Raw genomic sequence first — 72,089 nt, 5'->3', positions numbered from 1 at the left:
AAGTTGAAGCCCAGATTCTCATAGAGACAGAGTCCAAGTGTTGACAGGACCAGGATGGCCGAGTGGTTAAGGCGTTGGGCTTAAGATCCAATGGGTTTATACCCGCGTGGGTTCGAACCCCACTCCTGGTAATTCCTTAATTGAACAGAGATTTTTCCAATCCTGTTCAGTGAACCCCGATTTTCATCTGTTGCATTTGCATTTTTCTGTAACTCGGTAACACTCTGAGCAGATAATGAAATAAAATTGTGAAATATATCTGTGTCGCTCAGTCTCTGCCTCACTCTCTCTTTGGAGAGCTGTGTATGTGTTTGAGTCTCACTCTGTCTGTCACTATTTCTCTGTTTGTCTTTGTCTCTCAATCTGTTTCTTTCACACGGTGTCCAGTTGTGTTCCAATGGGATTCTCTCAGACTCTCTGTCTGACTAGCTCTCGCTTTCCCATCATCTCTGTCTGTCCATGCCTTTGCCTGTCTCTGTTAGTCCCTGTCTCTCACCTGATGAGTATTTTCATCATTTTATGTTTTTGTCTCTATGTATCTCTCTCTCTATTTGTCTTTCTCTCTATCTGTCTCCCTCTTTGTCTCTCTTTTGTCCCTGTCTTTCTCTCACTCTTTCCCTCTCTCTCTCTTTATAGATCACACACACACAACTCTGTATATGTATGTGTTTGAGTCTTTGTCTCACTCAGTCTGACCCTCCCTCTCAGTCTAAAACTTTCTGTCTCTCTCTGTCTCTATCTCGCTGTCTTTCTCTCCCTGTTTCCCTGTTTTTCTCTATTGCTCCATGTGTCTGTCTCTTTCTCACCGTGTCTAGTTGTATTCCAATGGGATTCTCTCAATCTCTCTGTCTGACTGTCTCACTATTTCCCATCATCTCGGTCTATCTATGTCTCTGCTTGTCTATCTCTCTTTGCCTGATGCTGGTAGTTCCTGTCTCTAACCTGCTGAGAATGTCCAACATTTTCTGTTTATATCTTTGTCTTTCTCTCTATCTGTCGCTCTCTCTCTATCTGTCTCTCTCCTTGTCACTGTCTTTATCATTGTCTTTCTCTCACTCTTTCCGTCTCTCTCTTTATAAATCACACACACAGATCTCTGTATATGTATGTGTTTGAGAATATTTTTCTCACTCAGTCTGCCTCTCCTTTTCAGTCTCACACTTGCTGTCCCTCGTTGTCTCTATCTCGCTGTCTGTTTCTCCCTGTTTGTTGGTTTGTCTCTGTCTCTCAATGTGTCTGTCGACTTCTCATGGTGTCCAGTTCTGTTCACAGCTCGAATATTGCTTTGACAGAACTGCTCTTCATCAGTTCCTCGTTAATATAGTGGTGAGTATCCCCGCCTGTCACGTGGGCGACTGGGATTCAATTCCCTGATGGAGGGCAGTTTTTTCAAAATGTAGAATTTTACTAATGTTTCTTGGAAAAGATTCATATTAAAAAGTTCCAGAGCAATATAGAACAGGAGTAATACAGGTAGAGGTGATTGCCTCTTGCAGATATTTACCAAATGGAGAATTTTTCAGGATTCTTTGACCGTCTGCTGCACAGATATGGATGACTGAGTTTTTTTTCTCAGTCACGTCTTCGGATGTACAGATGCAGCAGTCGTGGCCGAGTGGTTAAGGCGATGGACTAGAAATCCATTGGGTTTTCCTACGAAGGGGTTCGAATCCTGCCGATTATGATTTTTTAGCATTTTTCATTCCATTTCACAATTTAACCATGTCTCGACAAAAGTGATCCTGAGACAGATGGAAGAACGTCCCACACCTTTCAACACTGACATTTTTTTCCACATTTTTATTAATCTGCAATATTCACGATACATCCGGATATTCAACGCAAAAATCAGCCAAAGTGGCGACAGTGATTCAGCCTGCCTCTTCCTCTATATGTCTAAGGCATCTGTGCATGTCCGATGGTGCGTGTAAATTTTTGGTTATGTATGTGTGTGTGTCTGTGTCTGTCTATCTGTATATACGTCTCTGTGTATGTGCAGCTGTCTGTGGAAATCATCACCATAAATATGGTATGTCCTGGAACTTATAAAAAATTAATGGGGAAAATAATACGGCTGTGAACTTTGGTATCGGCTTTGGTTCAGTGGCAGCACTCTCGACTGAATCAGAAGTTTGTGTGTTCAAGTCCCACTCCTCAGACTTGAGCATATGACATTGGCTAACACTCAAGTGCAGCACTTGGGGAATTTTGCTTTGTTGAAGCTGTTGACTTTCGATGAAATGTGAAATTGAAGCTCCGTCTGCACCCTCGGGTGGATGTGAAAGGTCCCAGAGCATTACTCGAAAAAGAATAGGAGAGTTGCCCCCGTGTCAATATTGCTAAAAATGTTCGTAAATGCTCACTGAAAGCCTCTGTGTATGTGTGTGTCTGAGGGGGTGGAGATGAAGTCCAGGTTCTCAGAGAGACAGAATCCAGATCCTGACAGGACGAGGATGGCCGAGTTTTTAAGGCGTTGGCCTTAAAATTCAATGGATTTTTCCCGTGTGGATTCGTACCGCAGTCCTGGTATCAATTCAATTTAACACGCATTTCCTCCCATTATGATCAGTAATAGCGGATTTTCAACTGTTGAATCTGCAATTTTCTGTAACAATTTGACACTCTGAGCCGAGAAGGCAATGAAATTGTGAAATGTATCTGTTTCGCTCGGTCTCTGGCTCTCTCTCTCTTTAGAGAGCTGTGTATGTGTTTGTATGTTTGAGCCTTTGTCTCTCTCTGACTCACTATGTCTGTCACTCTTTCTCTGTTTGTCTCTGTCTCTCAATCTGTCTCATTCTCACGGTGTGCAGTTCTTTTCCAAAGGGATTCTCTCAGACTCTCTGTCTGACTGTCTCTCTCTTTCCCATCATCTCTTTCTTTCCATGTCTTTGCCTGTCTCTGTTATTCCCTGTCTTTAACCTGATGAGTATTTCCATCATTTTCTGTTTTTGTCTCTTTGCCTCTCTCTCGATCATTCTCCCTCTTTGTCTCTCTCTTTGTCCATGGCTTTTTCTTGTCATTCCATTACTATTTGCTTCCCTCTCTTTATGGAGCATGCAAACACATCTCTGTGTATGTATGTATTTGTGTCTTTGTCTCACTCAGTCTGACCCTCCCTATCAGTCTCAAACTTTCTGTCTCTCTTTGTCTCTATCTCGCTGTCTGTCACTTCCTGTTTCCCTGTTTGTCTCTGTCTCTCAATGTGTCTGTCTCTTTCTCACGGTGTCCAGTTCTGATCCAATGGGATTCTCTCAATCTCTCTGTCTGACTGTCTCACTCTTTCCCATCATCTCTGTCTGTCTATGTCTCTCCCTGTCGGTCTCTCTTTGCTTATCGCTGGTAGATCCTGTCTTTAACCTGCTGAGTATTCCCATCATTTTCTGTTTATATCTTTGTCTCTCTCTCTCTACCTGTCACTCTCTCTCTATCTGTCTCTTTCCTTGTTACTGTCTTTATCACTGTCTTTCTCTCACTCTTTCCCTCTCTCTCTTTACAGATCACACACACACATCTCTGTATATCTCTGTGTTTGAGTCTTTTTCTCACTCAGTCTGCCTCTCCTTCTCAGTCTCACACTTTCTGTCCCCTGTTGTCTCTATCTCGCTGTCTGTCTCTCCCTGTTTGTCGGTTTGTCTCCGTCTCTCAATTTGTCTATCTCCTTCGCAAGGTGTCCAGTTCTGTTCTCAGATCGATTCCTGCTTTGACAGATCCTATGCACGTTGGTTCCTCGTTAGTATAGGTGTGCGTATCCCTACCTGCCACGCGGGAGACCGGGGTTCAATTCCTCGAAGGTAGGTCATTTTTTCAAAATGTAGAATTTTACTTCTGTTTCTTGGTGGAGATTCAAATTAAAAATTTACAGAGAAATAGAGAACAGTAAAAATACAGGACGAGGAGATTGCCTCTTCCAAATTTTTAGCGAACGGAAACTTTTTCAGGATTCTGTGCCGTCTGCTGCTTACATGGCCTGCTCTTGCACCTATTTTCTCTGTCTCTATGTTTCTATATTTTTCCTTACTGTTGCGTTACTCTCCTATTTTAACCAGTAACGCTACTCCACCTCCTTTTCCTTCTGTCTGTCCTTCCTGAATATTGAATACCGCTGCATGTTGAGTTTCCAGCACTTGGTTACCTTGGAGCCATGTCTCCGTAATCCCAATTACATCACAGCCGTTAACAGCTATCTGCGCAGTCTATACATCCACATTATTCCGAATGCTCCTCGCATTGAGACTCAGAGCCTTCAGGCTTGTTTTTTTTTAAATACTCTGTCCTTTTAGAATTATGTTGTGATGTGCACCTTTTTGATTTTTGCACTTCATTTCTCTGCCCTACACTCTTGCTTTTCTCCTTCCTACCTTTTGCTTCTGCCCCCATTTTATTTCCTCTGCCTTGCTGCATAGATTGCCACACCCTGCGTTTTTTGTTTAACCCCTCCCAAACGCACTAGCAATTACTCCACTATGACATCGGTTCCGGTCCTGCCAAGGTGCAGGCCATCCGGTGTGTACTGGTTCCACCTCCTCGAGAACCGCTTCCAATGTCCCAGGAATTTGAATCACTCCGCCTTGCACCAAATTCCAATTCATGCTGATGATATCCCACAGATAGATAGAAACAAAGGAACATATAAAATAGGTACAGGAGTAGGCAAGTCGACCCTACGAGGTTGCACCACCATCCAATAAGATCATGGCTGATCATCATCTCAGTACCCCTTTCCTACTTTCTCTCCATACCCCTTCATCCCTTTAACCGTAAGGGCCATATCTAACTCCCTCTTGAATATATCCAACGAACTGGCATCAACGACTCTCTGCGGCAGGGAATTCCACAGGTTAACAACTCTCTGAGTGAAGAATGTTCTCCTCATCTCAGTCCTAAATGGCTTGCCCCTTATTCTTCGACTGTGTCCCCTGGTTCTGGACTTCCCAAACAGCGGGATAATTCTTCCTGCATGTAACCTGTCCAATCCCGTCAGAATTGTATGTTTGTATGAGATCCCCTCTCATCCTTCTAAACTTCAGTGAATAAATACTCAGTTGATCCAGTCTCTCCTCATATGTCATTCCTGCCATCCCAGGAATCAGTCTGGTGAACCTTCGTTGCACTCTCTCAATAGCAAGAACGTCCTTCCTCAGATTAGGAGGCCATAATTGAACACAATACTCCAGGTGAGGCCTCACCAAGGCCCTGTACAACTGCAGTAAGACTTCCCTGCTCCTATACTCAAATCCTCTAGCTATGAAAGCCAACATACCATTTACTTTCTTCACCGTCTGCTATAACTGGATTCCAACCTTCAATGACTGACGAGCCATGACACCCAGGTCTCCTTGCAGCTCCCATTTTCCTAATCTGCCTTCATTCTGATAATATTCTGCCTCAGTGTTTTTGCCACCAAAATGGATAAGCTCACATGTATCCACATTATACTGCATCCGACATGCATTTGCCCACTCACCTAACTTGTCCAAATCAACACGCAGTCTCTTAGCATCCTCCTCACAGCTCACTCCGCCACCCAGTTTAATGTCATCTGCAAAGTTGGAGATATTACACTCAATTCCTTCATCCAAATCATTAATGTATATTGTAAAGAGCTGGGGCCCCAGCATTGAGCCTGCCATTCAGAAGAGGACCCCTTTATCCCGACTTTCTGCTTTCTGTCTGCCAACCAGTTCTCTATCCACGTCAGTACTTTATCCCCAATACCATGTGCTTTAATTTTGCACACCAATCTCTTTTGTGGGACCTTTTCAAAAGCCTTTTGAAAGTCCAAATATACCACATCCCTTGACTGTCCCTTGTCCACTCTACTAGTTACATCCTCAAAAAATTCCAGAAGATTTGTCAAGCATGATTTCCCTTTCATAAATCCATGTTGACTTGGACTGATCCTGTTACTGCTTTCCAAATGCGCTGTTATTTCATCTTTAATTATTGATTCCTACATTTCCCCCCTACTGATGTCAGGCCAACCGATTTATAATTCCCCATTTTCTCGCTCCACCCTTTTTAAAAAGTGATGTTACATTAGCAATCCTCCAGTCCATTGGAACTGATCCAGAGTCGATAGACTGTTGGAAAATGATCACCAATGCATTCAGTATTTCTATCAATCCCTGGGGAGTTATCGGCCTTCAATACCATCAATGTTCCTAACACAATTTCCTGCCTAATAAGGATATCCTTCAGTTCCTCCTACTCACTAGACACTCGGTCCCCTCGTATTTCCGGAAGGTTATTTGTGTCTTCCTTCGGGAAAACAGAAGCAAAGTATTTGTTCAACTTGTCTGCCATTTATTTGTTCCCCATTATAAATTCACCTGCATCCGACTGCAAGGGAACTAAGTTTGTCTTCACTAATCTTTTTCTCTTCACATATATATATAAGCTTTTGCAGTCAGTTTTTATGTTCCCAGCGAGCTTCTTCTCGTATTCTATTTTCACCCTTGAATTAAACGCTTTGTCTTCCTCTGCTGAATTCTAAATTTATCCCAGTCCTCAGGTTTGCTACTTATTCTGGCCTATTTATGTGCCTCTTCCTTGGATTTAACACTATCCTTAATTTCCCTAGTTAGCCACGGTTGAACCACCTCTCCCGTTTTATTTTTATTCCAGACAGGAATGTAAAATTATTGAAATTCATCCATGTGATCTTTAAATGTCTGCTGTTGCCTATCCACCTTCAACCCTTTAATTATCATTCACCAGTCTATTCTAGCCAGTTCACGTCTCATATCATCGAAGTTACCTTTCCCTAAGTTCAGGAGCCTAGTCTCTGAATTAATTGTGTCACTCTCCATCTTAATAAAGAAATCTACCATTTTATGATCATTCTTCCCCAAGGGGCCTCGCACAATAAGATTGCTAATTCGTCCTGTCTCATTACACATCACCCAGTCTAGGATGACCAGCCGTCTCGTTGGTTTCCCGAAATATTGATCCAGAAATCCATCCCTAATACACTCCAGGAAATCCTCCTCCATTATCTTGGTACCAGTTTGGTTAGCGCAATCTATGTGTAGATTTAAGTCGACCATGATAACTGCTGTACATTTTTTGCATGCATCCCTAATTTCTTGTTTGATGCTGGCCCCAACCTCACTACTACGTTTGATGGTCTGTACACAACTCCCACTAACGTTTTCTGCCCTATGCTATTCCGCAGTTCGACTAATACAGATTCCACATCATCCAAGCTAATGACCTTCCTTACTATTGCATTAATTTCCTCTTTAACCAGCAACGCTACTCTACCTCCGTTTCCTTTCTGTCTATTCTTCCTGAATGTTGAATACCCCTGGTTGTTGAGTTCCCAGCATTGGTCACCCTGGTGCCATGTCTCCGTGATGCCTATTATATCATATTCATTATGCCTGTGCTGTTAATTCGTCCACCATATTACGAATACTCCTCGCATTAAGGCATAGAGCCTTCAATCTTGTCTTTTTAACACATTTTGCCCTTTTAAAATTTTGCCTTGGCTCTCTCTGCCCTCCACTTTTACTTTTCTTCTTTCTATCTTTTGCTTCTGCCCCTATTTAACTTCCCTCTGTCTCCCTGCATAGGTTACCATTCCCCTGCCATGTTAGTTTAACCGCTCCCCAACAGCACTAGCAAACACTCCCCCGAGGGCAATGCTTCCGGTCCTGGCCAGGGTCAGACCGTCCGTTTTGTGGTCCCAGCTCCCCCAGAACTGGTTCCAATGTCCCAGGAATTTGAATCCCTCCCTGCTGCACCACTCCTCAAGCCACGTATTCATCTGAGATATTCTTAGATTCCTACTCTGTCTAGCACGTGAAACTGGTAGCAATCCTGAGATTACTACCTTTGAGGTCCTACTTTTTAAATTTAACTCCTCACTCCCTAAATTCAGCTTGTAGGACCTCATCCCATTTTTTTACCTATATCGTTGGTACCTATATGCACCACGAAAACTGGCTGTTCACCCTCGCCCTTCAAAATGTCCTGCATCTGCTCCGAGACATCTTTGAACCTTGCACCAGGCAGGCAACATACAATCCTGGAGTCCTGATTGCAGTCGCAGAAACGTCTATCTATTCCCCTTACAATAGAATCCCCTACCACTATAGCTCTCCCACTGCTTTTCCTGCCCTCCTGTGCAGCACAGCCACCCGCAGTGCCATGAACGTGGCTGCTGCTGCTCTCCCCTGATGAGTCATCCCCCTCAACAGTACCCAAAGCGGTGTAACTGTTTTGCAGGGGGCGATGACTGCAGGGGACCCCTGCACTCCCTTCGGTCCACTGCTCTTCCTGTTGGTCACCCATCCCCTATCTGGCTGTGTACCCCTTCCCTGCGGTGCGGCCAACTCACTAATCGTGCAATTCACTACATCCTCAGCATCACGGATGCTCCAGAGTAAATCCACCCGCAGCTCCACTGCCACAATACGTTCTGTCAGGTGCTGGAGGCGGATACACTTCCCGCACATGTCGTCGTCAAGGACACTGCAAGTGTCCCTGACTTCCCACAAAGCACAGGAGGACCACAACATGTGTCCCAGTTCTACTGCCATGACTTAACCCTTAGATTAACTTAATGTGGCAACAATAATGATAAAGGTTACCTACTGCTAAAGGAAAGAGGCAGAGGCTGATGTACATTTCACAATTCAATTTCTTGATCATTTGAGAGTGTCACAGAGAAAAATGCAGATTCAACAGTTAACAATGAGGTATCACCGAGCAGGATGGGAGAAAATCACTGATCAATGAAAGCGTTAGCTGGAGTGGGGCTCGAATCTACGTGGCTATAAATTCAGTGGATTTTAAATCCAACGCCTTAACCATTCGGCCAACCTGGTCCTAGCATTGGTTGGATTATGTATCTGTGAGAATGTGGGCTTCGACCTCACCCCGACAGACACAGACATGCACACAGGTTTTCAGTGAGCATTTTCGAACATTTTTATTAATATTGACACGGTGGCAACTACCCTATTATTTTTCGAATACAGCTGTAGGAACTTTCACATCCACGCGAGAGTGCAGATGGAGCTGCAATTTAACATTTCATCTGAAAGTCAACAGCTTTAACAATGCAAAATTCCCCAGTGCTGCAGTTGTGTGTCAGCCAAGATAATGTGCTCAAGTCTCAGGAGTGGGACTTACACACACAACCTCCTGATTCAGTCGAGAATGGTGCCACTGAACCAAAGCCGATACCAAAGATCACAACCGTATTATTTTCCCCAAGTTTTTTAAAAACTTCCAGGACATACCAAATTCATGGTGATGATTTCCATAGACAGAGACATACATACAGATAGACATACACAGGCACACACACATACTATAACCAAAAATATACTCGCATCAACATAGAAACATAGAAATTAGGTGCAGGAGTTGGCCATTCGGCCCATCGAGTACTGCACCACCATTCAATAAGATCATGGCTGGTAATTCAACCTCAGTACCCCTTTCCTGCTTTCTCTCCATACCACTTGATCCCTTGAGCCGTAAGGGCCATATCTAACTCCCTCTTGAATATATCTAACGAACTGGCCTCAACAACTTTCTGCGGTCGATAATTCCACAGGTTAACCACTCTCTGAGTGAAGACGTTTCTCCTCATCTCGGTCCTAAATGATTTATCCCTTATTCTTAGACTGTGACCCTTGATTCTCGAACTCCCCAACAATGGGAAGATTCTTCCCGCCTCTAACCTGTCCAATTTCGTCAGAATTTTATATGTTTCTATGAGTTGCCCTCTCATTCTTCTAAACTCCTGTGGATACCAGCCCAGCTGATCCAGTCTCTCCTCAGATGTCAGTCCTGCCATCCTGGGAATCAAGCTGTTGAACCTTCGCTTTACTCCCTCAATAGCAAAAATGTCTTTCCTCAGATTTGGAGAAAAAACTGACGACAATATTCCAGGTGTGGCCTCACCAAGGCCTTGTACAAATGCAGTAAGGCATCCCTATTCCTGTACTCAAATCCCGTAGCTATGAAGGCGAACGTGCCATTTGCCTTCTTCACCGCCTGCTGCACCTGCATGCCAGCTTTCAATGACTGATGTGCCATGAGACCCAGATCAAGATATACACAGAGTGCCTTAGACATACAGAGGGATGGACGGGCAGTTTCAGTGTCGCTACTTTGGCTGGCTTTTGCGTTTTTCTATCCGTATATATCATGAATATTGCAGATTAATGAAAGTAAGAAATCAGCGGTTGTGTTGAAAGATGTGGGACGTTGTTCCATCTATCTCAGAATCAGTTTTGCAGGAACCTGGTTAAATTGTCAAACAGAATGAAATATGCTGAGAAATGTAGTTGGCAGGATTCAAATCTGCTTGGGGAAACACCAATGGGTTTTTAGTCCGTTTTCTTAACCTCTCGGCCACGACTACTGGTTCGCTGCCTCTTTAAATGTTACTCAGATAAAACTCAGTCATCCATCTCTGTGCAGCAGACGGCCACAGAATCCTGAAAAAGTCACCGTTTGCTAAAAATCTGGAAGAGGCAATCCCCTCTTGCTGTATATTTACTGTTCTATATTGCTCTGGAACTTTTTCATATCAATCTATACCAAGAAACAGAAGTAAAATTCTGAATTTTGTAAAATGTTGCTTCCCCATAGGGGAATTGAACTGCAGTCTCCGGCATAACACATGGGGATACTCAACACTATACTAACAAGGAACCGACGTGTATGGTTTTGTCATAGCAGGAATCGAGCTGTGAACAGAACTGGACACCATGAGAAGTAGACAGACACATTGAGAGACAGAGACAAGCAGACAAACAGGGAGAGGCAGACTGCGAGATAGAGACAACAAGAGACAGAAAATGTGAGACTGAGAAGAGGCAGACTCAGTGAGAAAAATACTCAAACACACACATATACAGAGATGTGTGCGTGTGATCGAAAACGAGAGAGAGGGAAAGAGTGAGAGAAATACATTGATAAAGACAGTGACTAGGAGAGAGACAGATAGCGAGAGAGCGACAGATAGAGAGAGAGACAGAGATAGAAAGAGAAAGTGATGGAAATACTCAGCAGCTTAGAGACGGGAACTAACAGAGACAGACAGGCAGAGACCTAGACAGACAGAGATGATAGGAAAGAGAGAGACAGTCAGGCAGAGAGACTGAGAGAATCTCATTGGAAGAGAACAGGACACCGTGAGAAGGACACAGACACATTGAGAGGCAGAGACAAACAGCGAAACAGGGAGAGACAGACAGCGAGATAGAGACAAAGAGAGACAGAAAGTTGAGACTGAGAGGGAGGATCAGACTGAATGAGAAAAAGACTCAAAGACATACATACACAGAGATGTGTGTGCGTGCTCCATAAAGAGAGGGAGGCAAATAGTGATGGAATGACAGAAAAAAATACAGGAAGAAAGAGAGAGACAATGAGCGAGACAGATAGAGAGAAAGACAGATAGAGAGAAAGAGATAGAGACAAAAACAGAAAATGATGGAAATATTTATCAGGTTAGAGACAGGGACTAACAGAGACAGGCAAAGACATGGACAGACAGAGATAATGGGAAAGAGAGAGCCAGTCAGATAGAGAGTTTGAGAGAATCCCATTGGAACAGAACTGGACAACGTGAGAAAGAGACAGATTGAGAGACAGAGACAAACAGAGAAACGGGGACAGACAGAGTGAGCCAGAAAGAGAAAGACTGAGAGAGACAAAGACTCAAACAAACAAACACATACACAGCTCTGTAAAGAGAGAGAGAGGCAGAGACCGAGCAACACAAATACATTTCACAATTTCATTGCATTATCAGCTCAGAGTGTCACATAGTTACAGAAAAATGCAGATTCAACAGCTGAAAATCGGGTACCACTGAGCAGGATGGGAGGACATCTGTGTTGAATTAAGGAGTTACCAGGAAGTTGGGTTCGAACCCCCGTGGGTATAAACCCATTGTACCTTAAGTCCAATGCTTTAACCACTTTGCAATCCTAGCCCTGTAAGTATGCAGATTCTGTCTCTTCGAGAAATTGGTCTTCAATCCCGCCCCCACAGATACACACATACACATAGGGTTTTAGTGACCATTTACGAACATTTTTAGTAATATTGACAAGGGGCCAACTCTCTTTTCTTTTTCGAGTAGGCATGAAAAAGAGTGGGAGAGCAATAGTGATAGGGGATTCAATTGTAAGCGGAATAGATAGGCGTTTCTGCAGCCGCAACCGAGACTCCAGGATGGTATGTGCCTCCCTGCTGCAATGGTCAAGGATGTCTCGGAGCGGGTGCAGGACATTCTGAAAAGGGAGGGTGAACAGCCAGTTGTCGTGGTGCACATTGGTACCAACGATACAGCTAAATAAAAAAACTGAACGAGGTCCTACAAGACGAATTTAAGGAGCTAGGAGCTAAATTAAAAAGTAGGATCTCAAAAGTAGTAATCTCGGGATTGCTACCAGTGCCACGTGCTAGTCAGGATAGCTCAGATGAATACGTGGCTTGAACAGTGATAAAGCAGGGAGTTATTCAAATTCCTGGGGCATTGGAACCGGTTTTGGGGGAGGTGGGACCAGTATAAACCGGACGGTCTGCACAGAGGCAGGATCCAGGAGGAGTTTTTGCTTGTGCTGTTGGCGAGGAGTTAAACTAATATGGCAGGGGAATGGGAACGAATGCAGGGAGACAGAGGGAACAAAATGGAGACAGAAGCAAAAGACAGAAAGGAGATGAGTAAAAGTGGAGGGCAGAGGAACCCAAGGCAAAAAACAAAAAGGGCCATTTTGCAGCAAAATTCTAAAGGGACAAAGTGTGTTATAAAGGCAAGCTCTGTGCCTCAATGCGAGGAGTATTCGGAATAAGATGGATGAATTAACTGTGGAGATAGCAGTTAACGGATACGATGTGGTTGGCATCATGGAGACATGGCTCCAGGGTGATTAAGGCTGGGAGCTCAAAATCCAAGGGTATTCAACATTTAGTAAGATAGACAGAAAGAAAAAGGAGGCGGAGTGGCGTCGCTGGTTAAAGAGGAAATTAATGCAATTGTAAGGAAAGACATTAGCTTGGATGATGTGGAATCGGTATGGGTGGAGCTACGGAATACCAAAGGGCAGAAAGCGCGAGTGCGAGATGTGTACAGACCTCCAAACAGTAGTAGTGATGTTGGAGAGAGCATCAAACAGGAAATTAGGGGTGCATGCAATAAAGGTGCAGCAGTTATCATGGGTGACTTTAATATGCATATAGATAGGGCTAACCAAACTGGAAACAATACGGTGGAGGAGGATGTCGTGGAGTGCATAAGGGATGGCTTTCTAGACCAATATGTCGAGGAACCAACTAGCGGGGAGGCCATCTTCGACTTGGTGTTGTGTAATGAGAGAGGATTAATTAGCAATCTCGTTGTGCGAGGCCCCTTGGGGAACAGTGACCATAATATGGTGGAATTCTACATTCGGATGGAGAATGAAGCAATTAATTCAGAGATCATGGTCCAGAACTTAAAGAAGGGTAACTTTGAAGGTATGAAGCGTGAAATGGCTAGGATAGATTGACGAATGATACTTAAGTGGTTGACTGTGGATGGGCAATGGCAGACATTTAGAGACCGCATGGATGAACTACAACAATTGTACATCACTGTCTGGCGTAAAAATAAAAAAGGGAAGGTGGCTCAACTGTGGCTATCAAGGGAAATCAGGGACAGTATTAAAGCCAAGGAAGTGGCATACAAATTGGCCAGAAATCGCAGCGAACCAGGGGACTGGGAGAAATTTAGAACTCAGCAGAGGAGGACAAACAGTTTGATTAGGACAGGGAAAATAGAGTACGAGAGGAGGCTTGCAAGGAACATTAAAATGGAATGCAAAAGCTTCCATAGATATGTAAAGAGAAAAAGGTTAGTAAAGACAAATGTAGGTCCCCTGCAGTCAGAATCAGGGGAAGTCATAACTGGGAACAAAGATATGGCAGACTAATTGAACAAGTACTTTGGTTCGGTATTCACTAAGGAGGACACAAACAAACTTCCGGATATAAAAGGAGTCAGAGGGTCTAGTAAGAAGGAGGAACTGAGGGAAATCCTTATTAGTCGGGAAATTGTGTTGAGGAAATTGATGGGATTGAAGGCCGATAAATCTCCAGGGCCTGATGGACTGCATCCCAGAATAGTTAAGGAGGTGGCCTTGGAAATAGCGGATGCATTGACAGTCATTTTCCAACATTCCATTGACTCTGGATCAGTTCCTATGGAGTGGAGGCTAACAAATGTGACACCACTTTTTAAAAAAGGAGGAAGAGAGAAAACAGGGAATTATAGACCGGTTAGCCTGACATCGGTAGTGGGTAAAATGATGGGATCAATTATTAAAGATGTTATAGCAGCGCATTTGGAAAAAGGTGACATGATAGGTCCAAGTCAGCATGGATTTGTGAAAGGGAAATCATGCTTGAAAAATCTTCTGAAATTTTTTGAGGATGTTTCCAGTAGAGTGGACAAGGGTGGACCATTTGATGTGGTGTATTGGGACTTTCAGAAGGCTTTCGATAAGGTCCCACACAAGAGATTAATGTGCAATGTTAAAGCACATGGGATTGGGGGTAGTGTGGTGACGTGGATTGAGAACTGGTTGTCAGACAGGAAGCAAAGAGTAGGAGTAAATGGGTACTTTTCAGAATGGCAGGCAGTGACTAGTGGGGTACCGCAAGGTTCTGTGCTGGGGCCCCAGCTGTTTACATTGTACATTAATGATTCAAACAAGCGGATTAAAGGTAGAATCTCCAAAATGCAGATGACACTAAGTTGGGTGGCAGTGTGAGCTTTGAGGAGGATGCTATGAGGCTGCAGAGTGACTTGGATAGGCTAGTTGAGTGGGCATATGCATGGAAGATGATGTATAATGTGGATAAATGTGAGGTTATCCACTTTGGTGGTAAAAACAGAGAGACAGACTATTTTCTGAATGGTGACAGATTTGGGAAAGGGGAGGTGCAACGAGACTTGGGTGTCATGGTACATCAGTCATTGAAGTTTGGCATGCAGGTACAGCAGGCGGTTAAGAAAGCAAATGGCATGTTGGCCTTCATGGCCAGGGGATTTGAGTACAGGGGCATGGAGGTGTTACTACAGTTGTACAGGGCCCTGGTGAGACCACACCTGGAGTATTGTGGACAGTTTTGGACTCCTAACTTGAGGAAGGACAATCTTGCTGTTGAGGGAGTGCAGCGAAGGTTCACCAGACTGATTCCCGGGATGGCGGGATTGACATATCAAGAAAGACTGGATCAACTGAGCTTGTATTCACTGGAGTTCAGAAGAATGAGAGGGGATCTCATAGAAACATTTAAAATACTGATGGGTTTAGACAGATTAGATGCAGGTAGAATGTTCCCAATGTTGGGGAAGTCCAGAACCAGGGGTCACAGTCTAAGGATAAGGGGTAAGCTATTTAGGACCGAGATGAGGAGAAACTTCTTCACCCAGAGAGTGGTGCACCTGTGGAATTCTCTACCTCAGGAAGTTGTTGAGGCCAATTCATCAAATATATTCAAAAAGTAGTTCGATGTAGTCCTTACTACTAGGGGGATCAAGGGGTATGGCGAGAAAGCAGGAATGCAGTACTGAAGTTGCAAGTTCTGCCATGAACTCATCTAATGGTGGTGAAGGCTCGAAGGGCCGAATGACCTACTCCTGCACCTATTTTCTATGTTTCTATGTCTCTGAGTAATGCTCTGGGAACTTTCACATCCACCCGATGTGCAGACGGAGCTTCAAGTTAACATTTCATCCGAAAGTCAACGGATTCAACAATGCAAAACTCCCCACGTACTGCACTTGAGTGTCAGCTAAGATGATATGCTCAAGTCTCAGGAGTGGGACTTGAACACACAACCTCCTGATTCAGTCGAGAATGCTGCCACTGAACCAAAGCCGATATCTAAGTTCACAACCATATTAATTTACCCAATTCTTTTTTTAAAGTTCCAGGACATACCAAATTCATGGTGATGATATCCACAGACAGTTGCACATACACGGTGACAGACACAGAGACACAGACGCACGCACAACCTGCAATACACACGCACCGACGGACAGCACAGAGTGCCTTAGACATATAGAGGTATAGACAGGCAGAATCACTGTCGCTAATTTGGCTGATGTTTGCATTTTTCTATTGGTATGTATCGTGAATATTGCAGATAAATGAAAATGAGAAAAAAAAATGTCAGCGTTGAAAGGTGTGGGATGTTATTCCACCAAACTCAAGATCAGTTTTGGAGGGATCTGATGAAATTGCGAAATGGAATGAAAAGTGCTGAGATTCGTAGAGGGCAGGATTCGAACCTGCGCCAGGAAACCCCAATGGATTTCTAGTCCATCGCCTTAACCACTCGGCCACGACTACTTCCTTGCTCTTGCTTTAAATGTTACTCAGATAAAACTCAGTCATCCATCTTTGTGCAGCAGACGGCCACAGAATCCTGAAACCGTCTCCGTTTGCTAAAAATCTGATCTGGAAGAGGTAATCTTGCTGTATTTTTACTGTTCTATATTACTCTGGAACTTTTTAACATGAATCTATACGAAGAATCAAAAGTAAAATTCTGAATTTTGAAACAACTGCCTCTTCATCGGATGATTGAACCCCGGGCTCCTGCGTGACAGGCGGGGATTCTACCCACTGTACTAACGAGGAACTAGCAGATCTGGCTTCTGTCAGAGCCGGAATTGAGCTGTGAACAGAACTGGACACCATGAGAAGCCGACCGACACATTGAGAGACAGAGACAAACCGACAAACAGGGAGAGACAGACAGCGAGATGGAGACAACGAGATACAGAAAATGTTAGTCTGAGAAGAAGAGGCAGACTGAGTGAGGAAAAAGACTCAAACACACACAAAGACAGAGATGTGTTTATGTGCTCTATAAAGAGAGAGAGGGAAAGAGTGAGAGAAAGACAGTGATAAATATAATGACAAGGAGAGGCAGATAGAGAGAGAGAAAGACAGATCGAGAGAGACATAGATATAAACCGAAAATGATGGAAATACTCAGCAGGATAGAGACCAGAACTAAGAGACAGGCAAAGAGAGACAGACAGTCAGAGACATAGATAGACAGAGATGATGGGAAAGAGAGAGACACTCAGACAGAGTGACTGAGAGAATCACATTGGAACAGAACTGGACACCGTGTGAAAGAGACAGACACATTGAGAGACAGAGATAAACAGCGAGACAGACAGTGAGATAGAGATAAAAAGAGACAGAAAGTTGAGACTGAGAGGGAGGGTCTAGACTGAGTGAGACAAAAACTCAAACACATACATACACAGAGATGTGTTTGCGTGCTCCATAAAGAGAGGGAGGCAAATAGTGCTGGAATGACAGAGAAATACAGAGACAAAGAGAGGGAGATTGAAAGAGAGAAAGACAGGTAGAGAGAGAGAGTTAGAGACAAAAACAGAAAATAATGGAAATACTCATCAGGTTTCAGACAGGGACTAACAGAGACAGGCAAAGACATGGACAGACAGAGGGAATGGGAAAGACAGAGACAGTCAGACAGAGAGTCTGAGAGAATCCCATTGGAACAGAAATGGACACCGTGAGAAAGAGACAGATTGAGAGACAGAGACAAACAAAGAAACAGGGACAAACAGAGTGAGTCAGAGAGATGCAGACTGAGAGAGACAAAGACTCAAACACACAAACGCATACAAATCTCTCCAAAGAGAGAGAGAGGCATAGACTGAGCGACACAGATACATTTCACAATTTTATTTCATTATCGGCTCAGAGTGTCACAGAGTTACAGAAAAATGCAGATTCAAAAGATTAAAATCGGGTATCACTGAGCAAGATGGGAAACATTTGGCATTAAATTAAGGAATTACCAGGACTGGGATACGAACCCACGTGGATATAAAACTATCGCATTTCAAGCCCGACGCATTAACCACTTGTCCATCCATAGCCGGATTCTGTCTCTATGAGAATCTGGGCTTTAACTCCACCCCACAGACACACGGGTTACAGTGAACATTTTCGAACATTTTTCGCAATATTGACACGGGGGCAACTCTACTGTTCTTTTTCGAGTAATGCTCTGGGAATTTTCACATCCACCCAAGATGCAGACGGAGCTTCAATTTAACGTTTCATCCGAAAGTCAACAGCTTCAACAATGCAAAATTCCCCAAGTGCTGCACTTGATCACTCAGGATCAGTTTTGCAGGGATCTGATTAAATTGTGAAATGGAATGAAAAATGCTGAGATCCATAGTCGGCAAGATTCGAACACACACGGGGAATCCCCAAGGGATTTCCAGTACATCGCCTTAGCCACTCGGCCACGACTACTGGCTCACGGCTTTGTTAAATGTTACTCAGATAAAACTCAGTCATCCATCTCTATACAGCAGACGGCACACAGAATCCTGAAACAGTCTCCTTTGCTAAAAATCTGATCTGGAAGAGGCAATCTGCTCTTGCTGTATTTTTACTGTTCTGTATTGCTCTGGAAATTTTTAACATGAATCTATACCAAGAAACAAGTAAAATTCTGCATTTTGAAAAAGCTGCGCTGCCTTTTTGTCAGGGAATTGAAACCCGGCCTCCCACATGATAAGCGAGGATACTCACCACTATACTAACAAGGATCTAACATGTATGGTCTCTGTCAGAGCCGGAATCGAGCTGTGAACAGAACTGGACACCATGAGAAGTCGACAGACACATTGAGAGACAGAGTCAAATCGACAAACAGGGAGAGACAGGCAGCGAGATAGAGACAACGAGAGACAGAAAGTGTGAGTCTGAAAAGGAGAGTCAGACTGTGTGAGAAAAAGACTCAAACACACACATATACAGGTGTGGGACGTTATTCCACTTATCTTAGGATCACTTTTGCAGAGACTTCTTTAAATTGTGGAATGGAAAAAGCTGAGATCTGTAGTCGGCACGATTGGAACTTGCGCGGGGCAACCCCAATGGATTTGTGGTCTATCATTATATCCACTCGGCCACAACTACTGGGTTTCTGTTGCTTTAAATGTTACTCAGATTAAAACGCAAGCATCCATAGCTCTGCAGCAGAATGCCACAGAGTCCTGAAAAAGTCTCAGTTTGCTAAACCTCTAAGAGATAATTTCCTCTTGCTGTATTTTTACTCTTTGAGATTGCTCCAGAACTTTTTAACATAAATCTATACCAAGGAACAGATGTAAACTTCTACATTCTTGAAAATGCTGCTTTCCCCGTCGGGGAATTGAACCCCAGTCCCCCGCGGGAGAAGCATAAATATGCACCACTATACTAATGAGTAACCGACGGTTACGTAGTCTATCACAGCAGCAATCGTGCTGTGCACAGCACTGGACACCGTGAGAAAGAGAGAGACATATTGAGAGACAGAGAGAATCAGACAAACAGGGAGAGACAGACAGCGAGATGGTGACAAAGAGAGAGAGAAAGTGTGAGACTGCAAGGGAGGGTCAGTCTGAGTGAGACAAAGACTCAAACACACACATATACAGAGATATGTGTGTGCTCCATAAAGAAAGAGGCAAAGAGTGATGAAAAGACAGAGATGAAGACAAAGAGAAAGAGAGATACAAAGAGAGAGACAGATAGAGAGAGAGAGACAGAGAGAAAAACAGAAAATGAGAGAAATACTCAGCAGGTTAGAGACAGGGACTAACAGATAGGCAGAGAGATCGACAGAGGCAGTAATCTAAGGATTGCTACCAATGCCACGTGCTAGTCAGAGCAGGAATCGCAGGATAGCTCAGATGAATACGTGGTTTGAGGAATGATGCAAGGGGAGGGATTCAAATTCCTGGGATATTTGAACCGGTGCTGGGGGAGATGGGAAAGTACTTAACAGACGGACTGCACCGGGGCAGGAATGGAACCGATGTCCTTGGCAGAGTGTTTGCTAGTGCTGTTGAGGAGGATTTAAACAAAAAAGGCAGGGGGGGGGGGCGGGTGGGAATCTAAGCAGGGAGGCAGAGGGAAGTAAAAAGGGGGCAGGAGCAAAAGGTAGAAAGAAAAAAAGCAAGTGTGGAGGTCAGAGAAATCAAGTGCAAAATTCAAAAAGGGCCACTTTACAACGTAATTCTAAAAGGACAAAGAGCGTTTAAAAAAACGAACCTGAAGGCTCTGAGTATCAATGCGAGGAGCTTTCGTCATAAGGCGAATGAATTAACTGCGCAGATAGCTGTTAACGGATATGATGTAATTGGGATTACGGATACATGGCTCGAGGGAGACAAAGGCTGGTAACTTAACATCCAGGGGTATTCAATATTCAGGACAGACAGAAAGGAAAAGGAGGTGGGGTAGCATTACTGGTTAAAGAGGAGAATCAAGCAATAGAAAGGATGGATATTAGCTTGGATGATGTAGAATCTATATGGGTACAGCTGCGAAACACCAAAGGGCAGAAAACGTTAGTGGGAGTTGTGTACAGACCACCAAACAGTAGTAGGGAAGTTGGGGATGGCATCAAACAGAATTAGGGATGCATGCAATAAAGGTACAGCAGTTATCATGGGTGACTTTAATCTTCATATACATTGGGCTAACCAAACTGGTAGCAATATTGTGGAGGAGGGTTTCCTGGAGTGTATGAGGGATGGTTTTCTTGACCAATATGTCGAGGAACCATCTAGATAGCAGGCCACCCTTGACTGGATGTTGTGTAAACAGAATAGACTAATTAGCAATCTTGTTGTTCGTGGCCCCTTGGGGAAGAGCGACCATAATATGGTAGAAGTATTCATTAAGATGGAGAGTGACACAATTAATTCAGAGACTAGGGTCCTGAACTTAAAGAAAGGTAACTTCAATGGTATGAGACGTGAAATGGCTAGGGTAGACTGGCGAATGATACTTAAAGGGTTGACGGTGGATAGGTAATGGCAGACATTTAAAGATCTCATTGATGAACTACAACAATTGTACATCCCTGTGTGGCGTAAGAATAAAAAAGGGAAGGTGGATCAACCATGGCTAATAAGTGAAACTAGTCAAAGTTTTAAAACCAATGCAGAGGCATATAAATCGGCCAGAAAAAGCAGCAAACCTGAAGACTGGGAGAAATTTAGAATTCGGCAGAGGAGGACTAAGGGTTTAATTAGGAGGGGGAAAATAGAGCATTAGAGTAAGCTTGCAGGGAACATAAAAACTGACTCCAAAATCTTCTACAGATATGTGAAGAGACAAAGATTAGTGAAGACTAATATAGGTCCCTTGCAATCAGAATTAGGGTAATTCATAATGGGGAACAAGGAAATGGAAGGCCAACTGAACAAATACATTGTTTCTGTCTTCACGAAGGAAGACACGAATAACCTCCCGAAAATACCAGAGAACCGAGGGTCTAGCGAGAAGGGGGAACGGAGGGAAATCCTTAGTAGTCAGGAAATGGTGTTAGGGAAATTGAAAGGACTGAAGTATGATAAATCCCCAGGGCCTGAAAGTCTGTATCCTAGAGTATTAGCGAAGTGACCCTAGAAATAGTAGATGCAGTGGTGGTCATTTTCCAACATTCCATGGACTCTGGTTCAGTTCCTATGGATTGGAGGGTAAGAAATGTAACCCCAGTTTTGAAAAAGGAGGGAGAGAGAAAACTGGGAATTATAGACCGGTTAGCCTGACAACAGTAGTGGGGAAAATGCTGGAATCAATTATTAATGATTTAATAGCAGCGCATTTGGAAAGCAGTTACAGGATCGGTCCAAATCAGCATGGATTTATGAAAGGGAAGTCATGCTCGACAAATCTTCTAGAGCCTTTTGAGGATGTAACTAATGGAGTGGATAAGGGAGAACCAGTCGATGTAGTGTATTTGGACTTTCAAAACGCTTTTGAAAATGCCCCACACAAGAGATTAGTATGCAAAATTAAGGCATATGGTATTGTTGGTGATGTATTCACGTGGATAGAGAAATATAGAAACATAGAAAATAGATGCAGGATTTGGTAATTCGGCCGTTGGAGCCTCCACCATCATTCAATATAATCATGGCTGATCAAGCATTTCAGTGCCCCATTCCTGCTTTCTCTCCATACCCCTTGATCCTTTTAGCCGTGAGGGCCATCGTAGGCAGTCCCTCGAAATCGAGGAAGACATGCTTCCACTCCCAAAGTAAGTTCACTGATGGCTGAACAGTCCACTACGATAGCCACAGAGCCTGTTACAGGTGGGACAGATATATGTCGAAGGAAGGGGTCCGTGCGGCTGGTTTGCCGCGTGCTCCTTCCGCTGCCTGCACTTGACTTCTTCACGCTCTTTGCATTGGGACTCGAAGAGCTCAGCGCTCTCCCGGATGCAATTCCTCCACTTAGGGCAGTCTTTGTCCAGGGACTCCCAGGTGTCGGTGGGGATGTAGCACTTTACCAGGGAATCTTTGAGGGTGTCATTGTAACGATTCCACTGCCCACCGTTGGCTCATTTACCATGAAGGAGCTCCACATAAAGCATTTGTTTCGAGTGTCTCGTATCTGGCATGCAAACTATGTGGCCTGCCCAGCGGAGCTGATCAAGTGTGGTCAGTGCTTCAATACTGGGGATGTTAGCCTGGTCGAGGACACTGATGTTGGTGTGGCTGTCCTCCCAGGGCATTTGCAGGATCTTGGTGATATATCTCCAGCGACTTGAGGTGTCTACTGTACATGGTCCATGTCTCCGATCCATACATGTGGGCGGGTATTACTACAGCCCTGTAGACCTTGAACTTGGTGGTACATTTGAGGGCCTCTCTTTTCCTCAGACGGCCGAAGGCTGCACTGGTGTACTGGAGGTGATGTTGAATATCTGCATCAATGTCTTCCATTGTTGATAAGGGGCGTCCGAGATATGGGCAAAGGTCCACGTTGTCGAGGGCAGCGTCATGGATCTTGATGATTGGAGGGCAATGCTGTGCGGCGGGGACAGGCTGGTGGAGGACCTTTGTCTTACAGATGTTAAGAATAAGGCCCATGCTTTCATATGCCTCAGTGAATATTTTGACTAAATCCTGGAGTTCAGCCTCAGAATCTGCATAGATGCAGGCGCCATCCGTGTACTTAATGACAGAGGTTGTGTGATCTTCGACCTGGCCTGGAGGCAACGTAGGTTAAACAGCTTGCCACTGGTTCTGTAGTTTAGGTCCACATCACCGGGGAGCTTATTCATTGTGAGCTGGAGCATGGTGGCGAGGAAGATTGTGAAAAATGCAAATGCAACAGATGAAAATCGGGTTTCACGAAGCAGAATGTGAAAAATCCCTGTTTTATTAAGGAATTACCAGGAGTGAGGTTCGAACCTACGCGGGTATAAAACCATTGAGTCTTAAGCCCAACGCCGTAACCACTCGGCCATCCTGGTCCGATCAGTGCTTGGACTCTATCTCTGGGAGAATCTGGGCTTCAACTCCACCCCCATAGACACACACATACATTTCGGGATTCAGGGAGCATTTTCGAACATTTTTCGGCATATTTACACGGGCGCAACTCTCCTACTATTTTTCGAGTAATGCTCTGGGAACTTTCACATCCACCCGAGGGTGCAGACGGAGCTTCAATTTAACATTTCATCCGAAAGTCTACAGCTTCAACATTGCAAAATTCTCCAAGTACTGCATTTGAGTGTCAGCCAAGATGATGTGCTCAAGTCTCAGGAGTGGGACTTACACACACAAACTCCCGAATCAGTCGAGAATGGAGCCACTGAAACAAAGCCGATACCAAAGATCACAACCGTATTATTTCCCCCAAGTTTTTTAAAATTTCCAGGACGCACCAAATTCATGGTGATGATTTCCACAGACAGTTGCACATACACAGAGACATACATACAGATAGACATACACAGACACAAGCACACACAATAACCAAAAATATACACGCATCAACATAGAAACATAGAAACATAGAAATTAGGTGCTGGATTAGGTCATTCGGCCCTTCGAGCCTGCACCACCATTCAATAAGATCATGGCTGATCATTCAACCTCAGTAACGCTTTCCTGCTTTCTCTCCATACCCCTTGATCCTTTTAGCCATAAGGGCCATATCTAACTCCCTTTTGAATATATCTAACGAACTGGCCTCAAAAACCTTCTGCGGTAGAGAATGCAACAGGTTAACAACTCTCTGAGTGAAGACGTTTCTCCTTATCTCGGCCCTAAATGCCTTACCCCTTATTCTTGGACTGTGACCCTTGGTTCTCGAACTCCCCAGCAATGGGAACATTCTACATGCCTCTAACCTCTCCAATCTCGTCAGAATTTTATATATTTCTATGAGAGCGCCTCTCATTCTTCTAAACTCCAGTGGATACCAGCCCAGTTGATCCAGTCTCTCCTCATATGTCAGTCCTGCCTTCCCGGAAATCAAGTTGGAGAACCTTCGCTGTACTCCCTCAATAGCAAGGACGTCCTTCCTCAGATTTGGAGACCAAAACTGAACACAATATTCCAGGTGTGACCTCACCAAGGCCCTGTACATCTGCAGTAAAACCTCCATGCTCCTATACTCAAATCCCCTAGCTATGATGGCGAACATGCCATTTGCCTTCTTCACTGCTTGCTGCACCTGCATGCCAACAATCAATGACTGATGTACCTTGACACCCAGATAAAGATATACACAGAGTGCCTTAGACAAACAGATGGATAGACAGGCAGGGTCACTGTCGCTACTTTGGCTGGCTTTTGCTTTTTTCTATCCGTATGTATCGTGAATATTGCAGATTAATGAAATAAAGAAAACAGCAGCGGTGCTGAAAGGTGTGGGACGTTGTTCCATCTATCTCAGAATCAGTTGTGCAGGAACCTGGTTAAATTGTCATCAGAATGAAATATGCTGAGAAACGTCGTCGGCAGGATTCAAATCTGTGCGGGAAACCCGAATGGATTTTTAGTCCATTGCCTTAACCACTGGACCACGACTACTGGCTCGCTGCCTTGTTAAATGTTTCTCAGATAAAACTCAGTCATTCATCTCTGTGCAGCAGACGGCCACAGAATCGTGAAAAAGTCACCGTTTGATAAAGTTCTGGAAGAGGCAATCTCCTCTTGCTGTATTTTTACTGTTCTATATTGCTCTGGAACTTTTTAATATGAATCTATACCAAGAAACAGACGCAGAATTCTGCATTTTGTAAAATGCGGCCTCCCCGTTAGGGAATTGAACCGCGGTCTCCCGCGTGACAGGCGGGGATACTCATCACTTTCTCACGAGGAATTGATGCGTTTGCATTTTGTCAGAGCCGGAATCGAGCTGTGAACAGAACTGGACACCATGAGAAGTCGACAGACACATTGAGAAACAGAGACAAACAGACAAACAGGGAGAGACAGACAGCGAGATAGAGACAACGAGAGACAGAAAGTGTGAGACTGAGAGGGAGGGTCAGACTGAGTGAGACAAAGACTCAAACACAACATACACAGAGATGTGTTTGCTTGCTCCAGAAAGAGCGGGAGGCAAATAGTGATGGAATGACAGAGAAAAATACAGGGACAAAGAGAGAGACAAAGAGGGAGACAGATAGAGATGAAGACAGATAGAGAGAGAGGCATAGAGACATAAACAGAAAATGATGAAAATATTCATCAGGTTAGAGACAGGGAATAACAGGCAGAGATGATGGGAAAGAGAGAGCCAGTCAAACATAATCCCATTAGAACAGAACTGGACACCGAGAGAAAGAGACAGAGACAAACAGAGTGAGTCAGAGACTCAAACACACAAACAGCTCTCTGAAGAGAGAAAGAGGCAGAGACTGAGCGACACAGATACATTTCACAATTTGATTTCATTATCGGCTCAGAGTGTCACAGACTAATGCTGATTCAACAGGTGAAAATCGGGTACCACTGAACAGGATGGGAAGAAATCTGTGTTAAATTAAGGGGTTACCAGGAGAGGGGGGTTCTAACCCACGCGGATTTAAATCAATTACATTTTAAATCCAACATCTTAACCACTTGGCAATCCTGGCCCTGTCAGTATTCGGATTCTGACTCTGAGAATCTGGGCTTGATCCCCACCCCCACAGACACAAAGGGTTTCAGGGAGCATTTACGAACATTTTTGTAATATTGACAAGGTTGCAACTCACCTATTCTTTTTCAAGTATTGCTCTGGGAACGTTCACATCCACCCGAGGGTGCAGACGGAGCTTCAATTTAACATTTCATCCGAAAGTCAACAGCTTCAACAATGCAAAATTCCCCAAGTGCTGCAACTGAGTGTCAGCCAAGAACACACAAACTCCTGATTCAGTCAAGAATGCTCCCTCTACACTGTCCCATCAAACACCCCCAGGGCAAGTACAGCACGGGTTTGATACAAAGTAAAGCTCCCTCTACACTGTCCAATCAAACACGCCCAGGGCAGGTACTGCATTAGTTGGATACTAAGTAAAGCTCCCTCTATACTTTCCAAATAAACATTCCGAGGGCAGGTACAGTACAATTTAGATATAAGGTAATCCTCTCTCAAAGCTCGCTCTACAATTGTACAGTGAATTGGTGAGACGACACCTGGAGTATTGTGCACAGTTTTGGTCTCCTAATCTAAGGAAGAATATACTCACCTTGCTTAGATACAGAGTAAAGCTCCCTCGACACTGTCCCACCAGACATACATAAGAACATAAGAATTAGGAACAGTAGGAGGCCATCTAGCCCCTCGAGCCTGCTCTGCCATTCAACTCAGCTCCACTTACCTGCCCGCTCCCCATAACCCTTAATTCCCTTATTGGTTAAAAATCTATCTATCTGTGATTTGAATACATTCAATGAGCTAGCCTCAACTGCTTCCTTGGGGAGAGAATTCCACAGATTCACAACCCTCTGGGAGAATAAATTCCTTCTCAACTCGGTTTTAAATTGACTCCACCGTATTTTGAGGCTGTGCCCCCAGACATTCCAAGGGCAGGTACAACAAAGATTAAATATGGAGTATATCTGCCGCTACACTGTCCCAAGAATTCCAGAGTAGATACTGCATTGATGAGATACAGAGTAAAGCTCCCTCTACACTGTCCCATCAAACACTGCCTGGGCCGGTACAGCACGGTCAGACCTAGAGTATATCTTCCCCAAATACTCCATGGCAGGATCAGAACGGGATAAATACAGAGTAATTTCTCCCTCTACACAGACCCGACAAATACTCCCAGGGCAGGTACAGCGCGCGGCAGATACTGAATAAAGCTCCCTCTGTACTGTCCTATTAAACACTCCCAGGGCAAGTACGACATGGATTGGACACAGACTAAAGCTCCCTCTACGCTGACACATCAAACACTCACAGGGCAGGTATAAAAGAGGGTAGTTACAGAGTAAAGTTCCCTCTACTCTGCTGCATCAAACACTAAGGTGAAGTACAGCACGGCTTAAACACGGAGTAAATCTCTCTCTACACAGTCCCAGGGCAGGTACATACGGGTTATATACAGAGTAAAGCTCCTTCTGCACGGTCCTAAAGAATCCCAGGGCATGTACAGCAAAGGTTCGTCACAATTTAATGTAATGGCGGAGAACACATGTTTTGGACAGGCTCCTCAGAAGAGTCCTTTTCAACAGGAGGGAGCGGAGTAACGGACCAGCGGGGAGCCGGGGAGGCTTCATAAACAACCGGTGCCCGCCGCAAGCCCAGAATAATAACCGGAATATCGGCGGTTGAAGCTTCGGGGCTTTCTCCCGGTCACAGGCCCAGGCTAACGGCGGCCATCTTGGTCTAGGAAGGTAGATTCAGCGTTCGGTCATCTTGATGCAGTGAGTAGCATAGCGCATGCGCAGCCATCTTGATACAGGAACAAAGTGAATGATGTCTGTGTCTGGAACTGATCCCAACCAGAGTCAGCACCTTCAGGGGAGGGGAACCACTGAGTGCAGAACTGAACCCAGCCAGAGTCAGTACCTTCAGGGGAGGGGAACCAGTGAGTGTTGAACTGAACCCAGCCAGAGTCAGTACCTTCAGGGGAGGGGAACCAGTGAGTGTAGAACTGAACCCAGCCAGAGTCAGTACCTTCAGGGGAGCGGAACCAGTGAGTGTAGAACTGAACCCAGCCAGAGTCAGTACCTTCAGGGGAGGGGAACCAGTGAGTGTAGAACTGAACCCAGCCAGAGTCAGTACCTTCAGGGGAGGGGAACCAGTGAGTGTAGAACTGAACCCAGCCAGAGTCAGTACCTTCAGGGGAGGGGAACCAGTGAGTGTAGAACTGAACCCAGCCAGAGTCAGTACCTTCAGGGGAGGGGAACCAGTGAGTGTAGAACTGAACCCAGCCAGAGTCAATACCTTCAGGGGAGGGGAACCAGTGAGTGTAGAACTGAACCCAGCCAGAGTCAGTACCTTCAGGGGAGGGGAACCAGTGAGTGTAGAACTGAACCCAGCCAGAGTCAGTACCTTCAGGGGAGGGGAACCAGTGAGTGTAGAACTGAACCCAGCCAGAGTCAGTACCTTCAGGGGAGGGGAACCAGTGAGTGTAGAACTGAACCCAGCCAGAGTCAGTACCTTCAGGGGAGGGGAACCAGTGAGTGTAGAACTGAACCCAGCCAGAGTCAGTACCTTCAGGGGAGGGGAACCAGTGAGTGTAGAACTGAACCCAGCCAGAGTCAGTACCTTCAGGGGAGGGGAACCAGTGAGTGTAGAACTGAACCCAGCCAGAGTCAGTACCTTCAGGGGAGGGGAACCAGTGAGTGTAGAACTGAACCCAGCCAGAGTCAGTACCTTCAGTGGAGGGGAACCAGTGAGTGCAGAACTGAACCCAGCCAGAGTCAGTACCTTCAGGGGAGGGGAACCAGTGAGTGCAGAACTGAACCCAGCCAGAGTCAGTACCTCCAGAGGAGGGGAACCAGTGAGTGTAGAACTGAACCCAGCCAGAGTCAGCACCTTCAGGGGAGGGGAACCATTGACTGATTGGTGCCGCGCCCCCCCCCCCGCCACTGATTGGTGCGGAGCAGCATGCGCTGGTTGGGTTGGTGCCTTGCCATTGGCTGCGGGCTGATTGCAGCGGGCGGTTTGTTGGCGGGCTCTGCTCGCGGCTTTAGAGCTTGGTGGGCCGGGTGAAGCGGGGCGGTGTTGTGCACAGGCGCGGGGCCAGCCTATTGTAGGAGATTGGCCGCAGACAGACGAACAGACGACGTTTTGCCGCGGCCGCGGAGGATGGATGAGCAGCACGTGCAGCCTCCCTGCAGAATCACATACTCACGGACACGCGCGGGCGGGGAGATTTGGCCGCCAAGTCGGCCGGTGGCGGTTACGGGGTACCTTCGGGGGGAGTGGGCCTTGGTTACTGTCGGGGGTTGTGGGGAGTTTGACCGAGGTCCGCCCGCCTCGGGGAGCAGGGAGCCACAGGGGCGGGGCTTCGTCGACATCGCAATGCTTTCCATTGTCCCGCTGCAGGGCAGGGAGCATGTGCGGCGGCTATCTTACTGTAGGGAGTAGGTGCAGGATATGGACCAGTGACATGAATACATGAGAACATCAGAAGTAGGAGGTGAGTCGGCCCTTTGGCCCCTCGAGCCTGTCGCCATTCAATAAGATGATGGCTGCAGCATCTGGGGTGGTTCTCCTTGGAGCAGTGAAGGTGCAGGGCAGGTTTAACAGAGGTGCTCACAATCAGGAAGGCTTTAGATTGAGTCAGGGAACAGAGTGGTTCTGCTCACACAATCAGAGAATGGTTACAGCACGGAAGGCCATTCGGCCCGTCGAACCCTTGCCGGCTCCCACCTAGTCCCACTGCCCTGCCCTTTCCCCCAGTCCTGCAAATGTTTTCTTTCAGATACTTATCCAATTCCCTTTAGATAGCTGTGATTGAGTCTGCCTCCACCACCCTTTCAGGCCGTGCATTCCAGGTCCTAACCACTCGCTGCGCAAAAGGATTTTTCTTATGTCGCCTTTGGTTCTTCTGCCAATCACCTTACATCCATCTCCTCTGGTTCTCGACCCCTCCACCAATGGGAACAGTATCTCTCTATCTACTCTGTCCGGACCCCTCATGATTTTGAACACGTCGATCAATTCTCCTCTCAACCTTCTCTGCTCCAAGGAGAACAACCCCAGCTTCTCCAGTCAATCCACCGAACTGAAGTCCCTCATCTCATGAATCATTCTTGTCATTCTTTTCTGCACCCTCTCCAAGGCCTTCACCTCCTAATGTGTGGTGCCCAGAATTGGACACAATGCTCCAGTTGAGGCTGAAACAGTGTTTTACAAAGGTTCATCATAACTTTCTTGCTTTTGTACTCTGTGATGCCCAGGATCCTGTAAGTTTTTTTAACTGCTTTCTCAACCTGTCCTGCAACCTTCCGCGATTTATGCACATATACCCGCAGGTCTCACTGTTCATGCACCCACTTTAGGATTGTACCCTTTAGTTTATATTGTCTATCCTTGTTTATATCATCATGCTCGTCTAATTTTATTTCTTAACTCAGATTCACGGCCACATTTTATTTCTTCCTCCGAGCCCCTCAACTTAATGTGGCAGCGTAATGTTGGCGAGTGGTGATTGATTGCCCTGGGAACCAACAGGAAGAGAGGTCAGAGGCCGGAGTGCCCAGGGAGCAGCGTGTTCTGCAACCAATCGTGGTGCTTGAGGGATGGATCCTGAGTCGGCCTGTCTTGTGAGTCAGTGTGAACCATTGTTACACTATTCATCTTTTAAAAGTTAAATCGAGATTTCTTTTGTCAACAAAACAGTTCAACATTTGTCAGCATTTTGTTTTCTTGGAGTTCCTATTATGAGTTTCAGACACTTCAGTGCCAAGTGGACCAGGTGTTTAAAGGTCATTAATTTCCCCTTTTCCATGTCGCTGTTAGTTAAAGGGACAGAGATTGATTTCCCCGCATTATGCATTTGTAGTAGTTAAAATAACATCCTTCCTGTTGGTACTGAGTTACATTCTGTGCTGGGCGAGATGGCTGGTGGCATCAGCTATTAAAATACGCATCCTCTTGTTCAAATCTCTCCAGGGTCTCGCCCTTCCCTATCTCTGTAACTCCTCCAGCCCACCAACCCTCTTAAATATTTTGTTTTCTTTGGAACAGAGGAGGCTGAGGGGAGACCTTAATGAGGTGTATAAAATTAGGAGCGGCCCACATAGACTGGATAGGAAGGAGCTATTTCCCTTCGCAGAGGGGTCAGCAACCAGCAGAACTTTTTAGCCAGTACGTAGCAAGCCCAACAAGAGAGGGGGAAGTTCTGGACTGCGTATTAGGGACTGAAGCTGGGCATGTGGAAGGGGTATCAGTGGGACAGCATTTTGGTGCTCGTGATCATAATTCAGTTAGATTTAGCGTAGTTATGGAAAAGGACAAGGATAGACCAGGAATAAAAGTTCTCAATTGGGGAAAAGCTAATTTTACTAAGCTGAGATGTGATTTAGCCAAAGTGGACTGGAAACAGCTCGTGGAAATTCCACAGATTTCCAACCCTTTGAGAGAAGACATTCCTCCTCATCTCAGTTTTAAATGGGTGGCCCCTTATTCTAAGATTATGCCCTCTAGTTCGTGTCTCCCCCATCAGTGGAAGCATCCTCTCTGCCTCCACCTTGTCCTGCCCCCTCATAATCTTATACGTTTCGATAAGATCACCTCTCATTCTTCTGAATTCCAATGAGTAGAGGCCCAAACTACTCAACCTTTCCTCATAAGTCATCCCCCTCATCCCCGAAACCTTCTCTGACCTTCCAAAGCAAGTATATACTTTCATAAACATGGATCAGAAAGGCCAAGATTCCATTCGCCTTCCTGATCACTTGCTGTAACTGCAGACTATCCTTTTGTGTTTCATGCACAAGTACCCCCAGATCCCGCTGTACTGCAGCACTTTGCAATCTTTTTCCATTTGCTCTTGGATTTTTTTTTGCCAAAGTGCATGACCTCACACTTTCGAATATTATACTCTGTCTGCCAATTTTTTTCTCATTCACTTAGCCTGTCTATGTCCTTTTTCAGATTTTATGTGTCCTCACACATTGTTTTTCCTCCCATCTTTGTATCGTCAGCAAACTTGGCAATGTTACACTCAGTCCCTTCTTCCAAGTCCTTCAATATAGAATGTAAATAGTTGGGGTCCCAGCACTGATCCCTGCGACACCCCATTAGTTACTGGTTGCCAACCAGCGAATGAACCATTTATCCAACTCTCTGTTTTCTGTTAGTTAGCCAATCCTCTATCCTGGCTGATATATTGCCCCCAACTCAGTGAACTTTTATCTTGTGCAGTAACCTTTTATGTGGCACCTTGTCAAATGCCTTCTGGAAGTCCAAATACATCACACTCACTGGTTCCCCTTTATCCACCCTGTTTGTTACATCCTCAATAAATTACAGCAAATTTGTCAAACATGCCTTCCCCTTCATAAACCCATGCTGACTCTGCCTGACCGAATTTTGCTTTTCCAAATATCCTGCTACTGCTTCTTTAGTAATGGACTCCAACATTTTCCCAACCACAGAAGTTAGGCTAACTGGTCTCGCGTTTCCTGCTTTTTGTCTGCCTCCTTTTTTAAATAAGGGGCATTACATTTGCAGTTTTCCAATTGCTGGGACCTCCCCAGAATCCAGGGAGTTTTGGTAAATTACAACCAATGCATCCACTGTCCCTGCTGCGACTTCTCTTAAGACCCTAGGATGCAAGCCATCAGCTCCAGGGGATTTATCCACCTTTAGTCCCATTATCTTACTGAGTACCACCTTCTTAGTGATTGTGTTAAGTTCCTCCCCCCTGTAGCCCCTTGACTGTCGACTGTTGGGATATTGTTAGTGTCCTCAACCGTAAAGACTGATAGAAAATATTTGTTCAGAGTTTCTGCCATCTCCATGTTCCCCATTACTAACTCCCTGGTCTCGTCCTATAAGGGACCAACATTTACTTTAGCCACTCTTTTCCTTTTTATAGAAACTCTTGCTATCTGTTTTTATATTTTGTGCTAGGTTACTTTCATAGTCTATTTTCCATTTCTTAATCATTTTTTTAGTCATTCTTTGCTGGCTTTTAAAAGCTTCCCAGTCTTCTGTCCTCCTACTAGTTTTGACCACTTTGTATGCCCTTGTTTTTAATTGGATACCGTCCTTTATTTCTTTAGTTAGCCACGGCGGGCTATCTTTTCTTTTACACCCTTTCCTCCTCATGGAATATATTTTTCTTGAGAGTTGTGCAATATCTCCTTAAATGTACACCACTGTTCATCAACCGTCCTACACTTTAATCTATTTTCCCCGTCCACTTTACCCAACTCTGCCCTCATACCAACATAGTCTCCTTTATTTTAGATTAGTACGCTGGTTCGAGATCCAACTTTCTCACCCTCCATCTGAATTTCAAATTCAGATCATGCTATGACCACTCATTCCAAGGGATCCTTTACTAGGAGATTGTTTATTAATCCTGTCTCATTACACAGGACCATATCTAAGATAGCCTGCCCCCTGGTTGGTTCCGTTACATACTGCTCAAGGAACCCATCCCTTATGCACTCTAAGAAGTCCTCCTCAAGGCTACCCTGACCAATTTGATTTGTGCAAACAATATGGAGATTAAAATCACCCATGATTATTGCTGTTCCCTTTTTACAAGCCCACACTATTTCCTGGTTTATGCGCTGACCAACAGAGTAGCTATTGTTACGGGGCCGAGAGACTACACCCACCTGTGACTTTTTCCGCTTATCGTTCCTTATCTCCACCCAAACTGTTTCAACATCCTGATCATTTGAGCCAATATCGTTTCTTACTATTGCAGTGATTCCATTCTTTATCAATAGAGCTACTCCACCTCCTTTTCCTTTCTGTCTGTCCTTCCGGATTGTCCAGTACCGCTGAATATTTAATTCCCAGACCTGGTCACCTTGCAACCACGTCTCTGTAATGCCTATCAGATCATATCCATTTGTATCTATTTGTGCCGTCAAATCATCTATTTTGTTACAAATGCTACATGCATTTAGACAAACTGCCTTTCAGTTTGTTTTTTTGCATTTTTTTCCTGCTTGTTTCCTCTCTCCTTCAAACTCACTTTCTTTAATTTTGCTTTCTAATTCTAGCTTTTCTCCCCTCCCTACTGAATCTATTTTCAGGTTTCCACCCCCCGCCAAGCTAGTTTAAACTCTCCCCAACAGCACTAGCAAACCACCCCACTAGGATATTGGTCCCGGCTCTGTTGAGGTGCAACCCGTCCGGCTTGTACCGGTCCCACCTCCCCCAGATGTGGTCCCAGTGCTTCAGGAAACTAAAGCCCTCCCGCCTGCACCATCTCTCCAGTCACGTGTACATCTGCTCCATCCTCCTATTTCTGTACTCACTAGCTCGTGGCATCGGGAGGAATCCAGAGATTACTAGCTTTGAGGTCCTGCTTGTTAATCTCTCTCCAAACTCCCTAAACTCTGCCTGCTGGAGAGGGGAGGGAGGGGAACCAGTGAGTGTGGAATTGAACACAGCCAGAGTCTGCACCTTCAGGGGAGGGGAACCTGTGAGTGTGAGTATATTCAGAGCTGAGATAGAAAGCTGCTGGACACTAAAGGAATCGAGGGATATGGGGATAGTGCGGGAAAGTGGAGCTGAAGTACAAGATCATCCTGGATCTTATTGAATGGTGCAGCAGGCTTGAGGGGCCGTATGGCCTACTCCTGCTCCTGTTTCTTATCTTCTTAACGCTTGTGGAAATCTGGAACTCTGTTCCCCATAAAACGGAGGCTGGGGCCCAATTGAAAATTCCAAAACTGTGATTGCTAGATTCTTCTTGGGCAAGGGTATTAAGAGTGATGGAACCAAGGCAGGTAGACGGAGATAAGATACTGATCAGTCACGATCTAATTGAATGGTGGAACTATGACTCAGTCACACTGGGTGGTGCCTGTGAGAGATTCGGTAAACCATCACCAACAGTTCTTGACTTCAGGATTTATAAGAACAAAATATACTCGGCACAGGGTTTTGGCTCAACCTTAAACTTGTATGTTTGTTGAACTTGCGTTATTCCCCAGTACACAACCTCCCTGTGATTCCGACCGGAATAACACCGAACCCATAATACAAACCCCCTCCACAAGGTTACCTGAAACCTAACAGGAAATATCACAGTTTAACACCCTTCCGCAATTCGACTGCGATTATAAAATGACTCGGACAAATTCCCCGACGGTTTGACAGAAACTTATAATCACCCACACAGCTGGTGGTTGTGGTGTGGATTGTAGGCCGGGACCAGGTGACCACCCTGCATCCTCCTTCACTGCACTGCCCTCGCTCCAAAGTGGTCCTCTTTTTATGGGGCTTCATAATCACAGCATCAAACATATTTCCTGCTGTTCCCCTGTCGACTCTTCCGATGGTTAATAACCTCTTGATCATCAGTGTATTCCACTCACTGGCCCAGACAGGGGCACGATCAGCTCTCCTACTGTGTAGTACAATGCAAACCTTCCTTGGGAACAGGTCTGGCTCCACAGTTGAGGAATGTGTGAATGTCCCTCTTCCTTCTTGACAGGGACCAGGGGCCATTGAAGGTGTGCATGGCCGGCGTCTGGTGCTATTGCCTGTGTTTATTAGATCGATGGCAGGTGTCCTGTATCGTTGTCTCTGAGGATGTCCTTCCTGTCTCTCAATGAGTCATCGTTTTGCTGCAATGTTTGAATGAACCCCTGACTGTATAGCCAACCCTCTGGGTGTTTGAACTGAGGTTTGTTTTTTATTAACCCGTCCCACCGTCCGTAGATTTTATATTGCATTCGACAATCCATTTTACATTTGGGGAGGGGGATGGGGAACAGATCCTACATGCCTTTATCCACTGAGCCATTGGGAGGAGGGTCCGGTGGCCTTGCTGGAAAATGCACGTGTCAGGCCTTAGGTGACGACAGTGGAATAGCCAGTCGATACTCACTGTCGAGGTTCACACATGGAGTTTGGGCACATGGGTCACATATTAGAGCGAAACTGATGAGTGTAGAACTGAACCCAGCCAGAGTCAGTACCTTCAGGGGAGCGGAACCAGTGAGTGTAGAACTGAACCCAGCCAGAGTCAGCACCTTCAGGGGAGGGGAACCAGTGAATGTAGAACTGAACCCAATCAGAGTCAGCACCTTCAGGGGAGGAGAGCCTGTGAGTGTCGAACTGAACCCAGCCAGAGTCAGTACCTTCAGGGGAGGGGAACCAGTGAGTGTAGAACTGAACCCAGCCAGAGTCAGCACATTCAGGGGATGGAAACCAATGAGTGCAGAACTGAACCCAGCCAGAGTCAGTACCTTCAGGGGAGGAGAGGGAGGGGAACCAGTGAGTAGAACTGAACCCAGCCAGAGTCAGCACCTTCAGGGGAGGAGAGGGAGGGGAACCAGTGAGTAGAACTGAACCCAGCCAGAGTCAGCACCTTCAGGGGAGGAAAGGGAGGGGAACCAGTGAGTGTAGAACTGAACCCAGCATAGGATATTAAGGGAATCAAGGGATATGGGGACAGTGCAGGAAAGTGGAGTTGTGGTTGAAAATCAGCCGTGATCTTATTGAATGGCGGAGCAGGCTCGAGGGGCCGTATGACCTACTCCTGCTCCTGGTTGTTATGTATGTTCTTGTGTTCATTCACGACTGGATGTGGGAGGACTGCAGAGCTTTGATCTGATTCATTGATTGTGGGATTGCTTAGCCCTGTTTATACCATGCTGCTCTCGCTGCTTAGTATGCATGTAGTCCTGTGTTGCAGCTTCCCCAGGCTGGTACCTCATTTCACGGTACGCCTGGTGCTGCTCCTGGCATGCTCTTCTGCACTCCTAATTGAACCAGACTGATGGTAATGTTAGAGTGAGGGATATGCCAGACCATGAGGTTACAGATTGTGGTGGAATACAATGCTGCTGCTGCTGATGGCCCACAGCACCCTGAGGATGCCCCGTTTTCAGCTGCTAGATCTGTTCTGCATCTATCCCGTTTAGCACGGTGATGGTGCCACACAACACATTTGAGAGTGTGTTAGGTGTGACTTTGTCTCCACAATGACTGTGTGCGGTGGTCACTGCTACCAATTCTGTCATAGACAGAGGCAGCTCCATGTGGGACAGGCTGGATGTACCCGATGGTATTTACCTGTCCGTCATTGTTCGTATCTGTGACAGGTAGATTGGTGAGGACCAGCTCAAGTAGGTTTTTTCCTCGTGTTGGTTCTCTCACCCTCTGCTGTAGGCCCAGTCTGGCAGATATGTCCTTCAGGACTCGACCAGCTCAGTCAGTAGTGGTACTACCGAGTCACTCTTGGTGATGGACATTGAAGTTCCCCACCCAGAGTACATTGTGTGCCCTTGCTACCCTCAGTGCTTCTTCCAAGCTTAAACCAGTGTGAGTAATAGAATAGATTAGATTATAATGTGAGATGTTTATACATATAATTGTGAAACTATAAGAACTAACAGCAGGCAGGGTAGTTTAGGGATAATGAGAAAATTACTGAAGAAAAGTAAGTGCTGGGAACCAGGGAAAGTGTCCTTGAAAATCACAGATTAGAGAAGTTCCAGCTGTCTTTTCCTCACTTCCTGCCCAAACCCAGCAGAGAAGACAAAGAAGAGTCCGGTGCCAGAGGTGGATCAGTGCAGGGTATAAAAGTGAGTGGAGACTGATGTAAGGGGGCAGTGGGGACTGGAGACACCGGAGATCAAGCTCAGGGCGCCCGAGGTTCCATCCAGTGGGCTGACCTGGTGTCAGTTACTATGGACACACGGGACTTGCATCGTTACTCTGATTGGTGAATCAGTATAAGATACGGTGGGTGACGGAGAAACTGCTCATCTTATATTTCTTATTAAGGTATTAAAGTTGCTAACACTGGACTCTGGAACTTGCTCATTAATAAGACAAGGGATTGGCTCGACCTTTACTTCCACAAATCTCTCTACCCCTCCATCCTTTTAAAATGTTACCATTTAATGTACATTTCCTCCATTTTTCTTCCAAAATGTTTTGCATCAGATTTCTCTGCACTAAATTTCATCTGCCATCCATCCAGCCCATTTACAAACCTGTGTATTTAGACTGAGCTCGCTTACAGTCCTCTGCACAGAGCCCCACGCTCCCCATTTTTGCGTTATCTGGAGATTTTGATCATACTGCAGGTCTGATCACCGATTTTTAAAATAATTTATTTATTATTATTTATTGTCCCTCTGGCCCCAATCTCGATAGCATGACAAAATAAAATTCAGTTCCCCCAGTTTGAACTTTCAATTATTGGAACAAATTCTGAGGGACAGGATACATCTTCATTCAGAAAGACCGAGATTAATCAGGGACATTCAGTACGGATTTGTTAATGGAAGGTCGTGTCTGACTAACCTGATTGCATTTTTTGAGGAGGTCACACGGAGGGTCGATGACGGTGTTGTGTTTGACGTTGTGTATATGGATTTTAACAAGGCTTTTGATAAGATCCCACATCGCAGACTGGTTATGAAAGTAATAGCCCATGGGATACAAGGCAAAGTGGCAACTTGGACCCAAAATTGGCTGAGGTATGAAGCAAAGGTTAATGGTCAATGGGTGTTTTTGTGACTGGAAGGATGTTTCTGGGATACATCAATGATTTAGACTTGAATGTAAAGGGTATGACTACGAAGTTTGCAGATGATACGAAAATTGTCCATGTGGTTGATAATGAAGAAGAAAGCTGCAGACTGCAGGAAGGTATCAATGGACCTGTCAGGTGGGCAGAGCAGGGGCAAATGGAATTCAATCCGCAGAAGTGTGAGGTAATGCATTTGGTGAGGGCGAACAAGGAAAAGGAATACACAATAAATGGTAGGACACTGAGAAGTTTAGAGGAACAGAGGGACCTTGGCGTGATTGAGTTTTTTCTGAGTAACGTTTAAAAAGGCAGCGACACAGTAGTCGTGGCCGAGTGGTTAAGGCGATGGACTAGAAATCCATTGGGTTATCCCGTGCAGGATCGAATCCTGTCGACTACGATTCTCAGCATTTTTCATTCCATTTCACAATTTAACCGGGTCTCTGCCAAACTGATCCTGAGATAGATGGAATAACGTCCCACACCTTTCAACACTGACATTTTTTTCTCATTTTTATTAATCTGCAATATTCACGGTACATCCGTTTCAAAAATCGCAAACATCAGTCAAAGTTGCGACAGTGATTCAGCCTGTCTATCCCTCGAGATGACGAAGGCATCTGTGCATGACCGTTGGTGCGTGCAAATTTTTGGTTATGTGTGTGTGTGTCTCTGTGTCTGTCTATCTCTATTTTTGTCTCTGTGTATGTGCAACTGTCTGGGAAATCATCACCATGAATTTGGTATGTCCTGGAACTTATAAAAAAGACTTGGGGGAAATAATAAGGTTGTGAACTTTTGTATCGGCTTTGGTTCAGTGGCAGCATTCTCGACTGAATCGGGAGTTTGTGTCTTCAAGTCGCACTTCTGAGACTTGAGCATATCGTCCTGGCAAACACTCAAGTGCAACACTTGGGGAATTTTGTAATGTTGAAGATGTTGACTTTCGGATGAAATGTTAAATTGAAGCTCCGTCTGCACCCTCGGTGGATATGAAAGTTCCCAGTGCATTACTCGAAAAAGAATAGGAGAGTTGCCCCCGTCTCAATATTACTAAAAATGTTCGTAAATGCTCACTGAAAGCCGATGTGCATGTGTTTGTATGTGGGGTCGGGGTTGAAGCCCAGATTCTCACAGAGACAGAATGCAGGTTCTCACAGGACCAGGATAGCCGAGTGGTTGAGGCGTTGGCCTTAAATTTTAATGATTTTTTTCCCGCGTGGGTTCGTACCCCACTCCTGGTATCTCTTTAATTTAACACGGATTTCCTCCCATTCTGATCAGTGAGACCGGATTTTCATCGGTTGAATCAGCAATTTTCTGTAACAATGTGACACTCTGAACCGATAATGAAATGAAATTATGAAATGTATCTGCGTCGCTCGGTCTCCAGCTCTCTCTCTCTCTTCAGAGAGTTGTGTATGTGTTTGTATGTTTGAATCTTTGTCTCTCTTAGTCTGACTCACTCTGTCTGTCCCTGTTTCTCTGTTTGTCTCTGTCTCTCAATCTGTCTCTTTCTCACGGTGCCACGTCTGGTCCAATGGGATTCTCTCAGACTCTTTGTCTGACTGGCTCTCTCTTTCCCATCATTTCGGTCTGTCCATGTCTTTGCCTGTCTCTGTTAGTCCCTGCCTGTAAGCTGAGAAGTATTTCCATCATTTTCTGTTTTAGTCTCTTTCGCTCTGTCTCCATCTGTCTCCTTGTCACTTTCTTTATCATTGTCTTTCTATCACTCTTTCCCTCTCTCTCTTAATAGATCACACACACACATCTCTGTATATGTATATGTTTGAGTCTTTTTCTCACTCAGTCTGCCTCTCCTTCTCAGTCTCACACTTTCTGTCTCTCGTTGTCTCTATCTCGCTGTCTGTCTCACCCTGTTTGTCGGTTTGTCTCTGTCTCTCAATGTGTCTGTCGACTTCTCATGTTGTCCAGTTCTGTTCACAGCTCGATTCCTGCTCTGACCGAACTGGTGTACGTCAGTTCCTCGTTAATTTAGTGGTGAGTATCCCCGCCTGTCACGCGGGAGACCGGGGTTCCATTCCCCGACCGGGAGGCAGTTGTTTCAAATTGTAGAATTTTACTTCTGTTTCTTGGAAGAAATTCATATTAAAAAGTTCCAGAGCAATATCGAACTGTAAAAATACAGGTCGAGGAGATTGCCTCGTCCAGATTTTTAGCAAACGGAGAATTTTTCAGGAGTCTTTGGCCGTCTGCTGCACAGAGATGGATGACTGAGATTTTTCTGAGTAACGTTTAAAAAGGCAGCGACACAGTAGTCGTGGCCGAGTGGTTAAGGCGATGGACTAGAAATCCATTGGGTTATCCCGCGCAGGTTCGAATCCTGCCGACTACGATTCTCAGCATTTTTCATTCCATTTCACAATTTAACCGGTTCTCTGCCAAACTGATCCTGAGATCGATGGAATAACGTCCCACACCTTTCAACACTGACATTTTTTTCTCATTTTTATTAATCTGCAATATTCGCGATACTTCCGGATAAGAAAATGGAAAAATCAGTCAAAGTTGCGACAGTGATTCAGCCTGTCTATCCCTCGAGATGTCTCAGGCATCTCTGCATGCCCGTTGGTGCGTGCACATTTTTGGTTATGTGTGTGTGTGTCTCTGTGTCTGTCTATCTCTATATATGTCTCTGTGTATGTGCAACTGTCTGTGCAAATCATCACCATGAATTTGGTATGTCCTGGAACTTATAAAAAAGACTGAGGGACAATAATACGGTTGTGATCTTTTGTATCGGCTTTTGTTCAGTGGCAGCATTCTCGACTGAATCTGGAGTTTGTGTGTTGAAGTCGCACTCCTGAGACTTGTGCATATAATCTTGGCTAACACTCTAGTGCACCACTTGGGGAATTTTGCATTGTTGAAGCTTACACTTTCGGATGAAATGTTAAAGTGAAGCTCCGTCTGTACCCTCGGGTGGATATGAAAGGTCCCAGAGCATTATTCGAAAAACAGTAGGAGAGTTGCCCCCGTGTCAATATTACTAAAAATGTTCGTAAATGCTCACTGAAAGCTGATATGTATGTTTTTTGTATGTGGGGTTGGGGTTGTAGCCCAGTTTCTCACCGAGACAGAATCCTGGTTCTCACCGAAACAGGATAGCCGAGTGGTTAAGGTGTTGGCCTTAAAATTCAATGGGATTTTTCCCGCGTGGGTTCGTACCCCACTCATGTTATCTCTTCAATTTAACGCGTATTTCCTCCTATTCTGATCAGTCAGACCGTATTTTCATCCGTTGAATCAGCAATTTTCTGCAACAATGTGACACGCTGAACCGATGATCCAATGAAATTGTGAAATTTATCTGTGTCGCTCGGTCTCTGCCTCTCTCTCTCTCTTCAGATAGGTTTGCATGCTTGATCCTTTGTCTCTCTCAGTCTGACTCACTCTATCTGTCCCTGTTTCTCTGTTTGTCTCTGTCTCTCAATCTGTCTCTTTCTCACGGTGCCCACGCCTGTTCCAATGGGATTCTCTCAGACTCTTTGTCTGACTGGCTCTCTCTTTCCCATCATTTCGGTCTGTCCATGTCTTTGCCTGTCTCTGTTAGTCCAGCCTTTAACCTGATAAGTATTTCCATCATTTTCTGTTTTAGTCTCTATCTCTCTCTCTGTCTGTTCCTCTCCTTGTCACTGTCTTTATCATTTTCTTTCTCTCACTCTTACCCTCTCTCTCTTAATAGATCACACATATACACATCTCTGTATATGTATGCGTTTGAGTCTTTTTCTCACTAAGTCTGCCTCTCCTTCTCAGTCTTACTCTTTCTGTCGCTCGTTGTCTCTAACTCGCTGTGTGTCTCTCCCTGCTTGTCGGTTTGTCTCTGTCTCTCAATGTGTCTGTCGACTTCTCATGGTGTCGAGTTCTGTGCACAGCTCGATTCCTGCTCTGACAGAGCTGCTACCTGTAAGTTCCTCGTTAGTATAGTGGTGAGTATCCCCGCCTGTCATGCGGGAGACCGGGTTTCAATTCCAAGACTGGAAGCCAGGTGTTTCAAAATGTAGAATTTTACTTCTGTTTCTTGGTAGAGATTCATTTTAAAAAGTTCCAGAGCCATATCGAACTGGAAAAATACACATAGAGGAGATTGCCTCTTCCAGATTTTTAGTAAACGGAGACTTTTACAGGATTCTTTGGCCGTCTGCTGCACAGAGATGGATGACTGAGTTTTTTCTGAGTAACGTTTAAGAAGACAGAGTCGCATTTGAAGTGGCCGAGTGGTTAAGACGATGGATTAAAAACCATTGGGTTTTCCCTGCGTAGATTTGAAGCCTGTCCACTACGATTCTCGGCATTTTTTCATGCCATTTCACAATTTAACCAGAACTTTGCAAAACTGATCCTGAGATAGATGGTATAACGTCCCACACCTTTCAACACTGACATTTTTTTCTCATTTTTATTAATCTGCAATATTTACGATACATACGGATAGGAAAACACAAAAAATCAGTCAAAGTTGCGACAGTGAGTCAGCCTGTCTATCCCTTTATATGTTGAAGACATCTGTGTAGGTCCGTTGGTGCGTGTAAATTTTTGGTTACGTATGTGGGTGTGTCTCTGTCTGTCGATCTGTATATATGTCTCTGTGTATGTGCAACTGTCTGTGGAAATCATCACCATGAATTTGGTATGTCCTGGAAATTATAAAAAAGACTTGGGGAAAATAAGACGGTTGTGGACGTTTGTATCGGCTTTGGTTCAGTGGCAGCATTCTCGACTGAATCGGGTGTTTGTGTGTTCAAGTCGCACTCCTTGGACTTGAGCATATCATCTTGGCTAACACTCAAGTTCCGCACTTGGGGAATTTTGCAATGTTGAAGCTGTTGACTTTCGGATGAAATGTTAAATTGAAGCTGAGTCTGCACTATCGGGTGTGTGTGAATGGTCCCAGAGCCCTACTCGAAAAAGAATAGGAGAGTTTCCCACGTGTCAATATTACTAAAAATGTTCGTAAATGCTCACTGAAAGCCTCCAGGTATGTGTGTCTGTGGGGGTGGGGTTGAAGCCCAGTTTCTCACAGAGACAGAATCCATATTCTGACAGGACCAGGATGGCCGAGTGGTTAAGGCTTTGGCCTTAAAATTAAATTGGATGTTTCCCACGTGTTCTCGTAGCTGACTCCTGCTACTTCTTTAATTTAACACGGATTTCCTCCCATTCTCATCAGTGATACCCGATTTTTATCTGTTGAATGTGCAACTCTGTGACACTCTGAGCCGAAAATGAAATGAAATTGTGAAATGTATCGGTGTCGCTCGGTCTCTGCCTCTCTCTTTCTTTAGAGAGGTGTGTTTGTGTTTGTGTGTTTTTCGCTCTCAGTCTAACTCACTCTGTCTGTTCTTGTGTCTCTGTCTCTTTCCCACGGTGTCCAGTTCTGTTCCAATGGGATTCTCATAGACTCTTTGTAAGACTGACTCTCTCTTTGCCATCATTTCTGTCTGTCCATGTCTTTGCCTGCCTCTGTTAGTTCCTGTCTCTAACCTGCTGAGTATTTCCAGCATTAGTGTTTCTATCTCTGACACTCTCTATCTGTCGCTCTCTGTCTCCTTGTCACTGTCTTTATTACTCTCTTTCTTTCACTCTTTCCCTCTCTCCTTATAGATCACACACACACATCTCTGTATATGTGTGTGTTTGAGTCTTTTTCTCACTCAGTCTGCCTCTCCTTCTCAGTCTCACATTTTCTGTCTCTCATTGTTTCTATCTCGCTGTCAGTCTCTCCCTGTTTGTCGGTTTGTCTCTGTCTCGCAATGTGTCTGTCGTCTTCTCATGGTGTCCAGTTCCATTCACAGCTCGCTTTCTGCTCTGATAGAACTCATGCTCGTTAGTATAGCGGTGAGTATCCCCGCCTGTTCCGCTGGAGACCGTGGTTCTACTTCCCGACGCGGTGGCAGCATTTACAAAATGCAGAATTTTACTTCTTTCTTGGTGTTGATTCATATTAAAAAGTTCCAGGGCAATATAGAACAGTACAAATACAGGAAGAGGAGGTTGCCTCTTCCAGATTTTTAGCAAACGGAGACTTTTTCCTGATTCTGTGGCCGTTTGCTGCACAGAGATGGATGACTGAGTTTTATCTGAGTAACATTTAATGATGCAGCGAGCTAATAGTCGTGGCCGAGTGTGTAAGACAATGGACAAAAAATCCATCGGGGTTTCTCTGCGCAGTTTTGAATCCTGCCGACTATGTTTCTCAGCATATTTCATTCTTTTCACAATTTAACCACGTTACTGCAAAACTGATTCTGAGATAGATAGAGCAACGTCCCACATCTTTCGATGCAGCCGCTATTTTCTTTCTACATTAATCTGCAGTATTCACGATACATACGGATAGAACAACGCAAAAACCAGCCAAAGTATCCTCAGTGACCCTGCCTGTCTATCCATCTATTTGTCTAAGGCAACCTGTGTATATCTTGATCTGAGTGTCATGGTACATCAGTCATTGAAAGTTGGCATGTAGGTGCAGCAGGCGGTGAAGAAAACAAATGGCATGTTCCCCTTCATAGCTAGGGGATTTGAGTATGGGAGCAGGAAGATATTACTGCAGTTGTACAGGGCCTTGGTGAGGTCACACCTGGAATATTGTGTTCAGTTTTGGTCCCCGAATCTGAGGAAGGACGTCCTTGCTATTGAGGGAGTACAGCGAAGGTTCACCAGCATGATTCCCGGGATGGCAGGATTGACATATGAGGAGTGACTGGATCAACTGGGCTGGTATCCACTGGAGTTTAGAAGACTGAAAGGGGATCTCACAGAAACATATAACATTCTGACGAGATTGGAGGCTGGAAGAATGTTCTCATTGCTGGGTAGTTTGAGACCAAGCATTACAGTCTAAAAATAAGGGGTAAGCCATTTATGACCGAGATGAGGAGAAACTTCTTCACTCAGAGAATGGTTTACCTGTGAAATTTTCTACCGCAGAAAGTCGTTGAGGCCAGTTCATTAGATATATTCAAAAGGGAGTTAGATATGGCCCTTATGGCTAAAGAGATCAAGTGGTATGGAGAGAAAGCAGGAAAGGGGTAAAAGAGGTTGAATGATGAGCCATGATCTTATTGAATGGTGGTGCAGGCTCGAAGGGCCGAATGGCATATTCCTGCAACTAATTTCTATGTTTCTATGGTGATGCATGTATATTTTTTTTATTGTGTGTGCGCGTGTCTGTGTATGTCTATCTGTATGTATGTCTCTTTGTATGTGCAACTGTCTGTGGAAATCATCACCATGAATTTGGTACGTCCTGGAACTTTTAAAACACTTGGGGAAAATAATACGGTTGTGATCTTTGGTATCGGTTTTGGTTCAGTGGCTCCATTCTCGACTGAATCAGGAGGTTGTGTGTGTAAGTCCCACTCCTGAGACTTGAACACATCATCTTGGATGACACTCAAATGCAGTATTTGGGGCATTTTGCATTGTTGAAGCTGTTGACCATCGGCTGAAATTTTAAATTGAAGCTCCATTTGCACCCTCGGGTGGATGTGAAAGTTCCCAGAGCCTTCGTCGAAAAAGAATAGGAGAGTTGCGCCCGTGTCAATATTACGAAAAATGTTCGTAAATGCTCCCTGAAATCCTCTGTGTCTGTGTGGGTGGAGCTGAAGTCCAGATTCTCACAGAGGCAGAGTCCAACCATTGACAGGATCAGGACCAGGATGGCCGAGTTGTAAAGGCGTTGCATTTAAGATGTAATGGGTTATATACTCGCGTGGGTTCAAACCCCACTCCTGGTGATTCCTTAATTAAACAGAGATTTTTCCCATCCTGCCGAGTGATACCCGATTTTCATCTGCTGAATCTCCAATTTTCTGCAACGATGTGACATTCTGAGCCGACAATGAAATGAAATTGTGAAATGTATCTGTGTTGCTCGGTCTCTGCCACTCTCTCTGTTTAGAGAGCTGTGAATGTGTTTGAGTCATTGTCTCTCTCAGTCTGCCTCTCTCTGACACACTCTCTCTGTCCCTGTTTCTCTGTTTGTCCCTGTCTCTCAATCTGTCTCTTTCTCACGGTGTCTCGTTCTGTTGCAATGGGATTCTCTCAGACTCTCAGTCTGACTGCCTATCTCAGTCGCATTATCTCTGTCTGTCCATGTCTTTGCCTGTCTCTGTTAATCCCTGTCTCTAACCTGATAAATATTTCCATTATGTTCTGTTTTTTTCTCTATGGCTCTCTCTCTATCTGTCTTTCTCTCTATCTGTCGCCCTCTTTGTCTCTCTCTTTGTCCCTCTCCTTTTCTCTGTCATTCCATCACTATTTGCCTCCCTCTCTTTATGGAGCACGCAAATACATCTCTGTGTATGTATGTGTTTGAGCCTTTTTCTCATTCAGTCTGATCCTCCCATTCAGTCTCAAACTTTCTGTCTCTCTTTGTCTCTATCTCACTGTCTGTCTGTCCCCATTTCCCTGTTTGTCTCTGGTTCTCAATGTGTCTGTCACTTTCTCACGGTGTCCATTTCTTTTCGAATGGGATTCTCTCAGTCTCTCTGTCTGACTGTCTCACTCTTTCCCATCATCTCTGTCTGTCTATATTTCTGCCTATCTGTCTCTCTTTGCCTGTCGCTGGTAGTTCCTGTCTCTAACCTGCTGAGTATTTCCATCATTTTCTGTTTATATCTCTGTAAATCTCTCTATCTGTCATTCTCTCTCTATCTGTCTCTCTCCTTGTCACTGTCTTTATCACTGTCTTTCATTCACTCTTTCCCTCTCTCTCTTTATTGATCACACACACACATCTCTGTATATGTAGGTTTTTGAGTCTTTTTCTCAGAGTCTGCGTGACTTTTCAGACTCACCCTTTCTGTCTCTTGTTGTCCCTCTATCGATGTCTATCTCTCCCTGTTTGTCGGTTTGTCTCTGTCTCTCAATGTGTCTGTCGACTTCTGTTCACAGCTCGATTACTGCTCTGACATCGCCCGCACCTTCGTCCGTATAGTCGTAATTTTGCTCCCCTGTTAAGAAATAGAAACGGGTTCAATTCCCCGACGGAAAAGCAGTTTTTTCAAAATGTCTAATTTTACTTCTCTTTCTTGGTATAGATTCATATTGAAAAGTTCCAGAACAATATAGAACAGTAAAAATACAGCAAGAGGCGATTGCCTCTTCCAGATTTTTTGCAAACAGAGACTTTTTCAGGATTCTGTGGCCGTCTGCTACACAGAGATGGATGACTGAGTTTTTTCTGAGTAACATTTAAAGTGCCAAAGACGCAGTAATTGTGGTCGAGTGGTTAATGCGATTGGCTTGAAATCCTTTTGGTTTTCGGCGCTCAGGTTCGAATCCTGCCGACTACGATTCTCAGCAATTTTCTTCACAATTTAACCAGGTTTTTGCAAAACTAATCCTGAGATAGGTGGAATAACGTCCCACACCTTTCAACACTGACATCTATATCTCATTTTTATTAATCTGCAATATTCACGATACATACGGATAGAAAAACGCAAAAATCAGCCAAAGTAGCGACAGTGACTCAGCCTGTCTATCCCTCGAGATGTCTCCGGCATCTGTGCATGTCCGTTGGTGCATGTATATTTTTGGTTATGTATGTATGTGTGAGTCTCTGTGTCTGTCTATCTGTATATATGTCTCTGTGTCTGTACAACTGTCTGTGGAAATCATCACCATGAATTTGGTATGTCCTGGAACTTTTCAAAAAGACTTGGGGAAAATAATACGGTTGTGAACATTGGTATCGGCTTTGGTTCAGTGGCAGCATTCTCGACTGAAAAACGCAAAAGCCAGACAAAGTAGCGACAGTGACCCTGCCTGTCTATCCATCTATTTGCCTAAGGCAACCTGTGTATATCTTGATCTGGGTGTTATGGTACATCAGTCATTGAAAGTTGGTGTGCAGGTGCAGCAGGCGGTGAAGAATGCAAATGGCATGTTCGCCTTCATAGCGAGGGGATTTGACTATAGGAGCAGGGAGGTTTTACTGCAGTTGTACAGGGCCTTGGTGAGGCCACTCCTGGAATATTGTGTTCAGTTTTGGTCTCCGAATCTGAGGAAGGACGTCCTTGCTATTGAGGGAGTACAGCAAAGGTTCACCAGCATGATTCCCGGGATGGCAGGACTGACATATGTGCAGAGACTGGATCAACTGGGCTGGTATCCACTGGAGTTTAGAAGTATGAGAGGGGATCTCATAGAAGCAAATAAAATTCTGACTAAATTTGACAATTGAGAGGCAGGAAAAATGCTTCCGTTACTGGGGAGTTCGAGAACCAGGGGTCACAGTCTAAGAATAAGGGGTAAGCCATTTAGGACCGAGATGAGGAGAAACGTCTTCACTCAGAGAGTGGTTAACCTGTTGAATTCTCCACCGCAGAAAGTTGTTGAGGCCAGTTAGTTAGATATATTTAAGAGGGAGTTAGATATGGCCCTTACGACTCAAGGGTTCAAGGGATATGGAGAGAAAACAGGAAATGGGTACTGAGGTTGAATGATCAGCCATGATCTTAAAGAATGGTGGTGCAGGCTCGAAGGGCCGAATGGCCTGCTCCTGCAACTAATTTCTATGTTTCTATGTTTCTATGTTGACGCGTGTATATTTTTGGTTATTGTGTGTGTGTGTGTCTGTGTATGTTTATCTATATGTATGTCTCTGTGTATGTGAAACTGTCGATGCAAATCATCACCATGAATGTGGTATGTCCTGGAAATTTTTTAAAAACTTGGGGAAAATAATACGGTTGTGATCGTTGGTATCGGACTTGGTTCATTGGTTCTATTCTCGACTGAATCGGGAGGTTGTGTGTGTAAGTCCCACTCCTGAGACTTGAGCAGATAATCTTTGCTGACACTCAAATGCAGTGTTTGTGGAATTTTCCATTGTTGAAGCTGTTGACAATCGGCTGAAATGTTAAATTGAAGCTCCGTCTGCAACCTCGGCTGGATGTGAAAGTTCCCAGAGCATTACACGAAAAAGATTAGGAGAGTTGCGCCCGTGTCAATATTACTAAAAATTTTCGTAAATGCTCACTGAAACCCGATGTGTATGTGTGTGTGTTGCTGTGGGGGTGGAGCTGAAGGCCACATTCTCACAGAGACAGAATCCAAACGCTACAAAGACCAGGATGGGCGAGTGGATACAGCGTTGGCCATAAAATTCAATGGGTTTTTCCCGCGTGGATTCGAACCCCAATCCTAGAATCACTTTAATTTAACAGTGATTTTTCCCATCCTGCCCAGTGATACGTGATTTTCATCTGTTGAATCTGCAATTTTCTGTAACTCTGTGACACTCTAAGTCGATCATGAAATGAAATTGTGAAATGTAGCTGTGTATCTCAGTCTCTGCCTTTCTCTCTTTAGAGAGCTGTGTATGTGTTTGTGTGCTTGAGCCTTTATCTTCCTCAGTCTGCCTCTCTCTGACTCACACTGTCTGTGCCTGGTTCTCTGTTTGTCTCTGTCTCTCAATCTGTCTCTTTCTCACGGTGTCCAGTTCTGTTCCAATGGGATTCTCTCAGACTCTCTGTCTGAATGTCTCTCTCTTTCCCATCCTCCCTGTCCGTGTCTTTGCCTGTCTCATTTTGTCCCCGTCTCTAATCTGATGAGTATTTGCATCATTTTCTGTTTTTGAAACATAGAAACATAGAAAATAACTGCAGGAGTAGGCCATTAGGCCCTTCGAGCCTGCACCGCCATTCAATATTATTATGGCTGATCATTCTTTCAGTTACCCTTTCCTGTTTTCCTCTCCATCCCACTTCATCCACTTAACCGTAAGGACCATATCTAACTCCCTCTTGAATATATCCAATGAACTGGCTTCAACAACTCTCTGTGGCAGGGAATTCCACAGGTCAACAACTCTCTGAGTGAAGAAGTTTCTCCTCATCTCACTGCTAAATGGCCTACCCCTTATCCTAAGATTATGTCCCCTGGTTCTGGCTTCCCCAACATCGAGAACATTCTTCCCGAATCTAACCTGTGCAGTCCCGTCAGAATCTTATATGATTCTATGAGATCCCCTCTCATCATTCTAAACGCCAGTGATTAAAGGCCTAGTTGATCCAATCTCTCCTCATATGACAGTCCTGCCATCCCTGGAATCAGTCTGGTGAACCTTCGCTGCACTCCCTTAACAGCAAGAACGTCCTTCCTCAGACTAGGAGACCAAAACTGAACACAATATTCCAGGTGTGTCCTCACGAAGGCCTTGTACAACTGCAGTAAGATCTCCTGGCTCCTATATTCAAATCCTCTAGCTACGAAGGCCAACATACCATTTGCCTTCTTTACCGCCTGCTGTACCTGCATGCCCACTTTCAGTGACTGATGAACCATAACACCAAGGTCTCACTCCACCTCCCCTTTTTCTAGTTTTCCGCCATTCAGATAATATTCTGCTTTCGTGTTGTTGCCCCCAAAATGGATAACCTCACATTTATCCACATTATACTGCATCTGCCATGTATTTGCCCACTCACCTAATCTGTCCAATTCACCCTGCAGCCTCTTAGCGTCCTCCTAACAGCTCGGACCGCCACCCAGTTTAGTGTCATCCGCAAACTTGGAGATATTACACTCTATTCCTTCAACCAAATCGTTCATGTATATTGTAAAGAGCTGGAGTCCCAGCACTGAGCCCTGCGGCACCCCACTAGTCACTTCCTGCCAGTTTGAAAAGGACCCGTTTATCCCGATTCTCTGCATCCTGTCTGCCAACCAGTTCTCTATCCATGTCAGTACATTAATCCCAATACCATGCGCTTTGATTTTGTGCACCAATCTCTAGTGTGGGACCTTGTCAAAAGCCTATTGAAAGTCCAAATACACCACATCCACTGGTTCTCCCTTGTCCACTCTACTCATTTCATCCTCAAAAAATTCCAGAACATTCGTCAAGCGTGATTTAACTTTCATAAATCCATGCTGACTCGGTCCGATCCTGTCACTGCTTTCCAAATGGGCTGCTATTTCATCCTTAATGATTGATTCCAATATTTTCCTCACGACTGATGTCAGGCTAACCGGTCTATAATTAGCTGCTTTCTCTCTCCCTCCTTTTTTAAAAAATGCCATCACATTAGCTACCCTCTAGTCCATAGGAACTGATCCAGAGTCGAATAATTGTTGAAAAATGATCACCAATGCATCCACTATTTCTAGGGCCACTTCCTTAAGTACTCTGGGATGCAGACTATCAGGAGCCGGGCATTTATTGGCTTTTAATCCCAACAATTTCTCCAACACAATTTCCCGCCAATAAGGATATCTTTCAGTTCCTCATTCTCACGAGACTCACAGTCCCCTCGTACAGTCGGAAGGTTTTTTGTATCTTCCTTTATAAAGACAGAACCGAATTATTGTCTCTATCTGTCTTTCTCTCTATCTGTCTCCCTCTTTGTCTCTTTCTTTGTCCCTGTCTTTGTCTCTGTCATCGCATCATATTTGCCTCCTTCTCTTTATGGAGCACACAAACACATCTCTGTGTATGTATGTGTTGGAGTCGTTTTCTCATTCAGTCTGACCCTCCCACTCAGTCTCAAACTTTCTGTCTCTCTTTGCCTCTATCTCGCTGTCTGTCTCTCCCTGTTTCCCTGTTTGTCTGTCTCTCAACGTGTCTGTCTCTTTCTCACGATGTCCAGTTCTGTTCCAGTGGGATTCTCTCAGTCTCTCTGTCTGACTGTCTCTCTCATTCCCATCATCTCTGTCTATCTATGTCTCGACCTGACTGTCTCTATTTGCCTGTCTCTGATAGTTCCTGTCTCTAACCTGCTGAGTATTTCCATCATTTTCTGTTTATATCTCTGTATATCTCTCTATCTGTCGCTCACTCTTCATCTGTCTCTCTCCTTGTTACTGTCTTTATCACTGTCTTTCTCTCACTGTTTCCCTCTCTCTCTTTATATCTGTATGTGTGTGTGTTTGTGTCTTTTTCTCACTCAGTCTGCCTCTCCTTCTCAGTCTCACACTTTCTGTCTCATGTTGTCTCTATCTTGCTGTCTGTCTCTCCCTGTTTGTCGGTTTGTCTCTCTTTCTCAATGTGCCTGTCTACTTCTCATGGTGTCCATTTCTGTTCTCAGCTCGATTCCTGCACTGACAGAATCCACACCCGTCAGCTCCTCATTCGTGTCTTAGTTAATATCCCTCTCTGTCACGCGCGAGGTAGGCGTTCAATTCCCCGACCAGGATGAAGCTTTTTCAAAATGTTGAATATTACTTCTGTATGTCCTGAAACTTTATAAAATGACTTGGGGAAAATAATACTGATGTGAACTTTGGTATCGGCTTTGGTTCAGTGGCAGCATTCTCGGCTGAATAAGGAGGTTGTGTGTGTAAGTCCCACTCCTGAGACTTGAGCATATAATCTTGGCTGACACTCAAATGCAGCACTTGGGGGATTTTGTATTGTTGAAGCTGTTGACTTTCGGATAAAATGTAAAATTGAATCTCCGTCTGCACCCTTGGGTGGATATGAAAGTTTCCAGAGCATTACTCGAAAAAGAACAGGAGAGTTGCCCCTGTGTCAATATTACTATAAATATTCGAAAATGCTCATTAAAAACCTGTGTCTGTGAGAGTGGAGCTGCAGCCCAGATTCTCACAGAGACAAAATCCGAATACTGACAAAACCAGGATGGCCGAGTTGTTAAGGTGTTGGAAGGAAAATCCAATGGCTTTATACCTGCATGGGTTCGAACCCCACTCCTGGTAAATCTTTAAATTCAAACCGATTTCCTGCCATCCTGCTCAGTTATACCCGAATCTATTCTGTTGAATCTGCATTTGTCGATAACTTTGTAACATTCAAACAAATGGGATTGTGCAATGTATCTGTGCCTCTCACTCTCTGTCTTTAGAGTGCACTTTATGTGTTTGAGTCTGACTCTCTGTGTCTGAGGAATTAGAAGCTGAATTAAGGGAGCTGAGAGCTAAATTAACAAATCGGACTTCAAAGGTAGCAATCTCAGGGATAGCTACCACTTTTCAGAGTAGGAATCGCAGGATAGTTCAGATGAATGTGTGTTGCAGAAGGGAGGGATTCAATTTCTTGGGACATTGGAACCGTTCTGGCGGAGCTGGGACCTGTGCAAACCGGACAGTCTGCACCTAAGCAGAACCAATGTCCACGAGGGAGAGTTTGCTCGTGTTGTTGGGGAGGGGTTAAGCTAATATGGCAGCGGGATGGGAACCTTTGGGGGCAGAAAAGTAAGGGTGGAGGGCAGAGAAACCCAAAGGAAAAAATCAAAAAGGGCCACATTGCAGCAAACTTCTAAAGGGACAAGGTGTGTTAAGATAACAAGCCTGAAGGCATTGTGCCTCAATGCGAGGAGTATTCGTAATAAGGTGGACAAATTAACTGCACAGGCAGCAATTAATGAATATGATGTAATTGGCATCACGGAGAAATGGATCCAGGGTGACGAAGGCCGGGAACGCAACATCCAGGGGTATTCACCAGTCAGGAAGGATGGAGACAAAGGAAAAGGAGGTGGGATGGCATTGCTGGTTGAAGAGGAAATTAATGCAATAGTCAGGAAGGACATACGCGTGGATTCTACGTGGGTGGATCTGTGGAATATCAAAGGGAAAAAAACGCTAGTGGGAGTTGTGTACCACCAAACAATTGTCGTGAGTTTGCTGACAGCATCCAACAAGAAAGTAGGGATGTGTGCAATAAAGGTACACCACTTATCATGGGCGAGTTTAATCTACACATAGATTGAGCTAACCAAACTGGTAGTAATACGGTGGAGAAGGATTGCTGGCGTGTATTAGGGATGGTTTTCTCGACCAATATGTCGAGGGACCATCTAGAGGGCTGGCCATCCTCGACTGCTTGATGTGTAATGAGAAAGGACTAATTAGCAATCTTGTTGTGCGAGGCCCCTTGGGGAAGACTAACCACAATAAGCTGGAATTCTTTGTTAAGGTGGAGAGTGAAACAATTAATTCTGAGACTGGGGTCGTGAACTTAAGGAAAGGTAACTTCGATGGTATGAGACATGAATTGGCTAGCATAGACTGGGAAATGATACATAAAGGGTTGACGGCAGATAGGCAATGGAAAACATATAAAGATCACATGGATGAACTTCAACAATTGGACATCCCTGTCTGGAGCAAAAATAAAATGGGGAAGGTGGCTCAACCGTGGCTAACAAGGGAAATTAAGGATAGCGTTAAATCCAAGGAAGAGGCATATAAATTGGTCAGAAAAAGCATCAACCCGAGGACGGGGAGAAATTTAGAATTCAGCAGAGGAGGACAAAGGGTTTAATTAGGAAGGGGAAAATAGAGTATGAGAGGAAGCTTGCTGGGAACATAAACACTTCTATAAATATGTGAAGAGAAAAAGAGTAGTGAAGGCAAACGTAGGTCCCTTGCAGTCAGATTCAGGTGAATTTATAATAGGGAACAAAGAAATGGTAGACCAGTTGAACAAATGCTTTGGTTCTGCCTTCATGAAGGAAGACGCGCATAATCTTTTGGAAATGGTACGTGACCGAGGGGCTAGTGAGAAGGAGGAACTGAAGAGAATCCTTATTTGTGGGAAATTGTGTTAGGGAAATTGATGGGACTAAAGGCCGATAAATCCCCGGGGCCTGATGGTCTGCATCCCAGAGTACTTAAGGAAGTGGCCCTAGAAATAGTGGATGCATTGGTGATTATTTTCTAACAGTGCATGGATTCTCGATCAGTTTGTATGGACTGGAGGGTAGCTAATGTAACACCACATTTTGAAAAAGGAGGGAGAGAGAAAACGGGTAATTATAGATCAGTTAGCCTGACATCAGTGGTGGGGAAAATGTTGTAATTCATTTTTAAAGATGAAATAGCAGCCCATTTGGAAAGCAGTGACAGGATTGGTCCAAGTCAGCATGGATTTATGAATGGAAAATCAAGCTTGACAAATCTTCTAGAATTGTGTGAGGATGTAACTAATAGAGCCGACAAGGGAGAACCAGTGGATATGGTGTAGTGGGACTAGCAAAATAATTTTGACAAGGTCCCACACAAGAGGTTGGTGTGCAAAATTAAAGCACATGGTATTGGGGGTAATGTATTGACGTGGATAGAGAACTCGTTGGCAGACAGGAAGCAGAGAGTCGGGATAAACGGGTTATTTTCATAATGGCAGGCAGTGACTAGTTGCGTGCCGCAGGGCTCAGTGCTGGGACGCCAGCAATTTACAATATACATCAATGATTTTGATGAAGGAATTTTATATAATATCTCCAAGTTTGCAGATGACATTATGCTGGATGGCGGTGTGAAATGTGAGGAGGATGCTAAGAGGCTGCAGGGTGATTTGGACAGGTTAGGTGAGTGGCCAATTGCATGGCAGATTTAGTGTAATGTGGATAAATGTGAGGTTATGCACTTTGGTGGCAGAAACACGAAGGCAGAATATTATTTGAATGGCGGCAGATGAGGAAAAGGGGAGGTGCAACAAGATCCGGGTGTCATGGTACATCAGTCATTGAAGGTTGTCATGCAGGTGCAGCAGACAGAAAGAAGGCAAAGAGCATGTTGGCCCCATATCTTGGGGATTTGAATAGAGCAGCTGTACTGGGCCTTGGTGAGGCCTCACCTGGAATACTGTGTTCAGTTTTGTTCTAATCTGAGGAAGGACGTTCTTGCTATTGAGGGAGTGCAGCAAAGGTTCACCAGACTGATTTCCGGGATGGGAGGACTGACATATGAGGAGAGTTAGGATCGACTGGGTCTGTATTCACTGGTGTTTAGAAGAATGAGAGGGGACCTCAGAAACATTCTGACGGGACTGGGCAGTTTAGATGCACGAAGAATGTTCCCGATGTTGGGGAAGTCCAGAACCAGTGGTCACAGTCTGAGGACAAGGGATAAGCCATTTAGGACCGAGATGAGGAGAAACTTCTTCACTCAGAGAGTTGTTAACCTGTGGAATTCTCTTCCGCAGAACGTTGTTGATGCCAGTTCATCAGATATATTCAAGAGGGAGTTGGATATGGCCCTTAAGTTAATGGGATCAACGGGTGTGGAGCAAAAGCAGGAAAGTGGTACTGAGGTGAATGATCAGCCATGATCTTATTGAATGTTGGTGCAGGCTCGAAGGGGCGAATGGTCTATTCCTGCAACCTTTTTCTATGTTTCTATGTTTCTATGTTTCAGGGTACATGCATCTAATGGCCCAGTGTGTTGTGCCATTACTTTCAACTGGGTGCTATTTATTGAATCTGTAACTCGCCCGGTTTGTATCTGATCCATATTGTGTCTCACCTGACCAATCATCCATCTCCCATAGGCATGACATGTGTCTCTTTTCCTGTCCTCAGCATCGTCCTCTCAATTCCTGCTTATTTAGCTCGTTAATTGTTCGTGCATGGCCTTCTAATACGGATACACCCTGTAGCACTTTTTTGGAAGTTTTGTATCCTAACTGTGAAGACTGTATCCCAATCCTGGTCTGTTTCCTGATTAGTAACTCCGTTGTTCCCCTCAAACTATCTACACCTGCCTGGATCGCCTGTATATCTGGTGTATCTACTAGAGATGTCCCTGTACAGCTAATACGTCAATTGCTATAGATCTCCTCTGTCTTCCTTCTTTGTTTCTCAGCTTCTTGTGTTACTCCCTTGCTCCTGATGTGTCACTAGCTATTCTCAGGATTGTGTCTAGCAATCATGTTTACAATGCTTTAGTCTTGTGGATAATTTTTTCTGGCTGTTCAATTTATGCTCACAGGTCACATTTCATGCTGGACATTGTCAAATAACAACATTACTTCTGTTCCAGGTTTAACTACCACGCAATCTCCCAAGGTTAATTCCCCTGGTTTACAATATTCAGGTAACATTTTTTACACACTTATCTTATGGCTTCAAGACAAACGCTCCTGACACTTAGATGCCGCCCCCTAGAGGCTGCTTTACGGAGCCTCTGGTGTGGTAAAATGCTTCTGGGCCCCCTTGGGGCGGCCTTGCAGCTTGTCCTTGTAGAATCGGAAGGACGGTGATGATCACGTTTATATTCTGTTGATAAAACACATCCTGGATATTCCAGATTTTAGTTAGAGTCTTACCATTTCCATTTCAACCGGATTTTCCTTTCACTAGCCACTGTATTGGTTCTGCAGTTGCTGTGGTTAGGCACAAAATTCCTGCAATAGCAAAAGAACCCCAATATCTTACACACCCCTCAGGCTGGTTTTGGTCGGGGCATAATCCTAATGTCCTCCTTCCTGTCATTGGACATGGTCCGAGTTCCTTGCGATATTTTATGTCCCAGGTACTGTACCACAGCTTGTCCGATTTTTGCCTTTTTGGGATTTACCTTAAATCCTGCTTTCCATTATCTCAAATGTATTTTCCATAACTAGAACAGAGTCTAACACATAGACTTTGATAACTGCTTTCCGTTATCTCAACTGTTCCAGTTTCAAAGCCTTTACGTCTCACTTTCTGTGGTTCTTCAACCACCGTATCTGAAGTCACAAGTTCAACTTATATTTTCCTTTGTTCTAAACTGCTAAAGCCTGCCGTTTTATCATTTTAATTTTTTCAAAGTTCCTTTTAACTTTCACAGGTAGCTCCCCACTTGTCCAGGAGTTTGCCCTGATCCCTGAAGGCATTTCTACATTGTTTCGAAACATTATAGTTTTATTTCTTTTTTTTTTAAGAGGTCAGATTTAACATTTTATGTTGTGTATTTTCTTAAACATTGGTACTTGAAATCTTCACAACAAAATTAACTGTTCACTTCTTCCATCCTAATTTCTGCTCCCCTTTTGTAGTATTTGTATTTATTGTTGGATTATGAAATGTCAAGTATGGTAAAACTGTTTTTTAATCGGACTTCTCATTTGTGCTTATAGTGAGTCACAGATCACAGAATGCAAAGTACTTGTTTTATAATTATGTGCCTATCTTCTGTTTTAGAAGCTGAACGTCAAAAACTCTAATCTTTTGCGCTGTAACTTCAATTTTGTGATACAGTATCTCATAAATGTAATCTTTTTAAGCTCCAGCTTCTGACACAGTATGTTTACTATTATTAAAAGGCTTCCAAACACAATATTTTCCAATACAACCAAAATGTTTGTCAAGGAGAATCACCTGAAATATCTCAAAGTCCCAATTCAAATATTGTATTGCCAATCTTTTATTTAAAAATCTTTTTACTGAGCTAGAAGCTTTCGCATCAAGATTTTACACAAAGGTATATGGGGGCTTATTTCCCAAGCCCACAGCCTTGAGACACCCACGCAGGCTTCTTTTTTTAAGTCATTACAATTTCCCTTCATCGTTATTTATTTCATTCCTAGACTAAATGTATTGTCTTTCAACAAAATGTAATCAATGCATACGTGTTTTCTTTTGACAAGTGAGCGTGTCGAAAAAAACAATTTAAACCAACGGGACCTCGCATTTTTTATCTTTTGCTCAACAAACCTATCCTTTGTGCATTTCCTAACTCCATAACATATCATCCGAATAAATCCACACCTGGATTTCTAAATGAAAATGTAATTCAATTCTAGGTTCCTACTTTCTTAAAACTTCCCTCATAAAGGACAACACTGTAAAGGGTTAAAAAAAACATTCACTCTGTTTGAAAAAGTAGGTGGGGCCAAAACAACAGACAGCTCCACCACTTTCTGAAGCAGGCTTTTAGACACTTGAAAAATTCATTAATTCCCACCTCAAATATTCCGCAGTCAACAATCACAGAAGCACTTTCATTCAAAGACAGACATTCACAAAAGTCTCTCTTCATTCAACAAAGCTTATTGTTTGGCCGGCTCTAATTTTGGATCCATATTTCACTTAAGATAGTCACTAACAGTTTTTATTATGGTCTTCCGAAAAATATCTGCTTAGCAATACTTCTGGCCCCCAATAAATCCTTTATTTTCTTCGGCTCCTAATCATAACCCTGTTAGTGGGGGATACAAATTTGGGCCAAATTCCTCTGTCCATTCCCTTCTGACAACTATATCTATTTTTATACTTACAGCCTCTTGTCTTTTGTCACTTTCTCTGTCCATCTCAACTTCGGGTATATTTCTATTCATCTTTCCGGCTGTTAAACTGATCTTTTTCCCTTCATCATATCCTGCCTTAACCATCTTCTTAACCTTTTCAGATTTATCTCTCAGAACATCTTCTGGTAGTTTATACCTCACCCCTCCAAGGGCCTTGGCAGATTCCCTTGCCATTTCTTACACTGGGGCTTTTTCCCCAGTTCCCATTTTACCCATCTTTACTGAAGCGGAACTATTTACACCGAGGCTTTTACCCCGATATCCCATATACGTACTTATTCTCCCGACACATGTATTTACTTACAGTGTCCTGACGCACCCCTCAACTGGATTTACTGGCTGCACAGAATCTGCTTCAGATTCATTGCATCTCTGGTTACTTTGCAAGGAGAATTTCTCAAGGTAATTCTCTACTGATTCGTTGTTAGTTTGGTCAGCTTTTTGTGTCTAATCTGCCCGTCCAGTAGATCCTGCTGACTGCGCCAAGTTGTTAGGGTTAACTTCAAACCACCACTCGGAGTCCGTTAGCCTTAAAGTAAATGCAGTTTTTATTAATAAAAGATACAAGCTGGCAGGGGAGCTAACCTTGAAGGAATGCTCAGAGAAACTGCCTGAGATATCTTAATTTATACAGTTTCAGATTATAGCATTACGTAATTACACAAGTTACAATTAATACGTGCTGATTTATTAATACATGTTTATCTGGTAGGTTGCTTCCTCCAATCTGGCCTCTATATGTTTAATTGGTAATTCAGGATACATGTTGCTTTGATTCTTTTTATTTAACTTGTATCTTGTTATAGAATTCAGATCCTATGTTATCTGTGTCTGTGCCCAGCTCCCAAGGCATTTGTTCTATGAATTGGAACATCTGACCCTCTGTGGAAGACATCCCACACATGCTTCCCACAGACTGAAAAACAGGCTGTGGGATCCATTTTAAAAATCTGCTAACTCCATTTTAAAACATTCCAATTATTATTATTAATTGTAATTACGATTTGTGATCTGCCCTTTTAGTCGATTATGGGGTATCTTATCGAAGGCCTTTGGAAATCCAGATAAATTCTATCTACTACAGTATGTTAGTTTACGCTATCTGTTACCTGTTCGAAAAATTCAAAGCATTTGGTCAATTCAAGACTTTCCCTTTTATAATCCATGCTGACTATTCATTTTTGGTTTCCAGTTGTTCTTCCCCTTTTTTTTTTAGTAGGGAATCCATTATTTTTCCTCCCATCGACGTTAAGTTGACTGGACTATAGTTCCTCAGACACGTTCTACCTCCCTTCTTAAAAATAGTTATTACATTAGGTATCTGCCAATCCTCCAGCACTGCACCTTATTCTAACGAAGTATTAAATATGTTTATTAATGCCTCTGCTATCTCTTCTCTAGATGTGATTCGTCCGAAGCTGGCATTTTATCCATTTTCGGTTTGATTAGTTTATATAATATTTTCCTCTTGTTATTTTAAATGCAGTTATTTCATTTCTAATATCATCCGATGTCATGTCCACCTGTGTTGTCTCCCTGATAAATACTGATGCAAAGTAATTGTTTAATATTTCTACCTATCTCTGCCTGTAGACAACCTTCTGAGCCACGTACTTTGGTATGTATTGTGGATGTCCTCCACGCAATCTTTATCCTTATCGTTAAAGGTAACGAGTATATCGTACCTGTTGGACAGGAGCAGTGTCTCATTCTCAGCTCTCCTCAGTTCTCGCTACACGGCACCCAATCAGCCACGGACTTTCCTGAACCTGCGTTTTTCTGTGGGATGTGACTGTTTTCTGGATTAAATCACTTATCCTGTGTGTTTCAGAGTGTGTCGAACTCGAACTCTAGCCCAATTAAGCTGGCCAGAGCGAATAAAGCAGAGACATTTCCTGCAGATGTGGGAATGTGGGACAGATTTGATGTCCACAAACTCACACACATTAAAGTCTCGACTCATTGCCTACCCTGCCATCTTCAGTTATTTTTTATAAATGTATTTGCTTATTTACACACTGAATTAATTTAATTACTTAGTTTTTATTCAAATGGTTATTTATAATGATATTAATTAATTAGTAATTATAGTTAAATTATTAATTTAATAAAGTATTGTTTTTGCTCCCAGGTCTTAGTGGAGACCAAGCTTCGAGAAAAAAGGTAATACTCACCAAACATTCACCTACCTGCTGTATTTTGGAGGCCAAAGCAGCACCTCCTTCAACCACTGTTCCCATTCAAACTCTCACCAAATTCCGTTTAATATCACTGTGCAGAACATACTGTGAATCAGCAGTTAGTGTTTAGTTTTATACCTTTGGAGCCACACACAAGTTACAAGTGCTGTCTCAGCTCCATGCCCATTGCTCGCAGTAATTAGCACATATTTAAGACTAACACTTATAGCTGACTGATAGTTAACTACTACTAACAGGCAGTTTCTGCTAACTTCTGTTTTTAAAGTTCTAAGTTCAATTCAAAACGTTAAACTAAATTTCCCTTCTTACAGCTAATACTCAGCCAGACTCAACCCGGACTTACCACTGAATCTCACCTTTCTCTACGTTCCCAAGTTTACCACTCTCTTTGTGCACTCCGTTTAAGATCAGGATATGGTGATCGAGTAAGCTCTGACATGCTCTGCTGGGCCGAAAGGGTCGGGGTGGGGAAGGTCGCTCTGTAAATTTGCAGTCCACAGGCAGACGGGCTGCTAACTCCCAGCACCCACAGGGAAACCTCAGGGGAACCGCCTCAGACAAGTTTGCAGCCGCGAGCACCGAATGGCCTATTTCTGTGCTGCAGATATTAAGTAACTCTTTGTAAGGTGATGGGTGAAGGAGATGGGATGTCTGAAATGCGATTCTGAGTCAGCCACAGGCCAGGGCGTGGTCAAAAGGGCAGGTCTGCGATGTCACAATGCTCAGGCACAGTGTCATGCGAGTTTCCCCGCTTTATTACATCACACATACTGCAATAACTAGTAACAAAGCTCGTTACCACCCTCCCTGAATGTTGCATATTATGGGCTATGTTTAGCACGGAGATTATTGAGAGAGTGAGGAGGAGCTGAGTTTAATGTGTGTCGAGTGTGTGCGGGGAACACTTCATCCTGCAGATCACCGCATTGTTCAGGCAAACTTACAAAGGAACGTTACAGTGGTGAATGTCACTGGGATATACTCCGTCTGCAGGAGACCCTTTAATCCCAAAGGTAGATTATCTGAAACAAGGATACGCCGCTATTACCAGGCGCTGGGGCTGCTCAGGTTAAACCCCACTGGGAGAATAACACAAGGAGCCTGCAAAAGGATGAAAGCACTGATCTTTGACCCTTTGAAACCTTCCCTCTCTGGCTGTTGTTTGGTCCCAGGCCATTTCCCCCCAGCTTTCCCTGGGAGTGCTGGGGACTGAGCGGCCCGCCCGTGGACTGAAAAGTAACAGAGCCACCTTCTCCACGCCGCTCCCTTTGGGTAAACACATCCGACACGAGCCTGGCGGTCGGGAGCTTCATAACCCACCCCAGGCCGCAGCAGACGTCTTAGCGGGAATAAAACCTGCAGGAGTCCAGCGGGACTGATCTCCGTGGACTTCCCCACCTCTATCATTTTTGTTAGTCGCTGAATCCGCGCGGTGAAAGATTAAAACAGGCCTCACTGTGTGTGTACCACAGAGCTGAGCGGATTGGGCAGAACACCCGCCCAACACATTGTGTGATTCTTATTATTTAATACATTTAACAATTACAGTAAAGGGATATTTCACCACATTCTTCAACTCCTCTCTGAATTTCGTCTGGGTCACGGCATAAATACATGTGTTGGTGCAGCAACTCAGGAGCTGAAGCATAAATCCCATTTCCAGTACATATTTAGGTAGAGATACACGAATAACTTTTAACGAATACAATCGTTCAACCACAGAATATAACAGAAACACTGCCCATAAGAGGATAAAATTGCCGGATATAACAAACAGTAAAATGATGGATTTCCTTCGCTTCTCCATCTCTGGGTCACTGGGAATCTCCCCACTGCTGTGGGCCCTGAGTCTCCTGCGGGCTCTGCTCGACACTAAAACGTGTCTGACAGTTAAAGTATTGAGCAGAAGGATCAGAACAAATGGAATAAACGGTGTTATAATATAATGAAGGAATTCAATTACTGCCCATGATACTGACTCAAAGACATCCCATCGAACAAAACAAAACCAGGGACTATTGGAAATCTGATACATACCTCCATACATAAAGTACCAGAAATTGTTCTTTACACAGAACAGCGCACTCACTGTTCCCACAACCACAGTCGCCGTTTTCTCGGTGCAATATTTGGTTTTGAGCTTCTGACAACAAATGGCTATACATCGATCAAAGGTAAAAGCAACTGTGAACCAGACGGAACAGTCCGTGACTGTGTAAAGCAGGATAGCATGAATATTACACACTTTAATCTTCCACATGAACTCAAACGCGGTCCAATAACGAATAGGAATCTGCCTGGATATCAGGTCGAGGATAACGACCAGTAGATCCGCCGCTGCCATTGCCACCAGGTAACGGCTGACACACATGGAGAGACCGCACCTTCCTCGAGACAGGATCATTATTGTCACTAAGTTCACTGCAAGAAAGAGAAAAACAGAGAATTTATATTTCAGATTGAGAGCATTAACAGCTGTCTCAAAGAATTATGTGTGAAATGAGTCAGGATTAAGTGAACCAGCCAATGGGACTTGTGGTGTTTGGGTCAGGACTGATGAAATCATCGGATGGGACGTGTGGTGTTTGGGTCAGGACTGATTACACCAGCGGATGGGACGTGTGGTGTTTGGGTCAGGACTGATTACACCAGCGGATGGGTCGTGTGGTGTTTGGGTCAGGACTGATTACACCAGCGGATGGGTCGTGTGGTGTTTGGCACAGGTATTGAAAGAACCAATTTATGGGACGTGTGGGTGTTGGGACAAGGACTGAATGTACCAATAGATGGGACGTGTGGGTGTTGGCTCTGGACTGAATGTGCCAGTGTATGGGGTATTTGGGTATTGTGACAGGGAGTGAATGAAGCGGTGGAAGTGATGTGTGGGTTCCGGGTCATGACTGAAAGAATAAATGTATTGGACCTTTTCCAGGTGGGTAAAGCTCCGAATGAGACTCTGATGTAACGCCATATCCAAGTCAGAGGAAGCAATAATTCAGCACAAGAAGCCGCGAGTTTGTGAATAACCTGTGGCCATTGAGTGGAATAGAGTCATTGTCCAGGGATGGGAATGTAGTATGGGGACAGCGAGGGGGATGAAATCTGTGTCCAGGGAGGAGAATGGAATTGGGGGCCAAGGGACGGAATGGAGTCTGTGGCCAAGGAAGGAATGGAGTCTGTGACAGGGAGGGGAATGGAGTATGTGGCCCAAGAGAGGAATCGATTCTTTTTCCAGGAAGGGGAATCGAATCTGTGTACAGGGAGGGGAATGGAGTCTGTGGCCAAGGTGGGGAATGAAATCTGTGGCCAGAGAGGGGAATGGAATCTTTGGCGAGGTTACTGCGGTTGTGTCGTAGGCTGAAGAAGATGACTTTAATTGCATTATGTATCAAAATCAGAACCTTTCCAACCATTGTTTTGAAAGTACACTTTGTAACTGGCTTAAGCTGACTTTCCAAGAATATTGCAAATAATCTTTAAAGAAGGGACTGTCGCTTTACAATAGACTAATGATAACCCATGTTGTAAGATGTCACAGAAGATTTTCGAACGTGTCTGTTTGCAGCTGGAACTGTGTCAACCAACTTCCTTTCACCTGGTGTGAAAAAGTTACAGACTTCCAGTTGACAGAGAAAGTTTGAGACTGGAAATATCAAAATATTTCACAATATAGTGCTCCATTTTGAATAGTTGCTACCGTGCGGCGCACACCGAGCTCTCCTGAACTGTGGCTGAACAAGGGAAATAAATCAATTCAAATACAACTGAACAAACATTTTACTGGAATCTGTTTTGCAGTTTTAACCCTGTCCTGATCATCTGGAATTAGTGACTGTGAGGCAGAGCAGGAGGCGGTGGAAATTACGACAACTGTCTATAGCTGAATCATTAGTGAATAATGTCTCATATCTCAGTGTATTTGTGAAGGATCTCCCAACGCTGATTTCCACAGATCAGTGTCATTAACAATAACCAGAGGTCCTTAAAACACTTGTTACCGCTGAACACATATTTATAATCCAACACTGGGCATCAGTGCAGAAATCTGACTGCAAGCTGTTCAATAATATAATCGTTCACTAACATATCTGTGTCAATAAAGTCAAATTTCTGTCAAATCCTGTGAACCACTATCACTGGAAGCAAGTTGTGGAAACAACATACTGTTCATTGAACTGGGAGCAGCGAATTAACAAATGATCAAACATTACATGACAGAAACTTATTTGCATTGCTAGGCAAAGAACAAGAGGTTTAAATTGAATACAATTAATAACTAGAACTAAAGGACAAGGAGAGCAAATACAGAGAAACATGGGTTATATAATTCATTGCAGATGAAGGACTCACCAGGAATACCAACAGCAGCGAGGAGCGGGTAATAAATACGTTCCACATTGAAAAGTGCCCACAAGATCCAAAGCTGAGTTGGAATCTCCCAGAACATGACTTGACTTTCTGTTAGCTCCAATGAGCGCTGTTCGTTTTCGACAACAACTTCAGTCAAACATTGCTGTACAGACTGAAAGAAAATCCCTATTTATAGCCTGAGGGAACTCTCCAGTGAGACAATTAAACTGCACACTGAAGGATATTAATCACAGTCACTGAATAAACAAGTTGTCCGAACCTTTTCTTTGCATCACTTTCAATTGCAAAATATTTTAAAAGCAACTTGGCTTTCAGATCAAATAACTTTATCCAAATCCAAGCACTATTGGTAAAAGCAGAAATAGTTAATTCCACAGAATCACAGCATGCATGTGAAGGGAGCAACTTTCATTTAGGCAGTTTCTATTATTACTGAGATGTAAAATAACTCTGTAATTTCAGATTTTCAATTCACTTCTCGGGGTAACACAAGTGAAATAAAACAAATGGATGGATAGAGGCAGGCTAAGTAAATGTCAGTAACATACACGGGGACTGACAGTACAGTGCAAATTAAGGATACATGGGCACTGATAATACAGTGGTTAGTAAGGGTACATGGGGCAGATAATATATTGGTCAGTAAGGGTACATGAGGACTGATAATACAATTGTCAGTGAGGGTACATGGGGACTGATAATACAGTGGTCAGTAAGGCTACATAAGAACTGATAATACAATCATCAGTAAGGGTACATGGTGACTGTTAATATAATTGTGAGTAAGGATACATTGGCACAGATAATACAGAAGTCAATAAGGATACATGGGGACAGATAATACAGTGGTCAGTAAGGGGACATGGGGCAGATAATATATTGGTCAGTAACGGTTCATGGGGACAGATAATACAGTGGTCAGTAAGGATACGTGTGTGCTATTATTACAATGGTCAGTCCGGATTCATGGCGAACGATGCCATACTGACAGTCACACGCCATCAAATCGCTTATTTTCGTTAGAGCAGGGAATGTAGAGACTGGAGGTGAGGAATGGAGATAAAAGGAGCAGAGAGGTGAGGAGGGGAGAAGAGAGAGGACAGGAGGTGGGAGGGGAGTAGACGAGAGGAGATGAGTGTGGAGGAGAGGAGAGGAGGGGAATAGGAGAGCAGAAGTGAGGAGAGGAGATGCGTTGAGTGGAGAAGACAGCAGAACAGAGTAGAGGATAGGAGGTGAGAGGAGAGGGTGGGAGAAGGAAAGAGTGAAGATGAGCAGGAAGGGGAGGAGAGTTTAGTGGAGGATAGGATAGATGAGAGGGGAAGTGGAGAGGAGAGCAGAGCAGAGATGAGTAGAGGAAAGCAGAGGAGAGTTGATAAGATGAAAGGAGAGGAGAAGAGAGGAGAAAAGAGGGGAGAAGAGAAGATAGGAGAGGGGAAGAGAGGAGAGGAGGGGAAAGGAGATGATAGTGTAGGGGAGATGGAAGTAGAGGAGAGTGGAATAGAGGTGAGGAACAGGTAGGGGAGAGGAGAGGGATGAGAGGAGTGGAGAGGCGAGGGGAGTGGAGATGAGAGTGTAGGGGAGAGGGGTGGAGAGGAGAGTGGAGTAGAGGTGGGGAGAAGGTAGGGGACAGAAGAGAGATGAGAGGAGCGGAGAGAGGAGGAGAGGAGCATAGCAGAGAACGGAGGAATGGAGAGAAGTGGAGAGGTGAGAGGATGAGAGAGAAGGAGAGTAGAGCAGAGGAGAGGGGAAGGGCAGTGGGAGAGCAGAGGAGAGACCATCAGAGGAGAGGAGAGGAAGAGAGCGGGGAGAGTAGGGGCGAGAAGAGATTAGAAGGGAGGGGAGGAGAGGGGAGAAGAGAGGGGAAGTGGAGAGGAGAGTGGAGGAGAGAAGAGCTATGGAGATTCGAGCAATGGAGAGGAGAATAGAAGAGATGAGAGGATACCAGATGAAAGGTAAAAGCAGAGTGGAGAGAGGAGGTAGTAGATTAGAGGAGAGGAGAGGACAAGAGAGGGGACAAGGGAGGAGAGTAGAAGAGAGGGCAGGAGAGAATAGAAGAGTGGGTAACGGAGAGGGGAGTAGAGGTGAGTGGAGAAGAGGGGGGGAAGTTAGGGGAGAGAAGAGGAGAGAGAAGACAGTGCATGAGAGGAGGAGGTGAAAAGAGGGTAGAGGAAAGGAGAGCAGAGGGGATGAGAGGGTAGGAGGGGGAGGAGAGAAGTGGAGAAGAGAGGACTGGAGAGGGTACAGGAGAGCATAGGGAAGGAGAGGAGCGGGGAGGAGAGGGGAGGGGAGAACACCAGACGACACAAGTGAGGAGAGGAGTTAAAATGAAAGGGGAGAAGAGGTGAGGAGGAGAGGAGAGGAGTGAGGAGAGGAGGGGAGAATTTAGGGGAGAGGAGTCGAGATGATTGGAGTGGAGACGAGTGGAGAGGAGAGAGGAGCGTGGAGAGAGAAGCGGCCAGAAAACAGGAGAGAGGAGAGGATAGGTGAGGATAGGGGTGGATCGGGGAAGACAGGAGATGAGTGGAGATGAGACAGCAGAGGAGATGAGAGGAGAATGGAGGAGAGGGAAAGGGAGGAGAATAGTGTAGGGGAGAGGGGAGAATGGAGTAGAGGCGTGGAAAAGGTAGGCAAGAGGGGAGAAAATGAGGCACAAGAGAGTTGAGGAGAACAGCTGAAAGGGGAAGAGAGTTGAGGAGAGGGGAGAGGAGAGAGGAGAGGAGACAGGAGAGAACGCGAAGACAGGTGAGAAGAGAAGTGGAGAGGAGAGAGGAGGAGATGGGAGAAGGGATGAGCCGAGTGGAGAGGATGGGGGAGGAGAGGGGAGAGGAGTGATGATGAAAGGATAAGGAGGTGAGCAGAGGGGAGAGGAGAGGAGTGTGAAGGAGAGGAGAGGCGAGAGGAGGAGAGTAATGGAGAGGCGAGGAAAAGAGAGACGAGGGGAGAGAGGAGGGTAGAGATGAGCAGGGAGGGGACGAGTGTGTAGGGGAGGAGAGGGGAGAAGAAAGCAGAGGAGGGGAGAGTAGTGGAACGGAGAGTGGATGTGATGAGAGTAGAGGAGAGGAGAGGAAAGCGGAGTGAAGAGGGGAGGGGATTAGAGGAGAGGACTGGGGAGAGGAGAGGGTAGAGGCGAGGGTGGGAGAGGAGAATAGAGTACAGGAGGGTAGAAGGTAGGGGAGAGGAGAGGAGATGAGCATTGGAGAGACGTGAGGAGAGAGGAGAGGAGAGGAGGGGTGAGGAGGGGAGGTGTTGTGGTAAAAAGGAGGCGTCTCTACGTCAAGGTGGACTAACTGATGTACTTAATCGACACCTGCCCTTCCGTTGGGATAAAACTAGGCTTCTCTCCCTCGGGGTGTACTAACTGATATAGTTAATCGACACCTCGCCCAGCTTCCCACTGTATGACGAACACGGAAGTAAACAAACGAAACCTCAGGTTTATCGGATTTTTACGAGCAATGCACGGGAAGGTTCAGTATTGGAACCTCCGAAATAGAAGAGTTTTGAAGCATAATTTATACAGGTGTTGGAGAGGAGCTATCCTCCTCCAAAATCATCGATAGGTCTATTGCTATCAGCGAAGTTACAGTGATTTGTCGACTCTTATCAGACGGGCTCCGAGTGGTACATGAAACTGCCCATCTCTCATCATTGTTTTATTCCATTTTGCCCTCTACCCCAGTCTATCCGACGCCTGGTGTGGTTGGCCTGGCTTCTTTATCTCTTGATCAGCGACTTTTAAACAAAACTGCTGACTTTGGCTGTTTAAGTGTTACTCAGGTTAAGCTATGATATAATGCGTATAAGTGTGTTGTACCTATATAAGCAAGTGTTACATACATCGACAATTGATAAGTTCACTACCTTCGGCATAATTCTGACCCCCTATCTAGAACCTTACTATTTATCCCTTACAATTACCCCCTAATGGCCCTTGACTATATGCCCAAGATGGGCCATTTCGCAATTAATTCCACATGGGTGAGATTCCAGGATTGTCCTTTCACTTGATAGTGCTACTTCCCGAGATCCTGGAGCTATCTGTTGGCTTTCCCATCAAGGTTATATTATGTATGTCCTTTCTGCCGGACTGTCTGATTTCCCTTTCTTCAATATTTTAACTATAGTACGGGCTAGGGCTTGCCTCTTACGTCGGTTACAGCTTTTTAAAGGATAATACTAGCAAGGTGAGCATCCTTGCACTACAACCAGTATATTGAGTCTAGCTTAGTTCATGTATAAGTCCTTTGTACCAACATTTTCTCGGTGTTCGAATTATGCCGCGCCTGGAGTATCTGCTGTTTCATCTATCTTCCCTCCACTTGGGGTCTTCACTGTTCTGCCGAATTTCTGCCCCCCCTGGAGTATCCTCTATGTTGTCGAATGGTGTCCAATTCAGTCCAGTTTGTTTCTCTTTCAATTCGAGTATCGCTTTTCCTTGTGGCCCGCTGGTCTTCGCATAACCTCCTCAGGCAATGTCCATCATTATCATAGAAACATAGAAACATAGAAAATTGGTGCAGGAGTATGCCCTTCGGCTCTTCTAGCCTGCACCGCCATTCAATGAGTTCATGGCTGAACATTCAACTTCAGCACCCCATTCCTGCTTTCTCGCCATACCCCTTGATCCCCCTAGTAGTAAGGACCTCATCTAACTCCTTTTTTTTATTATATTTAGTGAATTGGCCTCAACAACTTTCTGTGGTAGAGAATTCCACAGGTTCACCACTCTCTGGGTGAAGAAGTTCCTCCGCATCTCGGTTCTAAATGGCTTACCCCTTATCCTTAGACTGTGACCTCTGGTTCTGGACTTCCCCAACATTGGGAACATTCTTCCTGCATCTAACCTGTCTAACACCGTCAGAATTTTAAATGTTTCTATGAGGTCCCCTCTCATTCTTCTGAACTCCAGTGAATACAAGCCAAGTTGATCCAGTCTTTCTTGATAGGTCAGTCCCGCCATCCCGGGAATCAGTCTGGTGAACCTTCGCTGCACTCCCTCAATAGCAAGAATGTCCTTCCTCAGGTTAGGAGACCAAAACTGTACACAATACTCCAGGTGTGGCCTCACAAATGCCCTGTACAACTGCAGCAACACCTCCCTGCCCCTGTACTCAAATCCCCTTGCTATGAAGGCCAACATGCCATTTTCTTTCTTAATCGCCTGCTGCACCTGCATGCCAACCTTCAATGACTGACGTACCATGACACCCAGGTCTCTTTGCACCTGCCCTTTTCCTAATCTGTCACCATTCAGATAATAGTCTGTCTCTCTGTTTTTACCACCAAAGTGGAGAACCTCACATTTATCCACATTATACTTCATCTGCCATGCATTTGCCCACTCACCTAACCTATCCAAGTCGCTCTGCAGCCTCACAGCATCCTCCTCGCAGCTCACACTGCCACCCAACTTAGTGTCATCCGCAAATTTGTAGATACTACATTTAATCCCCTCATCTAAATCATTAATGTACAGTGTAAACAGCTGGGGCCCCAGCACAGAACTTTGCGGTACCCCACTAATCACTGCCTGCCATTCTGAAAAGTATCCATTTACTCCTACTCTTTGCTTCCTCTCTGACAACCAGTTCTCAATCCATGTCAGTACACTACCCCCAATCCCATGTGTTCTAACTTTGCACATCAATCTCTTGTGTGGGACCTTGTCGAACGCCTTCTAAAATTCCAAATATACCACATCAACTGGTTCTCCCTTGTCCACTCTACTAGAAACATCCTGAAAAAATTCCAGAAGATTTGTCAAGCATGATTTCCCTTTCACAAATCCATGCTGACTTGGACCTATCATGTCACCTCTTTCCAAATGCACTGCTATGACATCCTTAATAATTGATTCCATCATTTTACCCACTACCGATGTCAGGCTGACCGGTCTATAATTCCCTGTTTTCTCTCTCCCTCCTTTTTTAAAAAGTGGGGTTACATTGGCTACCCTCCACTCTATAGGAACTGATCCAGAGTCAATG

The 72,089-nt window shown here is 44.5% G+C and overlaps 6 non-coding genes across 6 annotated transcripts; 5 read left to right on the top strand and 1 right to left on the bottom strand.

Moving 5' to 3' along the window:
- Positions 1–48: 48 nt before the first annotated feature.
- Positions 49–131, top strand: trnal-uaa (transfer RNA leucine (anticodon UAA)). Its single transcript has one exon. It is a non-coding gene; the product is annotated as a tRNA-Leu (tRNA).
- A 23,129-nt stretch (positions 132–23,260) lies between these two features.
- Positions 23,261–23,343, bottom strand: trnal-uaa (transfer RNA leucine (anticodon UAA)). The gene has a single exon. It is a non-coding gene; the product is annotated as a tRNA-Leu (tRNA).
- A 15,496-nt stretch (positions 23,344–38,839) lies between these two features.
- On the top strand, positions 38,840–38,920 carry trnas-aga (transfer RNA serine (anticodon AGA)). Its single transcript has one exon. It is a non-coding gene; the product is annotated as a tRNA-Ser (tRNA).
- Positions 38,921–40,795: 1,875 nt separating this feature from the next.
- On the top strand, positions 40,796–40,876 carry trnas-aga (transfer RNA serine (anticodon AGA)). The gene has a single exon. It is a non-coding gene; the product is annotated as a tRNA-Ser (tRNA).
- A 763-nt stretch (positions 40,877–41,639) lies between these two features.
- On the top strand, positions 41,640–41,722 carry trnal-uaa (transfer RNA leucine (anticodon UAA)). The gene has a single exon. It is a non-coding gene; the product is annotated as a tRNA-Leu (tRNA).
- Positions 41,723–46,202: 4,480 nt separating this feature from the next.
- trnal-uaa (transfer RNA leucine (anticodon UAA)) lies at positions 46,203–46,286 on the top strand. The gene has a single exon. It is a non-coding gene; the product is annotated as a tRNA-Leu (tRNA).
- Positions 46,287–72,089: the final 25,803 nt, after the last annotated feature.

This window comes from Pristiophorus japonicus, chromosome 23 (assembly GCF_044704955.1).
Source record: "Pristiophorus japonicus isolate sPriJap1 chromosome 23, sPriJap1.hap1, whole genome shotgun sequence".
Taxonomy (NCBI): domain Eukaryota; kingdom Metazoa; phylum Chordata; class Chondrichthyes; family Pristiophoridae; genus Pristiophorus; species Pristiophorus japonicus.
The sequence above is the reverse complement of the archived record's forward strand: the minus strand, read 5'-3'. Positions and strand labels throughout refer to the sequence as shown.